This window comes from Pseudopipra pipra, chromosome 1 (genome assembly GCF_036250125.1).
Source record: "Pseudopipra pipra isolate bDixPip1 chromosome 1, bDixPip1.hap1, whole genome shotgun sequence".
Taxonomy (NCBI): Eukaryota; Metazoa; Chordata; class Aves; order Passeriformes; family Pipridae; genus Pseudopipra; species Pseudopipra pipra.
The window spans coordinates 44,041,950-44,102,897 of NC_087549.1; the positions used below are offsets into that span (position 1 = coordinate 44,041,950).

General features: G+C 39.0%; 2 protein-coding genes across 5 annotated transcripts in view; both read left to right on the plus strand.

Annotated features, from left to right (window-relative positions):
• KLHL14 (kelch like family member 14) overlaps positions 1-1,682 on the plus strand; it is a 64,060-nt gene extending 62,378 nt beyond the window's left edge. For both annotated transcript variants that reach the window (XM_064654186.1, XM_064654178.1), the window contains one exon: positions 1-1,682. This exon is cut by the window's left edge and continues 1,052 nt beyond it. The gene's annotated coding sequence lies outside the window, so the exon portion shown is untranslated.
• A 28,307-nt stretch (positions 1,683-29,989) lies between these two features.
• Positions 29,990-60,266, plus strand: LOC135414029 (ras-related protein Rab-10-like). Of its 3 annotated transcripts, none has more exons than XM_064654282.1 (6): positions 29,990-30,217; positions 36,224-36,284; positions 37,354-37,492; positions 45,494-45,583; positions 50,615-50,716; positions 51,078-59,861. In XM_064654282.1, the coding sequence occupies exons 1-6, from the start codon at positions 30,046-30,048 to the stop codon at positions 51,117-51,119; spliced, it is 606 nt and encodes a 201-aa protein (XP_064510352.1). In that variant the 5' UTR covers positions 29,990-30,045; the 3' UTR covers positions 51,120-59,861. The 3 variants fall into 3 exon arrangements, with proteins under 3 accessions (XP_064510352.1, XP_064510360.1, XP_064510344.1); XM_064654274.1 differs by lacking the exon at positions 51,078-59,861 and adding an exon at positions 59,890-60,266 and having other exon boundaries at positions 29,993-30,217; XM_064654290.1 differs by lacking the exons at positions 45,494-45,583; positions 51,078-59,861 and adding an exon at positions 59,890-60,266 and having other exon boundaries at positions 29,992-30,217.
• Positions 60,267-60,948: the final 682 nt, after the last annotated feature.

A 60,948-nucleotide genomic window follows, 5' to 3' on the forward strand; every position in this document is an offset into this window, starting at 1 on the left:
AGTTGCTTCCAAAGACAAGAAGACTGCATTTAATTATGAATTTATTACTTTGGACTCTGAAATGCTTATGCACATTTTTGGAGAGATGCTGTTAAGTAGTTAAAGTAGTCCTGTGTGGTTGATCTTAAGATGTACTCTGAGAGATTTTTACTATTGATCCAAAGTAATATGAGGCTAGACTTTCCACTGCCTTATAGCCTGTGTAATTATTTACACATTGCAAAGCGAGTCAGAATGCTACCACATGGGACCAGTAGCATTTAGGACTTGCTTCATGAATTCATAGTTGCTTGCACAAATCAGACTGTCTACGTGTTAAGCTTATGCCTTTCTGTCCTGGCTTTGCAAAAGCAGTGACAACATCTGAGCCTGATTCTTCACCACCTGTGATTATGTTCACAGACATAATCATCTGCACTTCAGTAACTTATATGCATAATTCTTCTATTGTGGTTTACTGGTGCTGCATCTGCCTTCAGGACCATCCTCTTCACTGGTATAAACTGACATTGCTCCATTGAAGCCAATGGATGTACTTTTTATGTCAGCTGAATATCTGGCCTTTAATTTGCCTAGTTGTAGCTGGCTGCACCAGATAAAAGGCAAAGGACACTCAGATCCTGCATTTTCAACCCTGCACATATCTTTCATGACAGGACTTAATGCTAGTGCATTAAGCAAGGAGCAGGCAACTACTGGAGGTTGGTTTCTGCTGCAGAGGCAATAGATGAGAGAAAGAATTCATTATTTGCTTTGCAAAATATAAAAACGGTGAATGTACACAGAAATTACACTATATATTGATGCTTGAGAGCAATATAAATAACAGAGAGCAAATACCACGGGACTGTTTCTCTCTGGCATCAGCCCAGTTTTATTGCAGTGCAACTCCCTTGCTTGCAGCAGAATTATGCAAGTTGTAAAATTGGACTAATGCAGTAAAGACTGATACCACACAAATGCAATAATCCAATTGATGAGGTTGCCGCATGCCTGGAAAAAATGTTTAAATGAAATCATTATCTGAAGATGCTAATATTTGAATGTGCCATTGGGGAGTTTTCCAGTGAGCATCACTAAGGAACTCATAAAGGTGGAGTGTATATCCTGAAATCTCAATCCATTTCTACTATATAGTGCAATCTTAGTTGGTTTTGTATTTATTTATATTGTTCAGATCCAAGGGATCCCTTGTAAAATATATTTGGTGCAATCATGACTTTTTTTTTCTTTTCTGTTGAAAGTATATAAATATAAATATATATAAAAAGGAAACTGTTAAGACACTAAATGAGGAAACCTTGAATGACATTTAAAAGGTCTGCCAGTAAACACTGACTGTCACCTGTCTCTATTAAAATGTACCATTTTTAAAGGATATTTCTTGTCCTTTTAAGTGGTTCTTTTTTTTACCAAGATAATTTAAAGATTTATGAGGACTGTATGTAAATCTTTCTATCTTTCAGGAAGGCATGACCAAGGAAAAAGTGCTAACTGAATAAGTCACACAAAGAATGTAAATTTTGTACAGTACTAGACTGTGTAAATGAAGCTTGCTTGTAGGGGGGAAACTTTAAATAAAACTTTATGTACTAATTCAACTGTCTGCCATATTCTGACTTATAAAGTGTATGTATAAATATTATCTACATTAAATTCTTTGGAACTTTTTTTATCATGCAGATGTGTAAACTTCTTTTATTTTGTGGTGTTACATCACAGCCTCATTGTTTTCCAAGTGTCATTACCCAGTGCTTGTAAATGCAGTCTGTAGTGAGTCAGTCTTCCCCTGAGCACAGTGCATGTCCTGTGCTTCCAGCAGGGAAAGCTCCACTTGTGTGCCTGCTCTGACCACAGAAGCAATTGCACGCCTCTGAAATGCCTCTGCCTTGCCCTGCTCCCCAGTTCCTCTGTCCCATGGTTTCACAGAATAGTCAGAGTTGGAAGGGACCCACAAGGATAATCGAGCCATCCCCATACAGGGATCAAACCCACAACACTGGTGTTTATTCAGACCGTGCTCTAACCAACTTAGCTTATCTCAAGTGGAAAGGGCACTGCTTTGTAAAACCCAGTCTTGCTTTGGGGAATTTAATGCTAGTGGTGGCAACTTCATCCCTCTTCAAAATGACCCTCCTGTGGCAATTAACCCTTCTAACTATAGGTATTTCCTATAGTTGGGGAAATGGGGAAATGCTGGCATGGCTGTGCGGTAGAGGAGTTGGGACAAGAGGTATTTCCAGGCTGAAAAGACAAGATAAAGGCAGGGGTTTTTACCAGGAAGCAGAAGCATCATCAATACCAGCTACTATACTACTACATGCATTATTTATTCATACCTACCAACCTTTGTCATGGAACAGAATCGCCCTGTGCAAACCAGGTGGGTGCACTGAGCAAACTGATAGGTGGTCCCTGACCCCCATGCTTACAGCAAGTGTGAGCTGCACTAGGGGGTGGCTGACGGCACAATGAAAGAGTCTGTTCTAACAAGAGGGAATCAGCCCTGTTCAGATCTTTTGTGAAGAAGGGAAAAGTGAGCCAATAGCAACTACGATAAGAAAGCACAGTGAATAGGATTGTTTCATTAATTAGTTTATTTCAGCAGAGGAAGAAAGGGAGATTTATACTTTTTTTTTTTTTAAGTAATGTGGGAGAAGAAGGTAGAGGAGAAGCTGGAAGCAGTGCACAGAGATATGATTTAGAAAGGAAAGAAATTAAGTGAGAAAGAAGAGGTACAAATGAAAAAACAAGAGGCTGTGAGAGGAGAATGTAGGAAGTTCTTGTGGATCATGGGCACAGAGAAAGTTAGGGCTGGAGTAATGAGGAAAGCAAGGATGGTTTCTGAGAAGCACATATCAGAGCAAGGCTGGAAAGAAATTACAGGAGAGGTGATATAAGAGTGGAAGAGAAACATGAGAAAATGCAATAAAAGAGGATGTGAGATAAACATTAAACTAAATAAGCACTTGGTGATGATACTGCTCCTATTCAGCAAATCATTTTCAGTGGTCTAGCTGTCAAGCAGAAGGATAAATCTGCAGAATACTTAGGTGATGCAGTGTTCAAGCTTTCAATGCACAGACTTCAGCACAGCAAAAACAATGAAGGAGATGCACAGAGGCACCTCTGCAGTGCCTGGGCTGTGGCGAGCACCCAACTACACCAACACCTGTGACCAGGAAGGAGAATTGACACTGGTGGTGAAAAGCACAAGAAGAGCAGATGGGTAACAACTCCTGGTCCCTACTGGGCTGGAGAGAAGCACCCTTTCCATTTCTGATCCTCTGGTGAGTGTCATCTTTGGGAGCTGGACACATGGACTGTTCCATGGTTCTCCTTCTCTGTTGTCCTTCCTGCCAAACCTTAATCTTCTCCATTTTGTCCTCAGCATGACAAACTTGCCTAGGTACCTCTGATGAACAGGACCTGGAAAACAACAGACTGGTGAATTAAGCTATTTCCCTGGTCCTGAGCCTGTGGTCCTGAGAACTGTGAGAAGACTGGGTTGCTGCTAACTTGCAACCTGTACACATGCCCTTAAGAATGACAAAGATGGCATTTTGGAAATACACTTTTCATTAATTATAGCACTGTCTTAGAAGATACATGCCACCTTCCAAAACTGGCATTGCTTTCCTTCATGTGTTTGCCCCCCTTCCTGCTTTTAGTACAATGATTTACTCCGCTAGCTGCATCTGTGAGCCAATTTCTGAGGAAAAATCCATGCCAAACCTCATTATATATACCGGTTTCTATTGTATTATAATCACTCATCAATAAAGTACTCTAGTTCCCTTGCTTTAAGGAAGAGTCTATATTTCAATTTTAATGGAGCTTTCTGGGTACAGACAAAGGAGACAGAAATCCCAAACAGAGCCAGAAGGCCAAGACAGTAATTGCCAACATACACACTCCTGGGTAGTTATAAGATACACGTTCTAATTTCTGTTGTTGGCGCAGCAGGGGAAAAGAGTCAGTGTTTCAGCCTCTCGGGTCCAGCCCAAGGAAGCAGTGACAGCAGCACTGGAGGTCAGAGTAGTTAGCAGGAAGGGAAAGCGCATTAATGAATTCTGGAGGGCTTGTAATGCCATAAAAGATTCAGTTAATCTGCAGCATAGATGTTGATCAGCGAAACTGAACCTAACTCTCTGGACCTTGTCAGATGTATTCTGTGCATGTCAGTGTTCCACACCAATTACAGATTTTAGAAGATGCTCTCATGCAAAACTATGTGCCCTAATATATAAGCCAGCTCAGATGTAACTAAAATTAAAATCTGACTGTGGCAAATCTCTGTGATCCTGATATATGAAAATCCAAATAAATGATTTGTTCCCAGAAATGAAAAATAACTTCAGCAGGAAATTTCAAAATTACTTATGCAGGATTAATCCAGTTCAATGAATGCATCTTGCGTTGATTAATAAAGCAATCCTGAATTGCAAACTAAAACGAGAGGAGACTTCTGGTGCTGATATATTCGTGTATTTCTGAAACTAGAGAGAAATGCACGCTTGCAAGAGATGTGGTCAACCAGTGTAAACAGAGATTGAATACAAAGAGTGATTTTCTAATTGTCTGTCTTCTCTCTGCAGCAGAAAACTACCTTTCTGTCATTGATCCTTTCTTGAAGAACAGAGGTACTATGTTACCTTCCACATATTGAATGAGAACAGGGCATCTAACATGATTGTACAATGACTCCACTTAGCATCTAAATTACATCTGCAGTCTTATATAGCAAAGAAAAGCAAAATTTGAGCTACTTTCTGCTGATTTTCTTGCCACACAGAGTAGAAATTTTGGTCAAATAGCATTAGCTTTTGTGATCTGCTGCCCTTGAGTTTAATTGGGCTTAGAGGTGAATAGATACAAGGAACCTATTTAGAAAGTGAAAACCAGGGAAGGAGATTTAAACAAATGTAGCATTTTCACAAATTTTTTTCAGCATCTACACAGACAAAAAAATGAATTGAATTTATTTAAAGCGGTCTCATCATTTAATCTAAAAAACCATTCTTCAGTTTGGAAAATTGCCTTCAATCATTGCAGTGTTTTAAAAAGGAATAGTTATGAATGGTTGAGTTATTTTACAAAATATCATTAAAATCCTTATGGTTTTATGTTTAAGAAATGGTTCCTCATGTTACCCTTAAACGTCTTCCAGATAACCACACTGGCAGGATCCTATTTGCAAAGCTTGCTTAATATCTCATTATGTTCTGTGGTATTAAGTTCCTCATTCTTTGCAAATTCATTTTCATTTTTGTTTGCATTTGTGCAAAATAATTCATTTTTCAAAGAACTTTGGCTGACCAAGACTATTTTGTATGAGTGGAGGCTGAACTTAAAATGTACTTCACTGTGGATAATGAATACCAAGACTGATGATCCATTGCACAAACAGTAACAGAAAAATTCTTGCTTCCTGTATATTTAGGGGTTTTAAGAAAGGTGTATAAATACACATGTATACATTTGCACCCAAAAAATGTCAAGTTCACAGGCCATAGCAAGGACAGCTGTGCCACTGTTTTTGCTAAAACCATAAACTCAGTAACAGCACTGAAACTTGGATGTTTTTCTTTAAAAACTACCTCTTTAACTGCAAAGATGCCATTAGTCACAGCAGGGAGCATAACCAGAAGGATGGTGTCTGTAACTATAGTTAGAGAGCACATTAAACTGTAGGTCAAAATCACGACTGACTGATTACCTTCAGGGTGAAAGTAAATCTTCAGACTTGCCAGAGTGATAGGGCACAGGACTGACTGGCGCTTGCCAAGGTCATCCCCCGCCTCCCCCACACCACGGCGGGGTCAGCGATGTCCAGCCCGCTCGCTCCCAGCAGACATTTGCTGACTTGCCTAACCTTCATAGCAATGTGTGACGGGATGCAGTCATCGTCATCATTAGCAAATGCTTCCTAATTTCTAGCTTAAATGTCTCATTAGTTCAAAGAGGTGATTCCAGGAAGAACCTAAAATAGGAAACAAATATTTTCCAAAAATGAAAATCCACAATTAAATAATCTAAAATTTTTACAAATGACAGAACCTTCAAAGCTGCTTTTCCTTCTCCTGCTTTCAGTGGTTAAGGAGAACTGTTTATTCCCACTCTTTGCAACACCTTTGTTTTTGCAAACCCAGACTACCAGTCTTCACTTTTCTCTAAGCCTGTAACTCAGTCTCTCCTCCCCGACTACAGAATTTACATCTATTAGCAGCCTGATTTTTCCTTTTTAGCTGATCTGCAGGTGGCCCACATCTTCAGCTGCACACTGACCAGTGCAGAGAAGACCAGGAGGTTTCTGTCTAACTTACAGTAGTGCAGCCCAGAGTTGCAATAGACCAAAGCTTTGCAATGAGGTCTTTCTATCCCTAGGAAGCCTCCTTGTAACTTGCCCAGAAGAGAACAGATCAGACTGATATTTTGGCAATATTCAAGACAAAACATCCACTTCTTAACAGCACTTCCACTGAAGATAAGGATGAAAGCCGCTATCTGGCTGTGCAAGATTCAGGTACGGAGTGCAATAAACTTTAGTGAATGGAGTTTACATAGAGGACTGCATAAAGATTAATTAACCTGCTGTAGGAAAGTGTGGCACTTTTATCAGTGGCTGTCCACTCAGAAAAAAAAATTACTGTTGTCTTTTAAGCTCTTTTGCTTCTTCTAGTGGAATAAAATGAAAGACACTGGTGAAGAATTATGTCTGGCACATCATCACCTCTTGTGAATTATTCTCCAAGCATTCACTTTTGCCATGATATATTCCACTGGTTTCAAGAGCTACTGAGCGCTGCCAGTACCTGAAATGAAAAGATGTATTTCTCCAACAGCAGTCTGTTTTGACTAGCACGAGGGTGTCATGCTCTGGATCCCCTCCTCTTGTTTTTAGGTGGTCACGTAAGGCAATTATTTTCATAGCTGTATCTATTCATGCTTCTGAAAAACACTGGCTCTCCTGTTTGTCATATGAAAAATGTCATTGGACATCAACTTCACTTGATTCCAACTTGGATACTTAATGCATTCCTGGCCCTGTAGTTCAAAGTTTAATCAGAAAACCTTTTGTTGCAATCATTAGTGAAACTGGATACTGAATCTTTGCATTCAGGGTTGCAAAGATTCACTGTCCATTCCTCTTACATTGGGGAAAAACTCAAAGGGTCATAGCCTTGGCCTGCACACTGAATTGTGTAGTAGACTCCATGTCTAGTCCAACCAAAAAAGTTGATGAATGAAGCCTTGGACTAGCCTACACCTCAGTCACTATAAACCTCACATTTCTATGCTAGCCCATGGGGAAGGCCACGGGTTGTGTAGCTTCACTCCCTCCTCTCCCCTCCACTCCCTGGAAATATGTGACAGCTCATGCAAGTGCCCCCTTCCCAGTGTCACCCCTGGCACAAAGTATTGCCCAGGCTGTGCCCAGCCCTTGCCTTCCCCAGGGCCAATTGTTGCTCCAGGATGGCAGTAGGGCTGGCATCGTCCATGTGTCAGGGATGGCCACTGTGCCCTGACCCCATTCCTGTTTCGGATGAAGCAATTAAACTACATTGCTTTACTGTATAAACATTTTAGGACCCAGCTGCAGAACAGAATCAATACCCTCCTACTTCACCAGAGGACACTTATTGATAGCTATGGAGAGAACTCACGAAATCATTTTTAAGACGTGGAACAACACTTAATAGATGAGAAAAAAGAGTTGTCATTCTGTACTCATTGGTTCCAATTAGAGGATGAACTGTCCTCAATTTTCCAAAGCATGTTTAATTTTGAATGGGTTTCTCATGGGCAGTGGGCTACCATAGGCAAACCTCATTTTGACAAGTACTAATTATGGACAATGCAGTGGCAGACTGTAATCTCTGTCATGAGAGCTATCAACAGGGATGCAGCGAAGGCTTTAACAGTGGGTGGCAGTACTCTGGGTCAAATTAATCACCACCATAATGACAATGAAATCAGTAGAGCTTTGGGATGTTAAGTTTGATAAAAGAAGCCATTCTATTCTCTGTCTGGCTATTTACATTAAAGCCTGGCCTCAGCTTGAGCTAATCCTTTGTCACAGTGTTCAGGGCTGGCTTTTTTTGGCACGGTGAAGAGAGAACAAAGAGCAACCCCCCTTGCAGAAGCAATGTTTTCATGTCCAGATCTGAGTTGCTGCAAATGGATTACCTAAGTGTGAAGCAGACAGCCCTAGATTTGCACAGGCTGCTGTTTTGAGGCACGTGAAAGGACTCAAAAATGTAAGTGGTATTTTTGGGGCATGTAACCTTGGAAGTGCTGATGTGTGTGAAGTCAGGTCCATTTGGCTTCGGCTTTTTGTCAAAGAGCTTTAGGAAGGTCTGTTTTGCCTCCTTTACCTCCCTTTTCCATGGCCACAGGGGTTGAGGTCTGAACAAGTACCCCCTTAGAGCACGCTGTAGGCAACTGCCAGACAGAGATATGCAGTGAGTGCAAAAACAGCTAAAAAAAAAGTTTCTAGGAATAACCAGGTGAGACGATTCTGCATGTAATGATGCTACACTAAACTGTGTTAAATTTTAGCCCAAGTCAGTCTTGCCCTACAGCTATGGGCTTGCTTACCATGAGTTTTCATACTGCTTTATTCTGCTTTAGATACATGTTTCATGCTCTGCTGCTAATGGCTGTTTCTGTAATACTGAGCCTTGGAACATTCCTTAGCAATGTTCAATGTACCAATGCATACCAATGCACAAGCCCCCTCTGGACGCCCATAAAGGACATGTGTAGGGGCTGGATGGGAGCTGCTACCCTCCCTAACAGCTCTTCCAGCTGCACATCCAGGGCAGTGGGACCTGAGGTGTCATTCAGTACATTCCAACAGGTTCATGTGGATACAGGCACAGCAATAGGCTGTGCAGCTTATGTTCTAGTGTGGCACAAACATGGAACCCCTCCTCATTTGGCCACACAGGCCTCCCCCATCCTCTGTCCTACCCCACTCAGGGTTATTGCCCCATGTCCTCTTCATCTTCTGACAACTTATCAAATACTGCTTTCATGAGGATGATGTTAGCCAAGCTTTTTGTCTTCACTCATCAGAGTGAAGAATTTTCATTCCTGTATCCACAGTTCCATATCAGTGGAAGAATCAAATGTAAAACCATGTCTTTCCATTCACCTATTTAGTACCAGACTAGTTACAAAAATTTATAACTACCCTAAAATCCAAATAAACTGCCAACTATCCATTTTGGATCCATTTTGTAACTATGCAGAATAATCTTTTATTAGAGTGGTTAAAGGAGATTTAGAGGGAGGAAAGAGCATGGTGACTTCCAAGGGAAGAGTGAGTGATTCAGTGCAAAAAGGGTAAATTTCATCTGCACATTCTTAACTGCGAGGACATTCTGCACATCTCAGGAGTGCACTAAGTGGTGCAGTAAACCAGTAAATTAGAAGAATGTAAATTCTTTAGTAGGAATTGCACGCAAGGGAAAAATGCTTCCTCATGCTCATATTTGTTTTCATGAAAATAATGTACACTCTTTCTAAAATCATACTGGTACAGAGCTGAGTAAGACATCAAACCCAGTAATAGATATTCCACTGGACTAAGAAATGGTGATGATACAATTATCTTCCATGTTTCTGATGATCACTGTGATAAAGCCAAGAGCTGGCATATTTAGAGCCTGGCACCGAGTAGGGAGCCTTGTAGCTCCCTTCGCCTCTCACTCTGTCTGTCTTATTTATCTCTCATTAAACTAAATTGTATTCTTATTGGCTGACTGACCCCGATACTGTTATTAATTGATTTATATAGTGCCTTTTGCAAGCCTCAAGGCGCTTCAGAGAATTGCAAATATATACAGGGATCACTTCACCAATCACCTCAGTGCAGCCACCTTTGGGCTGGAAACTGGTGGCCATTGCAGTGGCACTGGGAAGGCTTTGGGTTAGAAAGGAGGGCAGGGTCATGGACCCAGCGCTTCTAGCAGTCCCACTGCCAAGCACCTGCCTTGATATCAGACTGGAAGTGTCAAAAATCTTTCAGAGAAAAGGCTATTTCTGCCAAATGATGAGTCAACAGAACATATTCAAAAGCAAGTGTGAGGCAGAATAAGGTCATGATAAATTCAGTGCCCAAGGGTCGTGTGTGTTCTCCTGAGGTCCTGATGACCACAGAACCCCCCAGGCATCATTCCCTCAGAAGTTCTGTTCAGCACTAGCCCTCCTTGCAGTACTGACTGACCTCCCCACTGGCTCACATGTGCACATGCAGTGTGTATCTGCAAGCCTCATGGTGCCCAAAGGACTGCTGGAGGTGCTGGCAAAAGTAAATGCCATCTACAGGCTTGGTCATTGAATAGCTACTTGGAGCCCAGGCTGGTGCTTCCTCCTCTCACCATGTCAGGCACTTGGGCAGCTGATAGGGATTTCAGAGTGGAGACTGGGGCTTCTGGGCTGTCTGAACCCTGTTTAGCTCAAGACCCAGAGCATCCCAGACAGTGTGTGATGGCTGCTAGCACCACTGCTACACTTCCTCGATGCCTACAGTGCTATGAGTAATGAAGAAAAAAATGTTGAAATAGGCTAACACACACACAGGGGGTGGCCACCAAGAAAGGAAGGGATTGAACACACCAAAAAAACGATGCAGATCTTCTCCATAGAAGGGCACCCAGCCCTCTTTTCCTTACCCGCAGTGGTGACTCTCAGCACCACAGCAGGACCACACCTGTGGTCCCTGTCAGCATTGATGCCGACTTCTCAAATGTGGGAAAACTGCTTGAGCATTCACAATAAACATTTTTAATACTTTCCCATCAATCATAGATGAGAGGGCTTTGTGTTTTTTTTCAGAATATTATAGTTTTGTCTTAATTTGAAACATCTGAATGCCTCTAATTAAAGAAAAAAAAAGAAAAAGAAAGAAATCTTTCTGAAGGTACAAACATAGCAGAGAATATCAGAAATCTCTTTATTATGTTAGGTCATTAAAGCTACTTAGCTTTGCATTGTATAGATCTGAAGGTTTTGAACCCTTCCCCATTAAAATGAACCCTGAATATGAAAATGTGCACCCCTCTCCAAAGCAGAATTAATTTCACTGACTCCATTAACAACCAGGTCTGCTCTCGTCTTATCTTTCAAGAATTCTATACCTGATTGCATTTATGTTCTCATTTAGCATCTCAAAATGGGCACTTTCTCTCAAGAAGGGTTAGTGCATGACTCACCCGCTTAGTTAATCTGACTAATTAGCATACAGTCACCCATTAACAGCATTAGAACAACAACTGTAGCTCTCATTTCCACTCTGTCTGGAAAACAGACCTCTTCTAGTTTGCAAGGACATTGGTTGCTCCCTGTCTTCTGACAAGCATGGGGTTATTTATCACACCAGCACAGGATTTGCAGATAGCTCTGGAAGGGGTGATATAATTCTTAATATCCTGCAAAAACGTTCAGCCCATAATCTTTCCTCACAACTTATTGGAAATTACTCTAAAATTAAGTCCTTAAGTCTGCCAGAAATCTTGCTGACATCCAAGCTGCTCCCATACACCTCTTCCAACTTCATTGAAAGAAATTAATGGTGGAAATTAAATGAGTTTTTCTTAATAAGTCACAATAAGTGTATCAATATTAAAATCTTTCATAATTCAACCATGCACGGTAGTCTTGGACTTATTTTCCACAGCTATTCTAGGTGTATCAAGCCATGCTCAGACAGAAGTAAGATTTGTGGGTCCTTAGAAGAGTACTTTCCCAGGAAGCATACCTTGCAAACCAGGAACATTTTTATTCATGGAGGTGATGCTGGGAACAGCAGGTTAAAAGACTGAACTAAGGAGGCAAAGTCAGCAACTGCTAGAGCTCCTTAAGACAACTGCAGAGTGCCCAAGGTACTCAAGGAGATTTACACACCCAATTTCAGCATGCCCCAAATAGGCTGGAAAGCTGTAGGACCCAGATAGGTGTGAATTTCTGTTATTTATTTCAAAGGGCTGTTCACAGGAAGCCTAATTATGGTCACTTAAATGCCAGGACAGTTAATCATTTCACTGCTGCTCACCATACCAGAAATACCTATCATCTAACAGACCTCCTCCGTGTCACCAGCACGCGGGTGAAACCCACCGGTGCCATACACATTCACACCACGCTCCAAAGCAATAAACCTGCAGCCTGCAGCTCTGCCTGCACTGCCTCAAGATGGGCCTCAAAGCACGACGGGAAGTATTTAATCTCCCTTGCTGTTAGCACAGAGCTGGTGTTTGGATGGGTTATTGAAGTGACATTGGCTTCCTTGGGTGCCTCAGAGCCAGTGCTGACACCTGCAGGGCCTGGGGGCGTTGTAAGTAGGGCTCCTTGCCTCTTCCTCAGCCAGCAGTGAGAAGTTGTTGAAAAAGCGAGCATTCAACATAATATTACAAGCTTTAGAAATCTGAAACGTTTAGTGGACCTGCAGGTTTTACCTGCTGGGACAGTAACTATTTGACATGAGGAAATCCAGTCACTAGGGAGGCTTATGTTAGACAATGCCAGAGCTCATGCTGAGTGAAGTTTCTATCTGCTTTGAACAAAAGCTGAGCCACAGATCCCCTGACCAAAGACCCCTCACAGAGCACTGGTCCACACAGGATGTGATGTTGCTTGTACCCCCCTCCTGCTGCGCAGTCATGCTGTGCCACTCATAATGACTGTCCCTGCTACAGCTGAGATGGAAAGGCAAAAGCTCCTAGCACAGATGGAACTACACCAGTATCCCAGGAATCTGAGTCTTGGTTTCAAAATATCCCTGATGGTACCAACAACAGTTTTGTCCAACTCACATTAGTAGTTAAACTAGTTTCAGGACCAGTGGAGGGCAATATTGCTTTGGCTTCCTTGAACGAAGGGATCGAGGCACCGGCTGGGGCACAGAGCTGCTGAGTGCAAGGCAAAACCTTTACTCTGGGCACAGGATGATGCTTTTAGTTCCACAGAAAACAGCCCCCAGAGAGTATGGCCACCGGAGCACCAGCACCGCCTTGTGAAATGCCTCACTTGCTGAACACCAACTTGATGTAGAAATTGATGATTTTGTACTGGCACCGTGTCCCCAGATCAGTGCTCAGGGAAAGACAGGTGGAAGCAGCTCTAGGGTGAAACAGATTCATTGTACATACTAGTCCTCTTATGATTTCTGTTATTTTCCTCATTATGAGCTTGATTCAGCATCTAAAAATTTCCCAGTTCTGCACTTACCACAAGCTTTTGTCCATGTGAAAATATGAAGGACGTCAAAAAAGGGGTACTTTAGTCACATTTTGTGGAAATACAGTCTAGTTAATGGAGGAAATGAAGTACTTCTTCACTCGAGCAAAGTATTCAGAAGCCACCATGCCTGCAGAAGTAGCAGGTGATTTAAAATATCTGCCCTTCTTTTAAGTAGTTCCTTAGACTCTTTTCATAATGTTAAATCCCTTATTTTAACATTAAAAAGGAATGTTCATACTTTGTTTTGCCTCTCAACACTTTGGAATCAATCTTGCAGTGATATGGTTTATTCTGCTATAATTTCTGTCTCCTGTTTGAGACTTTGATTTATTAAATGTTTCCCTGGAAAGAAATGCTTTGAACTTGTACTCAGTGAAAAGCTGTGGCATTTCTGCTTTTTCATCGTTGGTGTCTGTGGCAAGTCATGGCTGCCTGTTGGTACCCATGGAGCAGGTGGCTGCTGGGGTGGTGAGTGGGCTTTCTGGGAAAGATGGAACAAGAGTAACAGGACCTAAGGTTGGTTGGATAGACATGGCAAGGACATTGTCCAAACTAGGGACAAAGCTGGGGCACCTGAGTAGAAATTAAAGCCTGATGGGGTTTGCAGGATAGATGTGGGCTTTATGGGGGCAAATGGTGAAGTTTTTCCTTTCATTGCCTCGCTCACCTCCTGCTGCCACATCCCTGCCTTGTCCCGCTTCTGCTGTGTCTGGGAGGGCCACAGTCCCCATGAAAGGTCCCACAGTAGGTGCCAGCAGAGTCGCAGCACACACCACCAGCAAGCACAGAGTCATGCTGCCCAGGCTGCCGTTGGGCAAATCTGTCAGGAGACATTATACCTTTGATTAGACCTATTATTTGATTGTAAAACACAGAAAAACTTCATAGCTTTTTTTATCCGCGGAGAAGTTTGTGCCAGAAGGCTTGCATATTTTTTTCCAGCTCTATCAGTTGCTCCAAGAACAAAAGGTATAATTTCTTCCTACAGTCTGTGTCTGTCATATCTGTAGATATGTATCACAGCTACAACATGATTCGGAATTTAGCATGTGCCATTCAGTGTGAGCTGCAGATCTGTGCCTGCTGAAATGCTGTCCAAGAGCCAGAAGCGTGCACCTCAGACCATTTTTGAATTGCAACCTGTATTTATTCAACCTTACTTTTACAGAGATCAGAATTTATTTACACAGCACAAAAAATGATAGAAAATTGGAATTGAAACCTGTTATTGGGATTCATTTCTGCATGAGAGAAGCATCTATATTTTTATATATAACTACTAATGATAGGATAACAGCAAAGATAAGTGACTCAGTGGAGGCTAAATACTTTCTCAAAAGCCAGGGATTGACAGAAAATATCTGCATTTCACCTTTAACATGTGACTGCAAAGAACAAATTGGCAATGCAAAAATCATTCTTCTTATTGATATTATACATTCATCTTTCTGAGAGAGTTTTGATGTTAGTAATATTATCAAAAGCTTTAGTGAAGACCTGAAATATTTAATCACCAAATAGGTCCTTCAAAAACCTGAAATCAATTTGGATTTTAAACTTTTTGTCTTGTGATTCCACTAGGGACCCAGTGGAACCATGAAGGTTCAGCTGCTTTTTTCTTCCTTGTTTTGATATTTCTGCCCCAGGGAGTTCCATATTATTGCATTATATGTACAACACTTCTGGCTTCAGAAGACAGGAGGGAACCCAGCTACAAAGCCTCTACTGTTAATGACAAGAGGTGCTCAATGCTCAGTGATCTTAGACTTCAAGAAAGAAATTGACTGTATTTAGGAAGACTTGCAACTCTGATCAAAATGGGGGAATCCAAAGAGACTATACAGTTATATGAGTGCTGGCACATCACACAGCATAAGAATGTGATGGTTTTATTCTACTTATACCAGTTAGTGCCTCTTATAAATTCATGCTTGTCCATCTGCTTCAATTCACATATTTGCCAGCAGCCTTGCTGAAGTCAGGTTAAGCATGCAGGCAGGGTTAGTCTAACTCATCTGTGAAAAGCTGACAAAGAAGACATTCTTCTCTTCTATTACATTTAGTGTTACATTACCAAAAATATCGAATTAGAACTTTATTTAGTAAGAATTATTAATTGTCACATGGGTCTTTAGCTCATTATCTCAGTGCATCCAATTATCTTCAATTCACCATCCAGTTGGCTTATAACACATGATCACACAGAAGGACCCTATATATCCTCAAATTTTCTTCTGACATGTCTGTATTCCTCTGACAAAGGTGACTTTAGTAAAAGAATAGCTAAAATTTTGTCTGTTGAGAAAGTTACAGAGAGAAAGTTCATTGTGAATGGCATCGCACTCTTCTGTAGAGCCGGACCAAGCTTCTCAAAGGGGTGAGCAACATGGAAGAGTATTTCTACTCCTGCCTCAGGAAGAAGAAAGAAAAGGGTAATATTGGATTGGAGAAAAGGTATTCATACATCCTCTTCTTCCAGGGACAGAGATGATGCTCTTGGGATGGGTTCTTCACTCCAGCACAAGCTCTGTCTATCAACCTCACCCTCCTCAGCCTGGATTCCTGGACCCTGGAGTAAGCAGCACAGAGACCAGGGCTCAGTGATCTGATAGTCTAGCCCGATGCCTTTATTGCCTATGCAAAGGGTCAGTTCCCACTCTACTTGGCCGAGGACAGGAAATTACAACGTTGATGTTCTGATATTGGTATCCTATTGTCACATTCGGTGGCTGAAGACTGTTTTGAGTTGCTTTTATTTCACTGATATTTAATCCAACAATTCACTAGCCAATGTGTCTCCCATCCTGTCTTCTCTCACCTCTTTGGTCCTTCCATTACACCAGGTACTACCTATGCCTCATGAAGCACAATGTTGGAGAGATAAGCAAGGTAGAAAGCCCAGGAGGTGTGTGGGAAATGATAGATGAGGCTGCTGTGAAAACAGGGAAAGCAGAGTTGTAAGGAGCATCTGTGGTGGTACATTCCACCCTCACTCTATCCCCATCTTGCCCACACACCCCCCCAATACTCAATTTCTGCTACAGCACGAAACAGAATTTATGAAGTTACAATTGATTTGGAAAAATGAAAAATCATCTCCAGAACTCACTCCTCATATAATTCATATAATTCATTGGTTTGGCCAGTTCAAAAACCAGACAGGAGATGGTGACTAACTAGGAATTACCAGTGCTTAAATGCCAACACAGCCCCACTAACAGTTGCAGTACCCAATGCTGAAAACTTAATAGCCACACTACAATCAGCCATGCACCCATGGATGGCAGTGCTAGATAGAACAGATATGTTCTTTATGGTCCCCTTACAGGAAGAGAATGAAGAGAAATTTGCTTTTATTTGGGAAGGTGTACAATATACCTTTTGCAGACTCTGATGGGGATGCATTCATCCATGATTGCTCATGCTGTGCTTGTTGACCTTGCTGAACTGTTGCAGACAGTCTCACTTCCTCAAGATGTGAAATAATATCAATATACAGATGATATTCTAATTGCAGGAGATTCACCTGAAAAGGTAGGGGAAGCAGCAGCAACAGTGTGACAAGCACTGCATTAAGCAGAAGTTGAGATCCCACCTAAGAAATATGTCACGGACCAAGTAAAGAAGCAGGGATTTTGGGTACTTGGTGGATAGCAGACAGTGCAGTCATTTCTCCAGACACCTTAAGAAAAATAGAACACTTGCAGATGTCCCAGCCTAGAAGAGAATTACAACAGCTAATGGGAATTTTAGGATATTGGAGAAAACATGTGCCTGGATTTTCTACTATTGCTTGCACATTATATTCACTTTTATGAATGGGAAAACTGGAGGTGGGATTAGGAACATGAAGAGGCAGTTAAAATTTTAATACAGGAATTAAAAACATATCAATCACTGGGACCAGTACATCCCCATGACCCTATCACAACTGAATGGGTTTTTGTTTTTACAGCAACCTATTTCAAACTGTTTCACTGATGCCTCAGCAAAAATGATAAAGGGTGAATGGCAATATAAGGCTGCTGCACTAAACATTAACATTGGCAAACAAACAATAGAAGAAGGTGAAAGTAGTACACAAGTAGGAAAATTAAGGGCAGTTGTTTTGGCAGAACAGAATGGAGGAAAAATGATATATGTGGACTTCTATGATGGTGGGTCAGCATCACACAATGGTTCAGTCAATAAGAATCACTGAACTGGGAAGTAGGCAGGTCTCCAGTTTGGAGAACTGAAGATCGGCAATTATTAGATATAGCCAAGAAAATGCCATTCAAAATGGGATGGGCAAAAGCTCATGCCCATTTTGGATAATAAACCAGTCAAATCAAAACTGACTAAAATTAGAGAGATAAAAATAGGGAACTCTTTAAATCCTGAGTGGAATCAACTGGGAGAATAGCCACACCAGAAAGTAGGTCACAGTGCTAGCCCCTAGACAGGAAAATTTGTGGAGTTACTCCTACAGAATGTCCTCAATGTAGATTAAAATTACAATCAGATCACCCTGCTAAACCACTATCCTACACATCAATCAAGGAAAAACTTTGTGGTCTACATGGCAAATTGAATATCAGGCCATTCAAACGCTCTGTGGGATACAAATCTATCCTCACAGGAGTAGCAGTAGTCTTCCAGCTTACATATGATGACTGAGTGCTGAAAGGCTGATGGACAAAAGTACAGGGGCTATTACCTTGGTTCTCAAGTCTATCTTCTCCTAGTACGACTCAAACTGATACTGGCTCACACTCCTCATGTAAAGAGGTGCAAGCAAGAAGAAATTCGTGTGTATTACACCCCCCAAATGACCCCAAGTCAAATGGTATAGTAAAAAGAGCTAATGGGTTATTGAGAAGGAGCCTTAAGACACACAATTTTCAGTGGGATACTTGACTTTCCAAAGCACTTCATCAATCGAATAATCGGTAATTTGTAAGTTCAGCATTCTTTGCAAAACCTGATCCTGATGCTTTGCCTTCCAATGAAAGAAAATATTGGATAGCATTACAGTCAAGACAACCTGTTATAATAAATTTACCACTAACTGGAGCTGTGCCTATGACTCTGACTAAACCTTGAGGCTCGAATGCATGGGAAGCTACTGATAGGAGTGGTGAAAAACACAGATTCAGTGCACAGTGGACTTAACCTGTACCATAAGAGGGATAACCCATTACGCCCTCCCCATCAAAACCTTTTATTTCTTTTCTTTTACAGCAGAAAATCAATCTATACTGATAACAATGACAACAACAGTATACCCCCAACAGAGTCTTGTTTTTCCTCTTGATTAAGATAAATATAATCCTTCCAGATCAAACACGAAATCCTTGGGACCATGCGCTACTAAATTATACTGGAAGTTCTGGGATCCCACCAAAAGATAAGGCAAACTTAAACCCTGCTATTTTGGTTATACGTGAAAAGGAGGCATATCTAAGGGATGAATGGAGATGGGAGACATTATATGGAAAAATAATTAGAATAACTCACACTTAACAAATATTATCTCTTCCAGTAACACCAGAGGAAGAGATGGAAAAAAAATTAAAATAGGGTACTGGGCAATCAATGGATCTACCCTCAAATATATATTGATTTTTTCAAACCAAGAAATAATAAGAAATCTTGCTACAAGATATCAGAACTAGATTGCTGGTTCAACATCACTTTTACACAACCGATACTCACATTTTGCTTGTGGGTAAACATGGCGTAGGAGTGTTGTTTGATTTTATGATTACTAAGCACAAAATATGGAATTTGTGTACAATATGGTGGCTGTGGGTTGATGCATATGTACTTCTAAATGCACCTACACCTAATCTAAATGTATCGGCAGCAGCACTGGACAATAACATCACTTTTTGTAGGCCAGAATGGATTATTACAGATGAAAATGATAACCAGAAAATTCTATCTTTAAAGGAAACTAAAGGAGACATCATTTTAATACAATGTTGAATACAATACTTCGGTATACACCATAAAGCCAATCATTGCCAGGATTAAATCACCATGGAACTATACTCTATCTGTCCAAACAAAAAGTATAGGCCCAACAAAATGGGTACAAATGGCAAACAGTTGATGTTGATGCACATGTTGTTAGGAAACAATAGAGATTTCTTTGTGAAAGTAACACCATTAAGGCTCAAGGTATTTATTTGACACTGAACAAAATGTTTGTTATTTTGAAATACAACCTGATGAAATCCTGGAACTGTACTTGTAAATGATGGAAATGGATGTGTTTGTTTGAGAAATCTTTATGATTCTGTACTTACAGATAACACCACTGGAGAGACAAGAAATCAATCAAATATCTGTGTCTGTCATTTCACCAAAATTGTGGGATGCAACTTTAACTACTCAGCTCTTGTCACAATCCACCAGTTGTTACAAGCTTGATCACCCACCCCAATTGGCATGAATCTACATTGCTGAAGAGACTCATGAAACTTTCACGATGATGAAAACACGATGATGACATAAGTCAACTACTAGAACATACATGTCTGAAAACGTGGACACAGAACTCTAACCACTGTTCATCACGATACAGAAGAGAAACACCATGTCCTAGGAAGAGTTAAGAAAGATGGTGGGATACCTTATTCAGGTGGTCACCAAAGGGAACTCTAAATTGAATGCTGCATCCCATTGCAATTTTACTTATTTCAGTTGTATTATGATTGTTATTGAACATTATTCTGTATGTTAGAGTGTGGAGAATAGTTAGGTGGCACTGTTGCAAAGACCTCCTTACATATATAATACTACTCAATCATGCATAATAAAACCTTAATAATTTTGTAACAACCAAAAGTTTCCCTCAGATTACAACTGGAATATGGCATTAATCTCTTTATAGGCACCAAGGCAAGAGGTGACCACACTGGCACTCTGTGGAACAAGAAGAGTTAACTTTAGCCATGGGGGTGTATTGTAGTGGTGCATTTCTCACACCCCCATGGCCTCCTTGGACCTGCTCTGTGACTTCAGCTATTCTCATTAAGCCTTGACTCTACCAGTTGGGCGGTGAAGGATCCTTTGACTATATGAGTTGGGCAGTGAAGCATTCCTTGACTGTTCCAGGAACTCCTGCACAGCAGAGGTGGGAGTAGCACTGTTCATACCAGGGACATTCATTTCCTGACCAAAGTGGAGAACAAGGGATAATAATTTATTCCTTGTCAGCCTTGGAACACTACTTACCTGAACTGCAGCCCAAAATGGAATGATACCATTGTTACTGGATGTATTAAAAACTTCAGTAGTTACTGACTTGGGTAATGGCCAGGACTGAAACTGACTAATGGCTAAAGCCAGTCAGCTCGTGACCTGATAAACAGTGGATCTAAGTGAGGCCCTTTGAACTCTGATGGACTGCAGAGGGCTGTGTCAGCACCTCTGTCTGAGTAGAATGCCTCTCAGAGCTCATAAACTCCCAAGTTTGTGGTACTCAAAGAACCATCACCAAAAGCTGATGGGGCCTGGGGCTGATACCCTCCACAGCATGAGGCCTAACCCTCATTCCCTGAGAAATGCAAAGGCATTCAATGTGAGTACTTCACTGAACTTGAGGGGAATTTTTAACAGGTACCTTTATATATATACATATGTATACATGCATCCCTGAGTCTGTATATGTGCATATGCAATGCCCTCTAGCATAGAACATAGAATGTTGCCATCTTGGATCTAGAATTAGGTGGTTGATGTAAACATAGTAAATCCTACTGAATCACTTTATAAATATTAGTCAGTGATTAAGTGCTGCTAAACTGCTAAACCCTTTAGACATAAATGGTTCGTCAAATATGGGACTAAGATTGGACTCGGCTGGATCTAGGATCCATCAGTTTAGGTAGCAAGGTGGTCCTCCATGGACCTTGTAACTCAGCAGAAGGGTCTCCCTTATCCTTTTGCATCCCTGGTCTCAGTGTAAATCATTCTAAATTGATTCTAATCTGATTTTCCTTTGTATGCTTTTTTTATGTAGTAAGCAATAGAGTGAACCTTGCCATTGAACTCTGTTAAGTCACACTTTAACAACTTTATAGTAAAACTTGCTTTTGCTAACACCTTTGGTGATGATTCTTTTAGTGGCCTAAACCACTCACTCGCAAGAGTAGCATATGGGAAAAAAGGGAGCTGTGCGTGTGACTGGACAGATAACACCAGTTCCCTCAGCCATACTCCTTTAAACAGTCCTAGCAGTGACTTCAAAATTTTTGGTGTACCAGAGAAGGTTAACAATAATAATATTGAGCAGAATAGTGTTCCCCAAGAAATGACCGATTTCATACCGTTGTATTGTTCTGTGGCAATATTAAAAGTTACCAGGCAAACTATGAACAGAAACATTTTAGAAATGCAAAATTAATTATTTGCTTTCTGTTGGGGGAGGTTGTCATACAGGTGTACAACCTTTTTGCCACACTGCATGAGTCTGTTTCACTAAACAAGGCACATGGGCCTTTCTCAACATATTTTTACTGTCTCTCCAAATGACATTCAACTGCTTGATCAATATTTCAAATGATGTGCCCAATCACTCCTTCACCTTTGTGTGTGTGTGTGTGGGACCTGGATGGAAGTTTGATTTGATTCAACTGTAAATCAAAGAAAATTTTCTTGATTTAAAACACAGCTTTTACTTAAGGGAGGCATATCTTTAAGAGTATTAGGCTTAGAACTGAGCATTGATTATTTCATACCTTTGTGGCACAACTGCACCCTCTGTTACTTCTCTCTTCAATGGGTATTAAACATTCATGTTCATATAGCTTTTCTCCATTCCACACCTCCCTCAAGGTGTTTTTTCATGTTTTAGAGGGGAAGGGGAAGATATCATCCATGTTGCTTAGGCAGCTGTAGAGACCAAAAGACAATTCATTTATTCTTGCTTGTTCTACAGTTACTGTTCTAATAGCTCAACAGAGGATGTGAGCTACTTAATTACATTTCACTTTCACCAGGTGTTTTATTTCAAAGAACAGCACAAGAATGCTAATCCTCAAAGTAACGCTTGTGTTTCAATGATGTCACCAAAAAATAAAACATGGGCTAAACCACCAAATTTTCTCAAGTTTCTTCCACTCTGAAGGTGCATTTCAGGCACTCTTGCTCCAGATTCCCCAGAAGCAGTGGCAATCACAAACTAATGTTGTGTATAAAATGCTTCACATCAATGGTCAACCTGCCAACATGGATGGTGAGAGATCGGTTGTGCCTCCCTTTTGGGCATCCAGACTTCTTGTGCAAGCTCTCCTTGCTCATATTAAACATTTTAACCTATATCTAAATTATCTTGGAGAAACAATCAAAACGTAAATGTTTTACACAGCTTCATGTGGGCAAAAATATTTTCTTTCCCCAGGGCAAGAGGGAAGTCATCTAACAACCCAAGCTGCAGCACCAACCAACCTACAGCTGCATAAGTGGCAGCAAGCAGAAGAGTGGACCACAGTGACCCTCTGAGCCCTTACAGGAGCACCACAGGGCTCAGAAGTCTGTGACCAGATCTGGGCCCCAAGGCCTTAGATCCTGAAAGGAATTCCAAACACAACGAAACCCACCACACTTGAGTTGCTCACCTTAGACAATACATCACTATCCAAAATACAAAAAGCTCTCAACATATTTAAAATACTGTTAAGAACTTCTAACCTTAAGTTACATCACAAATTTTAAAAAAATTCCAAGACAATAGTTAATTATTTTGAAGTTATCATTAAAAATTTTACAATTTTGAAATACTGTGATTTAGTGAACAGTTTTATCTGCTTTCAAAGATAGCCTTAAATAAAAACTGCATAAGAACTGAAAAATCACTAATGTTACCTTGACAAATAGTTATGACTTAAAGTTGTTTCAGTCAGAATAAATAGAAAGAAATAGATTGTGTTTGTTAATACTAATAAAACATTGTATCAGAAACCCTAGTTGTCCAAATGGTACAGGCAGTGATAACAGGAAAAAGAGAACTTCCAACAGTCAGACTACAAGGGAAACAAGGAAGGAAGGGAGACAATTGCAAAATAAAAAGTTAAGAAAGAGATGAGGAATGAAATATGTCCTACAAAAACCCTGTGTTTCAAAGGCTAAGGTTCTCTCTTTTAGAATCACTTCTTCAAACCAGTGAGGAACAACTGAGGCATGTAAGAGGGGAGGGTGCAGCAGAGTTAGTTTCTGCCTTTCTAGCAAATTATAATTTCATTTTTACAGAACTGTCAGGTTCCTCAACTTTTGTGTTGACAAAATATACTTCCGTTCAGCTGAATCATGCAGTACAATCCCAATATGTCTTCTTTCCAGGGCTGCTTTCCACAGCCAGTGCTTTTATGGGACTTAGATGACATTTTGGTGATTCATAGTACTTAAACTACTTGAGAGCACTTTTTCAATTGGAAAATTCACTTGAAGTAAATGCATCATCAGCATGATTGTTCATGCATGAAAGAACTACAAGCAAAACAATGAGCACCATTTTTTAAAACCTACATTTAAGCCAAGAAAAACAGTTATCATGAACTATTAAAAGACCTTATTTTTTAGTTTCCATGAATCTCTCATGGAAAACATGGGTTATCCTTGTCTCTGCATTTCTTATTCCAAGAATCCGAAATTGCAAATGAAAAAAAATATAATGTGCACATTGGTTTAGAGTCATTAACATGATACATTGCAACATAAATTATATTATCTACAACAGATTAAGCTATTACTGATTTAGCCTTATTCTTCTAACAATCTTTTCCAGGAAAAAGTCTATAGGATCTAGGCATCAAATAATCTTACTATTCTCTACTTTGCTTTCAGAATGCTAAATATAAATAAAATGCTATTTAAATCTTTTAAGGATTAATGGAAGATGCTGTACTATCTGCCAAGCACTGTGGATTTGAAGAATATGTCAGGTACTTAAATGAAAAAGCAGGCCTGAATTTTTGGCATTTATCTGAAGGAAAGCATGCTATCTGTGGGTTATGTATGTGCATGTGCCTATATGGCATTTTAACAGATTATTTGATACTGGCACTTCCAAAATATTTCTATTCCTAATAGCATCAATGCAATCTTTCACTCTTACCCCATTCTGGCAGTGTTTATTTATTTATTCACTTGAATAGATTTATATGATACATAAAAAAGGTCTATCTGCAACTCTGCATGTTTTTCATGTATAGGAAAATATAGTCAGACTGGTAAAAACAAGTCTAAAAACAGCAACCACCACTGAATCAGAAAATGGTCACAGAAAAATAAATTAAAAACTACTGCCTCTTCCAGACATTCATTCAGATAAACTGCCCTAATCAAAACCACGAGGGCAATTTGAGAAGGTGACTTCAAATCTTAAGAGCATTCAAGAAAGGGGCCCACCAAGCCCCCAGCTCTGCGTGCACCCAGCCCAGTCCCAGCTTTGTGCCCATGGCCAGCGGAAACTGAAGATGGGTCCATCGGATCTGAAGGTCAGAGAAAAAAGACGATTTCACAGGGGAGTAGCACAGTCCAGATGTGAGAGCTCCTCACCAGGAAGAGTCTGTTCTTGATGAAAAACAAGAGGATGCATGCTCATGTTGCCCTTTCAGTAGGGTTTGGGGGTAGCTGGGTGCTTTTGGGCATGGATGGAGACTCCTAGCCTGGAAAGTTGACCTGTCCAGGGAGCTGCCAGCTGCCTTGCAGTTTGCTAATCAAGATTCAGAGGATTAAACATTACCAGCAGCAAATACCAATGTCTCCTCCAAAAACCCTGCTCCACCAAAGGCAGCAGAGCTGTGGCCTCAACTCCATCTGTGACAGGCTGACAGCCACCTTGTAGCTGAAGTGGCAAGTTCAGATGTAGAAGAGGAGCATGTGGCATGGGAGTTAGCTGTGGCACAACACATGGAGACAGGAGCAAGCTGGTGAGTGACAGCCAGGGGAGGTGAGCTAATGCCTACAGGGCATCTTTACCCCTCCGTCAGCTTTGCTTGGTGAACTTGAATTGAAATATGGATATTTCTACTAAAGGTGATGCAGATGTACCCTATATGTTCTCAGGCTCATCTATAAGCAGTCTGCTTGCATGGCTTTCTATTTGTTTCCATTACTGGGCAAAAAAGTAATTGGAAGAGTACATAGAAGCTTACCTTCAAAGCTGACTGTCACAGCTGCTTGGCCTTTAGTTTGTGACCTCGCTAGGCCACCTACTCCATTTTGATCTTCTAAAACTCCTGTAGGAATCATTCCCATAAATTGTACCGACAAGCTCCTGGCAGGATGAATTCATTCCTTCATCTGCACATTTCCTCTAATTTTCTACTCTCCATCCCCCTGATTTGGAGATCAATCATCTCCCTCCATTCACACTGCTCCTGACATTACAGATGCTAAGAAAAATCAGAATAAGCACATGTACTTAGTATCTTCCTCCTAGTCTTTATATCTTGATGATAACATATCTATTCACCCTCTCTTCCTATTCCAGAGTTCTTTTTGTGATTTAGGATGCTTCCCAAGTTTTTCCAAATAATATAGATTCCTGTGGCTCAAATGAGAAACAAACAGGAAGATAGGCAGGGGTGCTGTTTACCAAGATATTTTCTGTATTGGTTTTGCATGGCCAGGTTTTGGTAGACAGGGGGCTATATGGGTAGCTTCTGCGAGAAGCTGCTAAAAGCTTCCCCCATGTCCAACAGAATTAATGCCACCTGGCTCCAAAATGGACCTGCAGCTGGCCAAGGCAGAGCCCATCAGTGACAGTGGTAGTGCACCTGGGGTAAGAATTAATCATGGAATCATAGAATGGTTTGGGTTAGAAGGGACACTTTTCAATGGAGTTTTCATCAGTGACCCCACATTTGAGTCATTCTGACCCAGAGAAATGTCCTGTTCTCCAATGAAATCTTAAAAATTACATTCCAGTTTAACAGAGAGTCCTGTCTCTTAAATAACTAAAATACTTTTTAGTTGGCCCAGAAATTTCATTTAAGGATTAGTGAACCCTGTTTTGCCTATCATGAGTAATTTACCTCAATTTTGTCCACTCAGAAGTGGTTTTATCTTAACAGAATTGAAAGCAAAGAATTTCACTTTGGTCACTTAAGAGAATCTATTCAGTGAGTAATCTTGGCTCAAGCAGTGACACAGTACTGAGGATTTTAAATCCAAACTAAGCCCTGCCCTTTCTTCTTATTATCATTTTCAGCTTATACCTTCAGCTCAGGAAAAATTTCATGAATATGCTACTAATATTTGTAATTGCATTAGTATTCTAATATTCCATAATTTCAAATGGAAATACATCGAACCATTTTGCAATATTTTGTAAGCTTTATTTCATTACGTAGGAAGCTTCACTTATTAAGAAGGTTGTGGCATCTGTATCGGTGCCATTATGTTTGGGAAACATGTTTCTTCATCTTTGGTTTCTATTTATGTTCTTCTCCTTAACTTTTTCTTTTCTTTTTAAATAATGGTTGCTTGAAAAACTGTGCAAAGCAGGCTTAGTGACAAGATTATGCTGAATGTTTTGCATGAAATATTTTGCTGAAGAATCTCTGATTTCTTCCTGCATTCAGAGCAATTTGCAGGAGTTTCTGTAGCTGTGATGAGGAGTGGCTCACTTTTGTGGGGGTTTGGCTATATGAAAAATCAGCTGCTGTATCAACCCTTCAGAAAGGATTGGGGTAATATGCCACACTAATGCAAAGTAGCAGATGGGAACCTTTTGAGAATTTAAAAATATGACATTACCTTCTCTGCCCAAACTACTTCTGTGCTCAGAGTAACTGAGCAGTTATTTCTCAACTGAACATTTCAGATAAGAAGCAAAAATGTAAGAATCACATCTATGAGAGAAACCATAACAATTTACAAATATTGAATAAAAATACATGTTATGTTTTAATAACTTAACATTTTATAAAATTAAATTATAATAAATCTAGTCATTTTTCCATGTGAAAATTAAAAAGTCTCCCACTAAAATGCTTTCTAAAATGATGTCATTATTAATAATAATAATATTTTTGAAAAGATAGAGTCAAAGAAATGGTAGTGAGCAATCAAAAAAGCTGAATGAGAAGCAAATACATCCTTTTCCAAAGATATTTTAATAAATATCATGGAAACTTTGTTTTGTGCTTTGCACTGATTGTGTTGTAGCCGCAGTCATTCTTTTCGAGTCATTAGTTTCATTAAACTAACTCTACTTAGGATCAGCTCTCTAAGTACAGTAACATCATATAGTTTACAAAGATCTGGAACCTTTTTCTAAAGCATGAAACACATATTTTAAAAAAAAAATTAGTTCATTGAATGGTAGCTTTTCAAGGAGCTAACTTTTAAATGGTTTTAGTCAGTGGTAAGAGATGGAAAGACTGTCCCCTTGTGGATAGGAATATGAGGAAAAGTGATACTGTAACTCGCTGATAGCAGCAGCAGTAACCTCAGGCATTTGGAGTCTTCATTAAGAAATTGGCTAGAATCCTGCCTTGCACATTGTTCATAAATCAACATTCAAAAGTACAAAATGCTATGAAAAGCCTTTTAATTTAAATTGGTTGGCCTGACAAACAGCAGAGGGTAAAGACTGAGCTAATGTACCATCCTTGTTAACACTATCATTCCAGGCTAATACCTAAATCTAACTACTGCAGGCAGCTGCAGTGTGGCCTGCATTTAAGAAAGCTTTTTTGAGAAGAACAGCTTCAGAGCAGACAATGGGAGAAAGCTCCACAATAAAGACAAACCCTTACGGTATATCTATAAACCAGTGTGCTACCCACACACATGCATCTGTCAAAACCTGTGCTACAGCGTCCATCTACAGGGCAAAGCACCATTGTCCTCACTTCTGAGTTGCACTGACAGAGGGACTGGAGGAGGATTGGTGCATGGCCAGTTGAAAACCCTCTCCCCTGCCTGCAGATGTTAGATTATCTGTCAGCGCTACAGATTCCCCACACACATTGTCATATCTGACCCACGAGAACTACCAGAACATGCCAGCACCCCATCATCTCTCAGGTCTGGGTTAATCAAGGGCAGCTTCAAATTTCTGCACAGGGAAGCAGAACTTCATGGGGCTTCCGAGAACTTAATTGGGCTGCTGAGATAGTGGGGGATGTTTCTTATAGGAAGTGTTCTGTTTTATGAAGTCCAGTCCTTCCCTAATGCAGGCAGTTACAGCCACCCTAACATATTATCTTGTTTTGCCTTTATTAAGAATTCTCTTCCAATTACTTTAATTGCAAAAATTTTTTGAAATATCATTAGAAACCTCACAAATTTTAGCTTGGCCATATTGACAATCAGTGTATATCTATTCACTATATTATCCTTTTGTTTAAGCAGCTTTTTTTTAACACCCTATAATCCTTGGCAGAGAGTAATCATATTTCCTCTTAGCCTTTGCTTTGTCCAAATAAGCAAGGCACATGACTGCAACTTTATTGTACAGGCCAGGCTCCCCAAATGCCTTCATAATGTGTTGTGTCACCTGAAAGCATACTGTGGGCTCAACTTCTTCCACCAGCAGTCACTCAAGAGTGTACTCAGTCTCATCAGTACAAAATCTTACTCTGTTCCTAATGGAAACACTTTGACTGATGTCTCCTTTGCTAATATTGGTTCTTTACACAGTCACATCTCAGAGGTCACTCCTTAAAAGCCTAGCTAACTCAGTAGCTGATTTTATCTGTCATTTCCTACTGATTGTAGCAGAAATTCTCATTCTTCCAGCAATGATTGGTTGCTGACACCCTTTGAAGACTTTCTACCAAAAAAGTCCTGAAGGTTTGTGGCTAACCAGTCCGATACTGGAAAGCTGAGGTGCAGGTTGGTGTACAGGGTGAAGGGAAGATAGGCCTGAAATAATATTTGGCCTTTGATAGGAGAACATTTGTGGAGTCACCATCCCTGGAAGTGTTCAAGAGGCATCTGCATCTGGCACTGGGTGATATGGTTTAGGGGTTACAGTGGTAGTGCTGGATTGACAGATTTGGTCTTAAAGGTCTCTTCCAACCTTGATGATTATATGATTATATGATCATGAATTCTGCTAGGTGGAGCTCACTGAGTTACAAATTGTCCTCCACAAAAAGCGAGTATGTCACATCTACTACTCTGTGACACACGAACAGACCGAGGAGTTACTCAAAAGGTTGAAGATGACAATATAAAAACCCATGGTGAGTAATTGCAGGCCTAGATAGAAACAAATATTTGCAAACTTATATTAGCACTTGTCATTCAGATATATCCCATTCCTAAATTCATAGCACTGGGTGAGTTCCATGTGCACACTGACAAGTGGCCAAGGGCATTATAATTTGGACAATGTGGGATTCTGGTAAAAACATCCAGACATACATGCAGCAAGTCTACACTGTGGGTACAGATTTTTTATTTTTTGGTTTTTTGGATGTTACAGGTCACTTTGACTGTCAGATGAGAACAAACTAAAAGTGAAAAAGAGGAAATTCTTAAAACCTGTTTCCTCTATCTCTGTCTTTAACGCTAGGAATCAATGAGAAACCAAACTGCTTATTTCTGTACTTCATGGGGGAAGCGTCATGGGGGTTGTGAAAGTTCCCTCTTTCCTTCCCGGTGACGAAACTTCATGGGGAAAAAAAAAAAAAAAAAAAAAAAAAGCTCGTTTTTGCACAATTTCATAACCCTAGTTCGGGGCAGCGGCCGAGGCGCACCCTGAGGAGCGTCCCTGCCCTCTCCCGCCCCGTCCCGCCCCGTCCTGTCCCCCCCGGCACGGCCCGGCCCGGCCGGCACTCGGCGCCCGCCATGGCGGGGCCGAGGAAGGGGCCGGGCGGTGCGGAGGAGCCGCCGCAGCTGCTTGTGAAAATCGTGATGGCCGGAGAGTCCTGCGTGGGGAAGACCTCCATCGTGCGGCGGTACACGGAGCCCGATTCGCCGCCCGCCGGCACTCCCGCCACCTCCTACTTGGCCACGATCGGTGAGTGACCGCTCCGTGTGCCTCCGCCCGCCACGCTCCCTCGCCGTGCCCTCTCCTCCCCGGGTGCCCGCGGCTCACACACGGCCGGACCGGCGCTGTCAGCGCGGCGCTGCCGGTCTGGGAGATGTCAGATCTCCCTCTGCTGAGCTCTGCGCGTGTCCAGCCGCGTCCAGCAACTTAAACCTTTGCCAGCGTGTCAGGACATGTGTCACCCAGAGCCGCTGCAGAGTGCTGGCCTGTTACACTGGCCTTGCTGTTCATCCGGGCTTTGGGAACCTACTCCCATTTTAAATTTACGAAGACAACTTGTTCTTACTGTTTCTATTCCCCACGGAGGCCCTGCTGCTGTACAGTGGTGTGGGTGCATAGAAAGCCGTACAGAATCACAGAATCAATTAGGTTGGAAAAGACACTCTGAGATCATCAAACCCAACCTGTGACTGAACACCACCATGTCAACTAGTCCATGGCATTAAGTGCCATGTCCAGTCTTCCCTTAAACACTTCCAGGGATGATGACTCCACCACCTCCCTGAGCAGTCCATTGCAATGTCTAATCACCCTTTCTGTCCAATCTAAACCTTCCCTGGCTTAAGGCTATATCCCCTTGTCCTATCACTTGTTGCCTGGGAGAAGAGGCTGACCCTGACCTGGCTACAATCCTCCTTTCAGATACCAACCTCAAAGAAATGTCAGATGCCAGTAAAATGCCCAGTTCCTCAATCTTTCAGGCTAGAAAGGGATTTAACTTTTCACTAATAATTTTAATGGTATAAAGTCAAAATATGTACTACTGTAGGTAGCTGCATGCATGATGATTAAAGAAGAGTCACTGATATGATGGAACTAATTAGGCCTTGCCAGACCATGTCCATTCTGTGCTGTACCACCACGCTGCCTCCCCCAGCACCACTGCAGATGGGTGATGATGGGGAGCTTCCCACTGCCTTGGTGTCCCAGCCCCACAAGCTGACTGTCCACATGCTGAAACCTGTGTCATCAGCAGGCAAACGTGTTATGTGTGTGCAGTGATTTGATTTGCTGTGGAGATTTTCCCAATTTTTGCCTGGGAAATTTTCATTTATAAAAGTTTGTGTGTATGAGTTTTTGGGGTTTTTTTTCATTTTCTTTGCTCTTGAAGAGAAGACTAAAGTATGCCAGGAAATTGTGTATTCCTGCATTTGGAATATGCGTGGATCTTTTAAACATTTTTCAGTCTGGGAGGAGTTGGCTTGTCTGAATTAAATAAGAGATAGTAGCTGTGGCAGTAGTTGGACCAGGAAATACTTAATGTACGTGAGATGACTTGACCTGCCCGCATGAGAACAGCTGAACTCAAACCACTTTTTATTTTCTTGCCCATTCTTGCAAAACAGTCTCTGAAACCATCATGAACAAGGAGGGAAGAACAGAACTAACAATGGTTGGGAAATAGATCCTAATAACAGGCAACTTGTTGCCAGGCTTAGCAAGGAACTCCAAAGAAAGGCCATGAAAATAAACATCAGCTTTGTTGATGTGTTTTATACTGGGACAGAGATTCCTGACCATGAGGTTATTATTTTGAGATACAATTTCTTTTACTCCTAATTCAGTTCTCCCTGCAGACTCAAAACCTTTTCTAAAGTGATGATATTAAGAATATGGCTTCCAAGTTTAACTTAAACTATTTGAAGGAATGGTGAAGATAATATGAGGTTTTGTGACAATTATGGACTGAGATTACCTTTGTTAGTTTTATTACTGACACCTACTATTGAGAGATTTAAAAACTGTTTATGAAAGTGAATCATCCAGATGTGGTTTTTGTTACCTGAATATGTGAAGTTATTTCTGAAATACTCTATTCCATTTAATTCCATTTTAACAGGTGTATTAGAGCTTAGACTTTTAAAGCAATTGGGATTGTGAGTGATGTCTTCCAAAAGAATAATATCGGAAGTGAAAGTTTCTTTTTTCATGTAGACAGCTACAATGGAGAGGAAGCCCTATAGGTTGTGGCTCCTAATGTTGTAAAGGAAGAAGACACAATACAATGTTTTCTCAGTTCCTGAGGTCTTCTCCCTCATTGTTGATGCTGTCAAAACAAGTAACTGTTTTTATCTGGCTGCCTGTTTCATACAAGCTCAGCCAAATGATCCCTTTCTGTTGTGCAGCCTATTAAATGCTCATCTGCTGTTAACTGATTTTTCACCTTACCTGTCCAGGTGAAACGTGATTTGAGTAGAGGGGAGATTATCCCAGCTGTGCAGTGTTGCAGCCTTCTGAGTTCCCTGACAAATTCATGTGCCCCCAGCTTCCTTAGTGGCAAAGGGTCATATGCACAGAAGTTAAAAGGTTGTTGAAAGTCTCATTTCTGTGTCATGATTAATTAATTAATTTCTATGTAATCATTAATTTGTGTTACTAGGAAAAATTCTAGTATTATTGCAGGGAAAAAAACAACCAAACGTTTTATAATAGGACTCAGTAGTAGCGATCTTTTCTAAAATTATGTATTTCATGAAAAAAGGCAAAAAATGCATTCACAGTAAATTTTCATTGAAAACTTTTAATGCATCACTTAAACACTCAAGGCTGGGTGCCCTTCCTCCTCTTCAATTACATAGTTCGGATAAATTATAAGCACTTATAGTTTTCTAATTAAACTTGTATGCATCATAAGGCGGATGCATTGTATTATGAATAGACTATAAAGAATAAATGTTTTTGTTTAAACAATGGCATTGCATATAAAGCCATAGAGAAACTTTATGAACAAAAAAACCCCTTCTCTACCAGTGAACAGAATTGTGATCTCATGGACTGTGAGGTTATTTTTCTGTATTAATGGTTGCTGTGGTCCTGCAGCCCACATGTTTTCTTTGAGAAACATTTCTGCAGAGCTCTGAGTCCTCTCAGATCTGTCATAGTCGAAAGTGGTACAACTTCAGCATTAGGATTAAAAAGTCTGTGTAGATGCCCTGATACTTACTTTAGAAGAAAATAAAGTAGAGCTAATCAGCAAAAATGAACCATAGTGAAGGTATGTGTTAACACCATCGGTAGCAATCCACATCTTAATTACCTCTTTTTTTTTTTTTTAACAAAACTGGATTTTTTGTCACTGTTACTTTTCTGTCCAACCATCTTATCCTATGAGTTGCTTTTCTTAGCAAACCAGCAGTTATCATTACTTGAGACCACTCAGATACCACACCACTTCAGATATTTCTTGACATGTACAGGAAAACAGCCTGATACAAGTAGTACACCAACAACTAGTAGGGGTTAAGTATGGGTAGAAGTAACACAGTGGAAATTCAACCCACAACATCTCACAGGGTGCTTGCCCAGTTTGGGCACAGGAGCTGATAGCAACTGTTTCCCTATTTCTGGAGTTGAAGACAATGTAAGTGGGCGTTCACCATCCTCTGCCCATGTTCTTGCTGTTGCATCCTGCTAAGCTGCTCAAACTTGCATTTTCTCTGGATAGACATATTTTTTGATCATTTTCTGTCAGGAACTCACCAGCCCTGTTGGAGTGAAAAGTGTGTTGTCGTTTCTAGGCCAACTGCAAAAGACCTCTTTGAAGAGGACTTTTGCAGATGGCCAAAGCCTATTTTATAGATACTGAGGGAAGAGAGGGGCATTTCACAGCTGAATTACCCTGAATTACTGACTATTTTTGTGCGTTTTAGACCTAATTGTCTATAAGGTGCATCAGTCCTAATATGTGAATATTTGATCTTTGGAATACAAAGAAAAGAAATTAATTTCATGGCTATAAAACTTGGAAATAACAACTAGAATTTGAATTTCCACCCAGCATACCCCCTCTTGGTTTCATTTGACAGCCCAAAAGAACCAAGTACAAGCTGTTGCATTCCAATAACATTTATCTGCGGAGCTGTAATCAATGCTCGCTTTGTTATGTTGATCATGTTGTACAACACTTAGGCCTAAAAGCATCTGAAATCTGTGAGCTGTCTTTGGCATTGTGGTTCTCATTTTTCTTTTCTGTCTTTGCAATTTGCTAAGTTTGCTGGAAATTTCATATAAAGACATGAACAATTCATGCATGCAGAACATATTGACTTCTGTTTTTCACTAACATTCATTGACCTTTTAGGTCAATAAATTTTGAAGTTGACTTAAGAAGTCAATACCCCTAATTTTAATTTAGATTAAGTTTTAGTCTGATTCAGCATTCTGCTTCCATTTTTATAAATAAATAAAAAAAAAAAAGCTTTTAGCAATTATTATTAAAATGTATGTCAGCTAAGAACTTTCTCATATAGGTCTGGGAATCCCTGTCTGGTTTACAATTTTTTGCTCTATTCCCAATCCACCATTTGAAAGCGATGTTTCAACCTCCCAGTGTGTACCCTGTCCCTCTCAACATCAATTGTAGAAAATGATACAGATAATTAAACAAAACCGTGTGAATTTCAGGAGCAAATGTTTTCCATCATGTTGGAATTTTACCTTACATGAGCAAATTTGACTTAAATTACATTTCCATCTGACATTATTAATCCCATCAAGGAAGCTTTGTGTAATACTAATTACAGATACCAATTATACTATTTCATCTTTCCTTTCCATTGAAGCTTCAATGAAAATTCATCAAGTGAAGGACATGATTATCATAATAATTTTTTAAATCTACCTCAACTCTCGTATCACATACACACAAAAAATGTTAATGGCATTGGAATCATGCATGTGAGAGTGTACTTGTCAAAATTTTGTGCACAATACATCTGTCAGTACAAAAGAGGGGAACATTTCCTCTGTTGCATTTTTTAGTTTGCTGACATGGATACTTTGCTTTGATAAATTAATTTGGCAGTCAGGTTCTTACAGAAATCAGTACAGTGGTATTAACTTAAAATTTTTGTGATTTTTCAAACTGTCTAGGTCTTTCAGATGACATTACTACAGGTGAAAAGGCACTCTGATGTAATTTTAAGTAGCTGTAGTTTGATCTTATGGAATTTTGACTATACAGTATGGTCAGCTGTTGCAATGCCACCTTAACTTCACTTAATGTAATTGACAAAAAAACCTTTGTTGTTTTTCAGTGGGGAAAAAAGCTATCAGAGAAATTATCAAATGTTATTTCAAACTTCAGCAATAAAGTAATAGGAAAACAATGGTTAACTCTGAGAACAGTGCCACTCTAAGATAGCAGCTGATAGCTAGCTGATTGCAGTATTGAAACTAGAACTTTAGCAGCCCATAAATGCAGGTATAGTCTACTACATTTGGAGTACTAATTTGATAATATAATGAAGGAAAACACCATAAATTATAAGGAAAATAACTTTGAGGAAAGATCTGTAGTCTATGTAGAGACAACATTCTGCACTGATTTCAGATATTAATGCTTGCTTTTAGAATTCTGGATCTGTGACACACTGTGATTTAGGCTGTAGAGACAATCCTCTTCATATTGAATTTAATCCCATGTAAGTTTTGTGTTTGCGTGTAATTAGTACAGCCAGCTCCTATTCCTGTTCATGTAACTCTGGATACTTTTTTTAGGGATTTAGAAATAAGGACAGAAAAATGGTGTGGCACGTGTAATGGCTTTGTAAGCATGTCTGCCTTCCCATTCATAGCTGCCATGCTGTGGAAAATCACCAAGGTATTTGCACAACATATTATTGTGCATGGGCCGTGAAACTGCTGTCATGTCACTTGCCTATCCATGGAAATACCTACTTGTAGTTTTAGAGTATCTGCACCTTTGCTTTGGCCTGCCCCTTCATTGCTTGGTATTGGCATTGCTTTGTATTGTATTTGTGCAATGTATTGGCACCTAGCTGCTTCGGTCATTGAATAATTTCCTTCTACAACTTCCATTTTGAATGTATATGGTTGGCTAGTTATTCTTTGTTTGGTATTGTTACTTTTCACTTTCTGTTCAAAATTGCACCATAATTAGAGCTAAGAAACACTATTCAGAGGGAATCCATGTTAGTATGAGAAATGTTACAGATTTTCCTTTTTTTCTTTTAGGCATTGATTTTAAAGTAAAGCTAGTAATGTTTAATGACACAAGAGTGAAACTTCAAATATGGTAAGTTTTAATTTGTATCACAAATGAAAGCCAACTAAATTGCATTATGACCTGAAAAATCTCATCTGCTTTTGATCATGTGTCTTCCTGACATGCTAGGTCATTTTAAAATTTGAGTTTAGCCTAGAGGAGCATATTTTTTGCAGCAACTAATGTAAATTTAAAATAGGGTTATCCCTGGGTTGCTTTAACAGTAAAACTTGCAGCATACAAACAGTGCAGATCTATGATCCATATTAAGTATATTTAATTGTATAGGAACATCGAGGGAAGTGACAAAGCAAAAACATTTTACAGTTCATTACCCATCAAATGCATGGTCAAAAGCATCACCAAGAGAAAGGCACTAAGAGGAGTCTGTGAACATACACTATTTTTTGGTTTGGAGGTTTTACTGAAGAGTATATAGGGCTACTGACAGCTGTCTCTCCAGGCATCCAGTACTGAATGCTATTTATACTTACTGGTATTTAACTTCTCCAGGAATAAATCTGTACATGAATTACCTGACCATTATTAGATCCACAGTTATTCTGCCTCAAGCTTTAATACAAAAGTGTCGGAGGCTTGTTTACAGCTTTCTGAAGGCATAATTATGTGTAGGAGTCACTGCATCCCTGTATTTTGTAGACTTTTTCCTGAAACCTGTCTTCCATCTAAACCAGCTTACTGTTTGTGTCAGAGTTTACATAGGGCTTGTCAGAATATGGGGATGTCACCTGACTCCTGCAATGCTTGTACTACAGATTTTTTTTATCATCTGGGTTGTACTGATCATAATTATTATGTATATAAAGAAGCAACGGTGGACTTGACATTACACTCAGACTTCAGCCACTGGTTTGGCTTCCTTAGTAGGGCTGTATTATTCAGAATAAATTTCCAGTGTATTTCTTTTAATGCTGTGTCTCTCATCTGTGTCTTTTCTTGTTCCTTTCACATTAGAGTATATAATTCAAAATTTGGACAATACTCCTTAAAATAAAGTGATTTTTCTTGGGGGTTCTGCAATTTGATCATCTTTTGTTTGTTTGTGTGTGTGTGTGTGATTTATTGCAATTTCTTTCAGGGATACTGCTGGCCAGGAGCGATTCCATACACTTAGTACTAGCTATTTCCGTGGTGCACAAGGCTTTGTTCTTGTATATGACATCACAAATCTGAAGAGTTTTCAGAGTATAACAATGTGGATGCAAGACATATATGAGGTAAATGTATCTGTCAGTGGTTGATCTCCTAATGAAAGTAATTAATGTGTTGTTTTTAATGACTGCATGAGATCTATTCTTGTTTCTGTCTTTATAACCAGAATTTCTTGCATTTAACTAAGCACGCAGTATGATAGTAGAATTACTGTCATCTGAAACTGGAACAGAATGTATATTATCCAGGACAAGCCCATGGTGATGCAGGAATGTTTTCTGAAGTACTTGTAAAACATAGCTTCCAATTCAGGTTTGTGCATGCTGAGTTATGATGCTTTTGTCACTGGTGTGGCTACACATAAGTCAATCTCCATGAGCTCATCCTAGGATTTTAATTGGTTTCTGTATGAAATTCCATATCACAGCCAATTATTTCCCTTTTCTATTTTCATTACTTTAGTGTAATTACCTCATCCCAAGATCAAAGGAATTAAACATCCTCTTTGTCCTTGCTGGATATTCCTTGAGAGGATGGTTTCGAGAGGGAGGAATTGGAGTGGGAAGCTGTTTGCTTAGCTCAGCTGCTTGTAGTGCTGCAGCCAGAAACACGTGCTTTCATGTAAAATAGGAAGTGATTCAACAGCACATGGCTGCCAGACAGGGAGTGTGTTCCCACCTCCCTGCTCCTAAACATTGGCTCCCACTGTGCTGCTTTTGGAGCTTGTCAAGAGTCCTCTGTGGTTCACTCTGACTTTCTAATGCAATAGAAAACTAACAGAGCAAAAAAAGTTGGATGGTTTTTCTGCTCCATCAGTGAGTTTAAGAGGCTCATAGAATGGTCTGACACTTATTGGAGTTGGTGCAAGGTAAATAGGTAGGAGCAGGAAGGCAAAGAGAGAAGAATGTATGGGAACAATGTGAAGGGAGGAACCAGGGAGGGAGGAGTGGGCAAGCCCTTAGACATAAGATCATTCAGCTGCCTGTAACCCTGTATTCCAAGTCTTTATTGCTAGGTCTCTCTTGTTGTGTTCTCTGTTAGATGAGGCAGGTCAGTTTTAGAATAGTTCAATTGTAAGGGACCTTTAGTGACCATCCAGCTGCCTGACCACTTCAGGGCTGACCAAAAGTTAAAGCACGTTATTAAGGGCATTGTCCAAATGCCTCTTTACTTGGCTTGGGGAGTCGACCATCTCCCTAGGAAGCCTGTTCCAATGTTTGACCACCCTCTCGGTAAAGAAATGCTTCCTAATGTCCAGTCTGAATCTCCCAGGCACAACTTTGAGCCATTCCTACGTGTCCTGTCTCTTGATGCCAGGGAGGAGAGATCAGCACCATTCCCTTTACTTCCCCTCCTCAGGGGGCTGTAGAGAGCAATGAGATTGCCCCTAAGCAGTAGCATGGCAGTCTGTAGTTAGCACAGTTGTGTAAGTTATTATGCTTGTGTAAGAATCCAAGCAAGGTAGTGCTCTTTGTTGATTAAAATCAAGTAAACATTCAAGCAGTTTTTTTAATGCTCTTATGATTTGGTGGGAATATGACATGATGGAGAGTTAATCTTCGGAAAGTGGGCTTGAAGTAAAACCATCAAACGCATCATTTTGTCTCTTCACAGGTTCAGTATACAGCTGAATTAATGGACTACACGTGGTCATATATCCAATAATACATACATAGGGTATCTTATACTCTTGGTAAAACATTACATTTACATTATCTCATTATTAACAACATTACCATGGTGACCTAGTACATCATTATCCTTGACCTTAGAGCCATCTTAAAAGTCCTAGTGGCAACAGAGCCTAATGCAGTAATGTGTTACTGAAGGAGATTCGATGACACAATATTCTTGCCGGTTTGTCTGCACACACTTCAAATTAAGACATCTGTTTTATTATTTTGCTAAGAAAAGCACATGCCCTTATGTATTATGGGCAAATAAAAGCCACACCTATATATGCCACTGGTTGTACAGTTTCATGGTTAACAAAGATTTAACTCAGCACACAGTAGAATAGTATGTTTGCCGTAATCTGAAGCTGAAAATATAGATTATCCATATATATCCATTAATATCTATCTCTCTATGCATGTGTCTATATATCTGAGCGTACAAATTTCTCTATAAAATACTGGTCTTTATTCACACTGGCTCCGAAGGGGTCATTTTGTCCTGTCATCTTCAATTAGATCAACAGGGTGATTGATTCAGTGGGCTACAATTCACAACCATAAACAGCAAGAAAGTTTCAGGACTGTATGGCCAGGGTGGAGGGAAGTATGAGACTAGCACCTGTAGCCACTGTGCAGGCTTAGATCTGCTTAAGTCAGTCAGGAAATGACACCTGCAGAAGCCTGCTTTCTGCTTGTGACACTTCAAAGCTTCCGTGTAAATGTAGTCAAGCTATTTAGACTGTTTAATCTTAACCCCCGAAGGTCCTTTGTTAGTTTAAAATTTAAAAAATCGAAAAATACTCAATCTAAACCAATTTTTAGGAATGTAAATTGCATGATTGATTGTACCAATCTCAAAACTAGCAATTAGTGTTGTAATAGAGCTAGATAATAATAAAAAATTTAATTTAGTCCTAGTGGGATATCAATTTCTGAAGCGTCTTGGTAGAAATATATGGAGCCATTCATTGCAAAAGAAGTGTTTTTAAGCAATAACTGTTCAAAACCAGGGCATTTCATGAAAATTAATTACTTCCTGGAGGTCGGTGACATTCCCTGCATTTGCTTTGGTCTGTGAATGCAAACCAGTATTTAATGCCCCACAAATGCCCAGAATCAAAGTGGTTATTGCTACAGCACCCTTTGAAATATGCAAGCATAGAAAAAATAAATAAGTTTTAAAAAGGAAAACAGATAGAATACAGACTTCATGAAATACCAGACTAACAGGTAGTGTAAAGCTTGCACCTGAACCAATCAAACAGGAACTTTTGAGACAATTCAGTTATTACATTATACTCTCATGTTTTAATTCTTTACACATAAAAATTTTAAACAAAGTTTTTTAAAAATCTGTTCAATGTACTAAGCCATTTTTACAACAGTTGAAAATAACAATCTAAGCAATTTAGCATTCTTAAGAAGTCCATTGATTTTATAAAAACTGGCCAGTCAGTGCAATTACAATCAGATTGCCAGTAATGTTCTTATTATATTTCAGTTATTTGAAATGTGGAATGCAGCAAATTTCCTATTAAAAATGAATTACTGTTCAAGGAAGTTCAAGACAGAAATATGCTGCCATATCTGTATTGCTGTAAAATTTATATTCAGAACTAGAGGAAACTAAGTAACATGACTGTACTTAAAAATCTTAGTAGAAAAATATACTCACCCGCAGATTAATATCTTAGGGCATTATTGGCAAATACAGTACAGATATATTGGATTTGTAATGCACTCATTAGGACCATGATAATTGCAGGAAAATTACTTTGAATCTGAAACCATTCTTTGTTCGTAGGATTGCAGGTTATGTGCAATTTATTAAAGTGTTCCTCTTGTCTTCTGACATGGCTTTTAGCTGTTGTATGTACCTGTTCTGAAAGGCTGATTCTGTTTAGCCTTTAAAAATTAAGTACAAGCAGCTGTGTACCAAATCCATTTGCAGAAAGCAGTTCTTTCTAGGAATTTTTGAACAAGATTCCAACTAACATTGGTAAAAACTTCCTCACAATAGAGTGGTCAAATGCTCAAACAGGTGCCCAAGAGAGGAACTCTTAAAGGACACACTTAAAATGCCCTTCAGCAGGGCCTTGAGCAACCTGACCTGACTTTGAAGTTGGCCCATCTTCAAGCAGGGGATTAGACCAAATGACTTCCAGAAGTCCCTGCCAACCTAAATCACTAATGGAATACATTAGCTTTCTGTTTTTCCCACCTGAAGAAGTGACCCCTTGACCAGTATATAAAACTGCATGGGTGTGTTGTGTTGCTGACATTTTCGCATAGTGCCCTCTTTTGGTTCAGTTTATCTGGTGCATCTGGGAGACTGGACTGTCTTTCGGTGTTTCTGCATCACACTTAAATAAAAGCAGCCCAGCAAATTGCTGTACAAATGTAAATTAGGTTGACTTCAAGTTCTTCTGAGTTTTTCTTTCTCTGGAGGGAAAGCTTGATGTCAAAAGATTTAATTGTTCCGGTTTGTAGATGGGTTTGTTGTTATGGCTCTGATTAGAACTTAAAATTCTTGTTCTTGTCATTTTACTGAATTAGTTTATCTGTAATCCCAGGTTGGTTTGGGGATAAATTGGTTTATATTTACTGCAGTCTAAGTTTGCTTGTAGGCAAACAAATTTTATTATTTGTTTATTTCCACTGAAGTCCTGGAAACCAGGCATTTGTAACTGAGGTCATAAGATGACACTTAGAAAAATATATAGAAAGAGACATGTATGGGAATCATAATATGAACACTGTCTATGTGATACTGTCAAAGAGACTGTGAGGGCAATCTGTAACTGATAAATAGCTCTTCAGTATTACAAAGGGTAAGTTTCTACTGTCATTGTCTAGTGAGTAAGAAGAGGAAACTTCCCAGCTTTAAGACCTTCTCCAGCCCTGCCTTCATCTTGCAGTTTGACTGTGTGCATCTTCATCAGATGTGAAAAATTATATTAATACTACATTTCTTCCTCATACACAAACTAATTGAGTACTCCCATAGTGTATTTATCACGTATGGGTTCTCGGTTTGACTGTTTGGACTTACAAACTTCTGTTCCCTTTTCAAACTGTCATCAGTGAGTATCAAAATCATGCAGCCCTTCACAATTACACCCTGAAAGTGTGGTGTAGGGACAAGGTGGTGTTTCTGGAGGATGTATCGCTGGATAGATTGGTTCATACAACAAGGAGTCTGGATGAGCTTGTAAACATCACGGTCAGTTTGCTGCAGGGGAGGTTGAGGCTGGCCATTCATGGTCGGGTCTGTGCTCACCATTTAAGAAGTGAAAGTATAGTTTCTTCTAATAACCTGTAAGTACAGATGTGGTGTAGTTCTCTTACAGTAAGGGTGTCTGCTGCTTTTCATACTCACATAAATTCAGAGCACTTCTGGAAAACAAGAACTGCAGAAAAAAAAGACCTAATATTTGAAAAGAAAAAAAAAACCACCAAACAAATTACATACAAAGGGGATGAGCAAGATATTTTCCCTTTTGCATTTTTGATTTCTGTTAATAGCCATGTAGTCAGGCAGTGATTTGTGTATGTGCTTGGTTGAGTGCCCAGGCTGGGTGAACATTAAGCAGGAGGGTGAAGGGCATGGGTGGGTGTCCCCTGTCAGTAGGTCGCTAAAGAGGCCGTGGTGCTGTGGTGCAAATGTCCAGTGTTCCGAACCTAGTACGTGGCAGAGCTGGGTTTGAGGCTCTGCCGCTGCTCCCTCCCGTGGCCACTGCTCGGAGCAGCCTGACTCCTGCTGCCGCCAGATCTAGCTGCCTGGGAACCCAGCGAAAGAAAAGCCCTTTTGCCAAAACCTGGTGACTCCAAGCTTTGCCAAACACTTCAGAAAACTTGGTTAGTCTCAATAAATCTCTTGACTCCAATTTTTTGAGAGAAATATAGTGCTCGTGTTTTCCTTTTCAAGATAAAATAGTATAGGTTTCCTACCTATAGTTCAGGTTATTTTATTTTAAGCTTCAATAAAATGTAAACTTTGAAATATTAAAACCTGAGGGAAAACTGAGAGAGTGAAAATCTGGCATTTTTGACATACCAAAGCAAAACTTTTTTTTAATCTTTACCAAAAAAAAATTTTTTTTGCCTTGATGAAATGGATGAAATTTTTAATAATACTTCTCCGTGATATGGGGGAAAAAAATATTTCCTCGGTCTATGAGCTTACTCAGTGCTGACTTGCATAGCATTTTAACAACAGTAAAATAACCATCGTCTTTCAGATTTTGCATTTGAAAAGCTTATTCTCTAGCTATAAATAACAGAGTATGAAAATACAATGTAAGCTTTTGGAAGCACTGAAGAGCCATATTTTTGGCCAGTTCAAATCAGTGTACCCTTGCAGTTTTTATGCCAGCTGAGCACATGGTCAAACTTCTACCTCGTCATATTAACTTAATTTTTTAAGTCTTCATCTACATAATCAGTTTTCAGAATCTAAAATGGACATCAGTTTAGTGTATAATCTTCATTTTTCTAAATACAAGAAACTGCAAGGCATCATCTTTAAAAAAGGAGTAATTTGAGTGCTTTGATGGAGGATCCAGACAAAGTGAAAATACATTAATACATTATATTGATATAGATTTAACAGTTATTTGCAGAAATAAATACTGATTGATAATACTGATAAATACTTACTGAAAGGCCTGGTACCTCTAACTTCTTTTAAATTTTCTTATTGTTTGAAGGTCTTTAGAAAAAACATTCCTACTGCAAAAATTTGTGCTGTTTATACAGAAATAAAGTTGCAGAATGAATTCAGTGGTTTTGTTTGTGCAGTATGCAAGTATTTGCCATTGACCTTTAGAGTAAAGTTAAATGTCTCTTATAATACGTTCATCAACATCAACAACTTCTTCCAAATGAAAAGTTGATTATGTGATGAGATTAAGTTGTCTATTTACCCTATTTTGGGACTGATATATGTGATTTTATGTAGGAGAACCATTGACCTTAATGAGTGAATCTCCAGTGCATTCTGAAATAGACAACATTTTGATCTGTTAGTCCAGGTTAGATTGATTTGCAACTTTAGGCCTGTACTTCCTAGTCTTATGTTAAGTTTACTTCATTTTAATACTACATTATCTTGAACATCAAGTCTGGGTATGAAATAAGTTTAGCTTAGGAGAATGGGTTAAAAAAATGGCATAGTGTTCCTTAATAATAAATTGTGCCTACTGCTGTACTCTTCAAATGAGGCAACTTAGTTGTAAAAGTACAAATAGACTAAAAATAATGATTCTCTCATCCTTTTCTGAATAGAGGTTTTTCTCTGCATTTCTCTGAAGGGAAGGGCATGCATGCGTATGTGTGTGAGCTCTCAGCAAGAGGATTCTGACTGATTCTGCACTATGGCAAAGTTATAGAAATTAAGATGGTGACAGAGATCAGAGAGAGATGTGCAGCCTGAGACCAGGCTTTTTGAGTCATCGAAGAAGCTATGTGAGCATGTACCTCCAGAGTAAAAGCCATGGCAATCAGACCACGTTTGCTTCAATTGTCTCTAGAGTGAGACCCTCAGCTTCCTCCATTTAAGGACCAAAAGTGGTTTTAAATATGACTTTCACAACAAATGTCAGTTTTCAAATTCCACATTCTGTTGCAGAACTGTTCCCTTTCCTTGTCATTATTCCAGTCATGCATAGTTACAATAGCTTATCTTAAAATAACACTGATGTAAAGAACCCAGTGCTTTTCACAGTCATCATGCCTGTGAGTGGATTAGAGGAATGAAGGATGGAGACAAGGTCAAAAAGGTAGATTTTTCTTCCTTTTGGGATCAATGAGGTTTTTAAATTTTACTTCATTAAAAATCTATTGCCTTCTTCCTAGTATCTTGGAATAATCAGACTTTTATGTTGAGTTTGAACACTTTGAATATAATTTTACTGTCTGTGTGCAAAAGTGAAGTACAGAGAGGTGCTCTTTCAGGTGCAGCAAATTCCTTCCTTTTTACTTGTGAGTGCTGGATGTAGACCAGAGTCATATGCTAATCCATGGATCTATTACTTTAGGGAGGGAAGTGTCTGTGAATTCAGGGCATTTCCACTCACTTTAAAGCCTCAAGATGGAGAGCACTCATCAGAAGATGGTGCCCATGCACCATATACTTTATATCTTATGAAAGGGGTTGGAAATTATACATGGCACTTCTAAGTGGCTTTTTTCTGCTCTTTGCATTCTTGCTGTTTCATTCCTAATCCCAGTAACTGATGGAAAATATTTCCACATATGAAGGTCAGGACAGAATTTACCCTTTACTTTCAAGGAAGTGAAGTGCTGAGAGTTTGTGTGAGCTGAAGGTGAAGGACTTTTGTTGTTTGCTTTTTTCTTACTTGACATTTATTAATGCTGGTTCTCTTTTAGAAAGCAGGTGATGAAGTGGACGTAATACTGTTGGGCAACAAGTGTGATAAGGAGTCAGAACGTGTAGTTCCAAAACAGAAAGGAGAAAAGGTATCATTGATACTTTCTTTGGGCTCTCCTGAGTATCTTAGTATGTCACTGTGAGCTGTTAAACTGGAAATGGTGAAAAGCTCCTGAATCCCAAAAATTCTACTAGGGATTGCTCCAGAAGAACACTTAAAGAGTCCTGGAGTGTTGGGGGCTTTTTTAACATACGAGTAGAAACACATTAAGTAATTCCTAGATGGTCTCTTTAGAATACACTTTTAAAAGTTTGAATGCACTTTAAAAGTTTTAGGTGCTACAATAGAAATGTTTAATATAAAGTCTGCATTTTCAGAATACTGTTGTAATATGGAATACTAAAATGTAATACATTCTGCATAATTTTTCTGGTACCACCCATCAGTAATCTTTTTGCTAAAATCTGACTACAAGGAACTATTCTGACAGCCTATGCAAAGTGATCTGCATTCTCTATGAATAGCCCTAAATAAGACTGGACAGGTACTGAACATCCAGGTCCCCTAGACCTAACTGTGTGTGTGTGGTACAGCTGAGACTACAGTATAGTTTATACCTGCTGACCACGGTTAGGGGAAGAACTGTTATTAAGTGGGGAGTGCTGTTTTAAAGGCAGTGACAATTTATTGTCACTGAGAACCAGTGAGGAAATTCAGAAGCCATGCTATGACAGAAGAAATTTTGATAATAACTAAATATCGCAGGAGAGCATGGCCTATATACCAGTTAATTTTGTTACTGCATACTGTATGCATCTGTTTTCTGGAACTTGGAATTAGCCCTCCTTTTTATGCTTTCAGGCATGGTGAGTCAGGCAGGATGTTCAAAGAAAAACACACTGATGATATCTTGCCAATTATATAAGCCCAGATTAGGGAACTTTAAAAAAATAACATCACCTTTTTGACAGCATTACAATCTTGCAAGTTCATTGTATGGAAGGTGCTTTCAATGTTAATGTACCATAACTGTTTACAAGGAATAAGGTTGATGAAAAACACATATGTACTCTCATACGAAGAATGTACTGTCAGAAATCTAAAGAATCACTGGATGCATGTGCACAAGAGGGCAGTAGTAGGGTTTTGCATATGGTATTAAGTGTGACATTTTCTGACTCCTGTGTTCTTAACCATGCAATCAAAATTTCTCTTAATAATGTATTTTTTTCAGAAACAAATCATTACCTCCTCCCCAGTGAGTCTACTTGCTGGATTTCCCCTGTGTTTTTAGGCAAGGCAACTCTTCAGTTATACTATTTCTTCTTTTAATATGATTTACAAGTGCTAAAGCATCTGACTGAACATGCTGGAGAAATAGTCCATTAGCAGAGAGAGAGCTAGTAATTTTCTTCTCACTCCAAAGAAGAAAATATCCTTATTAGGAGGGGAAAACAGTTTGATACTAAGATTGGCACATAATAATTCATACTTAGGTATTTCATATTACCGTGAGAGTATGAGCTGTAAGTATTGTTCTGCTCAGTCTCTTGCAGAGAAGACCCTAGGTTCCCTGGGAATCTTGTCATCTATGTTGTATGTCACTTCCTAGACTAATTTAATGCTGCGAATTTTTTAGTTACTCTCTTTTGTAATTATGTAATTTCAATCACTCAGAAATTGATGTATTTAATTTTAACATTATCAAGTATAATTTTCTTGTATTAATTGCTTCTTATTCACTTTGACAAAAGTTTTAACTCAAGGTTCTTGGGCTCCTCTGTTCACCCTCCCCAAATATAATTTTCTTTTTCACTGAAAAATAAAAATGTTGAAGGTTGGTAGAATGAGGCAGTTTTTTTCCTATCAAATCTTTCTAACAGAAAAAGCCAAGTAAAATTTTCTACCCTTTTTTTTTTGCTTTTGCTGCCTTCATAGCTGAAGCTGATTTATAACTTTGAAGCTGATTTTACATGTACAATACAAATTTTAAAAAAATATTCTGCACAGCTCTAGGAATATTTCAGCCACATCTTTCTGATTCAACACTAAGAAATCATAGCAGCCCTTTGCTGGGAAGTAGTATATTTTGAGTTAAAGGAACAATTGGAATTAAATTTCATCTTGGAAGCGGTATTAGCATTATTTTGTTACTGAAACACTGGCCCTCCAAACTGTTCTCAAGGATATTATAAAATAAAATTGCCCAATAGTATAATTCTGATAGGTTTGTAAATGTATTTAGATATTTCATTTATGGATCTACTCAAGATACTCCTAAAGGAGAAAAAAAGTAGTTCTTTGAATGTGCCTTTCCAGTTTCTTTATGAGAGGGAGTAGCCAGATCTGTGTTCATTTTTCCAACTGCTTTAACACTGGACTGGTAGGGTTTTTTCCATCTAGTTACATTTTTAGAAGACTTGCTTGCCACAGAACTTACCGCTATGCAGGGTGAATTGAAATGATGCATACATTAATCTTCTTTGACCAATATTGTGCAAATATAGAGAAAAAATGCAGGTGCACTGATAGATGTAGTAGACAATGTAGTAATATGATACAGAGAAGACTGAAGTTTTTTCCTTTGATTTGATTTGATTTTTCTTTTGCATTGGTCTTCAGAGATAGAGCTTGCAGGTCTGTTTGTGGTCTGTTTGTCTTAGGCCTGTCAGTCAACTCTGAAAAAACGTGGTAGTTGGAAGAGATCCCTTTTGACTAGAAAGATGCTGGCATGACACGAATCTTTTAAAAAGGACAAGGAAGGGGCTTCAGGGAGCTATAGTCAGTCAGCCTTGCTTCAGTCATGTTGTTCAACATCTTTATTAGTGATCTTGCTGATGATAAATGGAGATTTGCATGTAGCATGAGATTAAGGGGTGTGACTGGCAGATCAAATGGGAGAACAGCACTTCTGTAGGACCTTGATAAACTTCGGAAGCGGGCCAACAGAAACATCATTAAATTCATGAAGTGCAAAGATTTGCACCTGTGATGGAGTAATCCCAGGCATGATTTACTGCTGCAAAGGACTCAAGTTTCTCTGAACACCAGCTTGAATATAAGTCAGCAGTGCTCCCTTATGGCTTAAAAGCATGCTGGGTGACATTAGAAGGACACTGGATAGTAGATCTGGGGGGATTATTACCCCCCTTAATTTGTGCTGCCAAGGCTACATGGAATATTGTGCCCAGCTTTGGCTCTCCCATCTCAAGAAGGGTGTTGAGAAACTGCAGATGGTCCAGCATACAGGTACAAAGGTGTTTGGGGCCCAGTAGCAGTAATCCATGGGGAGAACTGGGGGAGGTGGGTAAAGAGGAGGCTAAGGAGCAGGTACTGGTCTACAGCAATTGAAGTGTAGCTAGAGAAATGACAGAAAAGACTCTTCTCAGCAGAGACAGACAATAAACCAAGGAGCAGCAGACACAAGACCTGGCTTGGGAGGTTCAGGCTGGAGATGAGGAGAACCAGTTGCACTAAAAGGGTGATGTAGCTATGGAAGAGGGTCCCATGAAGGTTATAGAATGTCCATCATTGGTGGATTTCAAGACTTGGGTAGGCAAAGCCATGGCTAACCCCATTTCAAGTGGGGTTACCTTTCAAAATGATTTCTGTGATTCCATGACTAAAATGTAGGGGGTTTGTGTTCATCAGAGTTTGTACACAGGTAACCCTCTAGAAATCTGGTACGTGATACAAGGTAAAGGGAGTATTTAATTAGTTTCTGTGTACTTTAGAAACTGCTAAGCAGTTTACTTTAGTAGCCCAGTATTTTTTACTGCTCGTATTTTTCTTTATGAACCATCATGCATCATTGTTTTGTATTGACACTCATGAATAGCTAAATGATCTTAATTTTCTGTAACAAGTTGCTGCAGTACTGAAAATAGTTCACAGCAGTAAGCTAGAGTTTCAGAATCCCTTATGAAGCAGTCTGTCTAAAGAAACAGTCTAGATCTCATCTTTATTTTCAGAATTACATTTTCTTGTAGCACTTTGGAAAGGAAACCAATTACCTCACTTTTTTTTCCTACCTTTAATATAATCTTTGTTATATTTTGACTAAAACTTATGAAGTCTGATTCTTTTATCTGTATCTTCGTGCCTGATTTTGCAATCTTTGTAAAGCACTGATTTGTTATTTCTGGAGCTCATTAAAAGCAAACAGAACTGCCAACATTAGACTTTTTATCCTAATGGAGACCCTTCCAAATAAATCATTAACTGTTCAGTAATAACAGGATTTTCTATACATTATAAGCAGTAGGGTATTTTCTTTGCCTGATATCATCTTCTCCAGATGTGTACCAAGAAGGGATCCATTACAATGGGAATAAATAGACTCTTCCACTATTTTTGGCATATTTATTCCCACTTTGGCCCCCTCCCTTGGGAGGCAATGATGCAACTGTGTTTTCTTTTTGCCCATGTATTTAACTGTATAAATTGGGAAAAGTTTAGGACTCTAAAAAACTATTATTTTTGTTTTGTTGGGCTTCTTTCTTCATGCCAACATAGCTCTAAGCTATCAATAAGGGAAATACACTGGAAATGAGAGAACACAAGTAAATTAAATAGAACCAACTAATATAAAGTCTATGCTGTCCTTATAAGTATTTTCTCTTTGCCTATTACCATAATATATTTTTTGCACATGTATCTTTTTTTTTGCTTACCTCTTATTTCTGTGCTTCTCTTTGTCTGGCATAAAGGAACATCTCTTTCATATTTCATCATGTCTCTTTTCCTACAGTTTTTGTCACATTTTTATCTATACCTTTCTGCAGGCACTCCATTAGTTTTCTCTAAACAATTGCCTAGGAGACAGTTTGTTTTCCAAATGTATCAAAACATTGAGAACAGACCCACTGAAGTTTATTGTTGTTATTTAGCAGTAGAGATAGGTTAAAAAAAGCTGTTTTGAAAATGGAAAAAAATTTAAGAAGAATGAAACATTCTGAGGATGAATATAGAGTATTTTACTGAGCTGACATGTATTTAATCATTGTTTATATAGCATGTTAGAAGTAGTCAGAACACTTCCATTTCTCTTGATACTAGTATTAGGAAGTGGTTTTTTTCCTGAAGACTGTTCATCCCATTGCCTACCTTTGTTTTTCAGATTGCTTGGGAATATGGAATACCGTTTTTTGAAACCAGTGCTAAAGATAATGTGAACATTGAGCATGCATTCTCACTCTTGACTAAGGAAATACTGGAAAAGGTAGGCTTCTTTTCTAAGTAGAAAGAATGGGAGATTTTTCTTGACAGATTGGGTAAACAAGGTTGTAAATACAGAACAGGTTTGGCAAAGCACAGCTAGTGCTTTTTTTTCTGTGTTATGGAGTTAATATTTCGAAGGGATCCTGTAATTGCAGGTATACAGTGGAGGAATGTGGGGGAAAAGAATTGTGGGAGAAGAGAAAAACAATAGAGGGGAGCAGGTAAAATACAGTTCAGAGAGAAAATGAAAATTCAGGGAAACTGCTTTTGTGTCTTTCTTTCCCATGCTTTTCTGTAAGGGAGTGGTTAACAGCTCTAGAGTAGTTCCACTTCTGTGCCAGCATGATTCCCTTTTCCTCTAGGTTTCTGCAGAATGTGCACACAGTGAAGATGCTGTATTCTGATGTAATCAGTGGACCTTTTATGTTCAGCAGTCAAATGTTTTATACAAGGTTCATAGCTGTTTGTTTGGCTGATTTACACTAGTGCTTTTGAAGTTATGGTGACCTAAAGATTTGAGTTAATTAGTAGTGGAATCAATATTGTAGCTGTCAGAGTCAGCATCTCTAACTAACTCAAGTGCATTGGCTTAAAAGTCCTTATTCCTTGGAGTTGAAATACTTTTGTAGGACTGAATTATTGTTCATTAGCTCTGAAAATGTTTTGCATTGTAATTTATTTTTAGACAGTAGAATATTATTTTAGACATTAATAGATGTTCTTCATGCAATGCATTATCATTGCCATTCATCACCAATATTAGTTATACAAAACTAACCTTCCATTCTGAATACTGTTGAAGTCATAATAAAGATAAATGAGCAAAATTACTGACAAAGTCACAAGTTGCAGTGTTTTGATTAAGTAGCCATAGGGGATGGTCAGAATAATAGCCCTGGGTTGGACTGCTTCTAAGTCAAGGTCCTGTTGTATTATATAACACAAGCTGTAGTTGGTTATTTTGGGGGAGAAAAAAGAAGAAAAAAAAATCTTTTGATTACTTTAGCATGAAAGTGAAGCACAGCAACTTGATGGTCAAATATTGTTTAGGACAGGATGATAATGGCAGGTCCTTGAATAGTTGGACAAAAAGTCTCAAATAAGATAACTCTGATTTTGTTGTAAATTAAAAAGACATTGACTGTTGTAAATGGAGAATATATTGATACGTTAGTATGAAGCTTGAAAATACAAAACAATAGCTATGATCATAATTACTGCAAAGACAAATATGTGCAAAGTGAGCATTTCTGCACAGTGCATTTGGATAAGATCTAGGAATTCTCTCAGTGTGCAGAAATGGTGCTTGGTTATTTCTCACATAAAGATTGCCTGCACTTACTGTAGTGTAAGTGGAACTTCAGTATTCCTACTCATCTTCATGAAAATTCATGCGGTTTTTAGTGTGGACATAGCAAACAAATTCAGTCCACGTTGAAAATGTTATACTGCTGCATGGTTTTAATTAGAACTGCTTTGAACAGTTGTGTGCTCTGATTGCATATATGTGTGTTTGGGAATGAGAATTTGTCAAGTTTGTCTGTAGTAACAGTTCACCTTAGCTAGAAATGTTTGGAATCCTGACGGGGCATCACACACCATTACTTTGATGTATAATTTGCCATTTTTAGTGAAATGGATTTGTTGATATAAACAAGGACTCCTTTAGCCCGATTGGTTTTTCCATGGCCTAATAAGAGAGTTCACAGTAAAAAAAAAAAAAAATCTACCATAGAGTTTCATCATGGTTTTCAGGTTCGACAAAATAATTTGCCTGTTCACAAAACTGTGAAATCTGAATGTAGTACTTGAATTTTAACTTCCTCTAACTGATGAAATTTTGGAGAAGGGAAAATGCAGTGGGAAGTGTGACTAGTAGCTGTGAAAAATGACATGATAGGTGCCAGTCTGAGATCATTTTAATCATATATCCATTCTGTAGTGGTGAAATATGTACTTGCTGATTGTAAAAAGGAGATACAGCTTTGCATAGTGTTTTGGCCCAAGACACCTATATCTGATGGTATCAGGCTTCCCATGGTTCTGCAGTAGGACCACCTCTCCCAGACTGATGAGATGCTTCAGTGGAAGCATGTCATTGCTTTACCAGTCCCACAGAGGAAACTCATTTTAAGGAACTTCCTAGAAAAGTCTATTATGGCCATGCTTTTGGGAAGTATGTGAAGGTCATTCAGAGGTAAGATAAATGGGCAGGGCAGGCTGACAGGCAGCAGACCATTTTCAGATACATTGCAGTAGATTGTATTAATCTGAGGAAATCTAGGATTTTTTTATATACACTCTTGCCTACCATTTACTACGGGCATTTCTTTATTAACCAAATGTACAGAAAACACCTCTGTAGATGGTGAAGATCAATGTCCAGAGTTACAGAGCTCATACAGAAGTACTAAGTGTCTTGATTCTTTTGAAATTTAGAACAAGCTGTTGTTCAGTGGAGGGCTGGGGGGAAAAAAAACATATTAAAATGTGTCAGACATTTAAACAAAACAAAAGGCAAGTTTGTATCGTCACTATTTTGTGCTGCATTTTCCTATCTCTTCATTTGTAGTTTTTCTTGTAGTGAGTTTAAGGGAGAGAAAAGACTTCTGTATCCCAGCAATTCAGATAACTAAAGTACTGCTTGACGTTTCAGATACCATCTCAGCCATTCTATGCTTAGGCTCAGTCCTGCAGCTCTAATTTACATGGGTAGTCTCACTGAAACCATCAGATGTTATTTGAGAGTTTACATTGGTAACAGCTAAGGAGTCATGCCATATTTCTGAGAACTCACAATTTTCAAACTGATCAGTTAATAATAACTGAATGCAGTACTTTAATTTTAACTTCCTCTGACTGATGAATTTTTGGAGAAGGGCAATAATAGCTGATTTGATTGTATTTGAAAGGCTGCAGTGGAAATAGATGTTAATGACAAATTATTCCAGAATATTGCTTAGACATGTTGACAAATAACAATAGTATTTTATTTATTCACAATTCTTATAAGTCTCAGATATGCCTAAACCTGTTCAGTAATAGATGACAGCTGTTCTTTGACAATGCTTCTGGTTGCCAGTGAACTACTTGTACTTGCGAGTCAGTCCTCAAGAAACAACCAAAACCAAAAAAATACCTCCCAGAATGCAGTTAGCATTTGCATTTTTGTGTTGTTTGGTGTGATGGCTGACAAGCAGTACTTTTCTCAACTACCTTTAAAAAGAAATACTACAAACCTTTGTATTTATGTCTTTGTGTGGGTGGTTGTTGGTATTTTTCTAAAATAGGAGCAAGGAGGGAACTGTATTAAAAAAAAAAAAAAGGAAAAAAAGTACGAAGTTTTCACCTTTTTCTGAAGACTGCCATAAGACTTAACCAAAACTTAAGTTCTGCCTATCTCCCAAACTGACTACTAAGATTATTTTAATCGTATTAAATAAACATACATCTGCTGAGTAGAGAACAGTGAAAATGCATTTAAGACCTTGCCCTGTGCTGTTGAGAGCAACGTTTAATGTTTAACAGCTGGATGTCATTTGAGATGAACATTCTGAAATAGCAGGCCTCAATTCTGCCCTTCCTTTGTTTCTTTACCTTTCTTTCCTATGGCAACAGATTTTTGAAATTACACTGTGTGTCCCATGCCTTTGCTCCTAAAGTACCTTTGTAACTTGTTAGCTGATTTTAAACAAATTTGACAGGTCAAATTAAAAGATAATTAAGCTCCTGAGGAGTTCTTGAAAATAAGGTGAGAGGGAGAGTACTCTGCAAAAGGAAAGTCTCCAGCATGAGGTCATACAGTGTTGGACAGAGACCACTCTATAGAGAGACTGAAAAATGCTTCAACCAGCCATTCCAGCTGGAACTTGCATCATAGATATCAAATTTAATTCACATCAAGACCCAAATCCATAGGAAATCGGATTTCATTATTGCTGAGGTTCATGGAATTGTTAGTTTGTCTAAAAGATCCCTGTGTCTCCAGCAGTGCATACTCAGTGTTTCTTTATTATCCTCAGTCATGCATGGAGCCCCAGGCTTTGTTTGCCCTTTATTTATCTTGTACTGACCACAGAATATTAATTCCTTCGAGAGGGTTTTCATAATGCTTGTAATGCTGTACTTTAGATCTATTTTAGATTTTTATCTCCATAACCGTCTTAGTAACATTAGGTAGTATATTCAGCTTTGCACACTTGGGAACCAAGGTACAGAGATTAAAGCAAAGAGGATAAATGGTGCCAACTCAGTGTTGGTGCAATGTAAGGCATAATTTAAGTACACTATCTTATTTAATTAAAAAAAAAAAAAGTCTGTTCTGGACATTGAATGAGCTAGATATTCTTCTGGAAGCAGTAGCATATAATTAGGTTATGTAAATCAAAACTTAATCACAATGTCTGAGTGTACAGGATGAGATTCATCTTGATGTGCAACCTTAGCCAGCTAAAATTTGCATGACTGGTCTGGTTGTCTGGAATCATCTCTATAAAATGGAAAGAGATGAGTCTTTTTAGGATAAAATTTTGTTCTGGAGGTGCCTTTCTTTTTCCCTTGATTATAGGGAGTTCCATATCCCAGCCTATATGGTTCATGTGATTCAAATTAAATAAATTGAACTCCAGGAGACCAAAAGAATGTTACCGACTTGACTCGCTTCTGGCAGTTCCTGCTTCTGCAGGATCTTGGTTTTGAAGACGTACTGCTCTCTTAAATAGGGTTGTTGATGTGCAACTATACTAAACCTTACCCAGATGATTTGTAGGGTTGAGGAACCTTACAGGAGGACCACGGCTGTCTTCTCAAGTTTGTGAAATAACTAATTGCAGTATAACATTGTTTCAGTCTACCTGGTATTAACAGAAGAGGGAGATAGAGCCCCACACTTTGCCAGTGGGTTAGATGTTTTAGACATGATGGAATAGCAGGTTTTGGGAGCAAGGCCTTCATCAACATTTCTTGAGGAACGTATTCAGCAGCAGTTAGATCCTGCTCCTGTCCCTATTCCCACAGAGATTGCCTTCCCTGTTAATATATCCTTAGCTCTTGCTTAATACTGCTTGTGCCATGTCCTGCCCATTGCTGTTGTGAGAAGACTGTCTTGCATTTTGAACAAGTAATTTGAATTACAGAATATAGGGAATGCATGGAAAGCATCAGGACTGTTCATAACTGAGCTTCCTCTACTGGCAGTTCAGGAACAAAAGTGACATGGACTTGGTTGCATCAAGTTCTCTGCCATGGTTTATCAGTCTTTGTCAACTATCATTGTTAAATATAAACAAAATGATTGCAGTGATTAAGGAGGATCATTCTGTCATTAGAATAAAAATCCTCAAAATTTAAAGAATGTATAAATAATAGGAACCTTAGTTACAGTTCCTTCTGCTTGTTTCTCCAAAGCTGCTAGTTTTTCAGCAAGCACTCCAAGCCTGACTTCGACTGGGGACTTGATAGAGTAAAATCCTGTCATTCTTCTAAACCCACAGTGAGCCTCACCTCTGAAATAACTAAACCAGTATCAAAATACCAAGAACTGGTGCTTGAGTAGGTGAATCATCTGACTTTGTATGGCACAGTTGATCTGAGCAGTTTTTGCAGCAGGGAATGGTCAGCTGATCTTAATGAAGATTTACAGATTTACTCCATTAGAAGCCTTTCAAAGAGTTCATCCTTTTTTTTTTGTTACATTTCCCTTTGTATACCACCTTAGCTTTCTTTCTCTGATTTAAAAAAAAAAAGTGGAATCTTAGCCATCTCATCACAATTCCTGTGTCTAGGTATCTGTTGTATGCCAATGATACAAACTCTGCTTAGAGCTGGGGAGGAGAGACAGCCGGGAGGGGAGACAGCAGGAAGCATAAAACTGGCTTGAACAGATGCCTCTTTGTTAGGTGAGACATGTCTGGTGTGCTATTTAACAGGAAAAACTAGTATTTGATAGCAGGAAGTTTCAACATCTCACTAAAATCACTGCAGGGTGGAGCAGCATCTCTGTCTGTGGAGGTATTTTCAAAACCCCACTTTGCTCAAGATGCCGAAGTGGAAACTCAAGCTTCTTGGTACCATTTTGGTTCTTCTCATCTTTTCACATCTCTTTTGCTGTTTGTCGGCTGACTTGTCAGGCAGTGAGTTACAACAGGCTGAGCTGAAATGTGAGCTGGAAGTGTTAGTGTTCATGGAGCCTTGGAGGAGGAATGCTGCCTGCCTTGTTCCCAGAGGTGGGAGAGATTTTCATAACTCCCTGCTGTAATTTCAGGAGAGGGGGTGCCCCACCTCTTCCGAGGCTTGGCTGAAGTTGAGCACTACCTGGGATTGCCCAAATCTGATCGTTGCTTCAGCGCTTTATGCAGGACTCCTCGTATCTCTTTAGATTATGAATGTGGACTGTTAAAATCTGTACAGCACATTTGCTTAAATGAATCTCAGGCCCTCATTTGCTTCACAAAGATCCTGTATGGAATAATCTTACCAGTCTTACCAAACTGAAGTGATTAAGAATCCTCAAATTTACATTTTAAAATTTCAAAATGGATTTCAAAATGGCTCTTCTTTATTTGTAGAGTGGTGGTTCTTGTCTTTCTGTGCTGGCTAGTCTGTTGATAAACTATCAGATAATGATCTTACAGATTATAAGAACCATTGCATTATCATTATGCTTCACCATTCTTAATTACTTACAGAACTGAGGATCTGTGCTAAGGATACATGAACAGCTTACTTGCCACCCAGAAGTACTATTAAATAGTAAAATATTTGCAAATAAGCATATTCAGTGTTTAAGGAACATGAAAGTTTCTCCCCTTTCACTGAAAGCATGAAGTTTGATCCTGAAGTATAGCCTGTAACATCTTGAATTACCTGTTTCCTCTAAAGTAAGTGAAATCTGAATTCTGAAACTGTTCAAACAGGGATTTTTCTAGAACTCTTTTAAACTACTTAAACTGATTTTGTTTTCTCAGGAAAAAGCATGAGTGAGACAAAACGTTTTTAGTTTATGTCCACAATAATCAATGCTTAATGTTATTTCTTGTTCTCAAATAAGTGAATTTAAACTTCTTACTGTACCATTTTCTTCCAAAGTTTTCCCTTCAGAATCTTATCTGTAAACCAGCATGGTATCTTGTTCCTTGAGATGGCAAGGTTATGTTTGTGTACTTTGGATTCTGCCTTGCTCCCTCTTTCAAAAAGGTCTTCATACTTTATATTTACTGTCTATGCTTGCAGACTATCAAATACTGTCTCTGCCTAATGTTAATACAAATGTTAATAGCTAATGCCTTTACTTGAGTACCTTACGCAACTGTGCAAAAAGTTAAAATTTATCAGAAGTTATAAATCAGTGTGTTGGTATTTGTGTGAATTCTCAAGGGTAATAAAAATGTTATGTCTCTTGGTCCTTATCACTCAAAAAATAAAAATAATTTAAAAAACCCAAACAAAAAAACCAAGTAAAAGTGCACATGCTGTGTTTCTTCATTATTTGACTAATGACAAGAAATTCCTAAAATCAATAAGTCACAGTCTTCTAGTACCCTACAGTCAGAACAATATTTGCTAATAATTTTACTGACGGCAGCTTCGGCATCCATCCTGAGGTTTAGACTCTACAATACATTTTCTGCCCTCAGCTCCTGCCTCTGTCCATCACTTCTGATCCCTTCCCAGGTTCATCTTTTCTCCCAGCACCTTGCACTGTGGAAGCCTCCCTGGTTCTCTGCAGCCCCAGGGAGGATCAAGCTCAGCCGCTCTCTTTGTGGGGACGGCCCTGGCGCAGGGCAGCCAGCACCCTGGAAGAGCTGAAACTATGGCTGCAGAAGGAAAAAGGAAACAAATTTCATGCGTCCACTCCAGAATTTTAGGCAGCGATAAATATGTCCAGCCAAAAAGGCATCAGGCTTATTTGTAGCATAGGGGAACTTTTTATTTTGCCCTCATTCTGATTCACCTGAGTAATTTTAGATGAACTCTTCTGGATGTAGTCAATGTTCAACTACCCTGTGACATTGTATGTGTTAGTTTTCAATTCTGAATCGTGATTAGCATTGTTCATGATGACTTTTTTCCCTTTTCCTTTCTTTTTTCTTGTGCTTTGAATTTCATGAATTCCATCTTAGATAGCTGTTGTCTCTGGAAGCTTTTCTTTAATGTCAGAAATTGTTGTTTATGGCTGTTGGGTTTGGGTTGAGATGAATGTGGTGAATCCAGTGGTTGCACTTACTTCTCTGTGTATCATTACATACTTGGTAAACCTTCCAAGACACAGGCAGGAGAATGGCAAGTAGAGAAGTTAGGACTTTTTGTTTCCTTGGCATGTGACAATATTCTCTGTGTCTTTGTGCCCTTGTTCAGGGTTCAGTGTTACAGTTTCAGAGTACAGGATTGCGACATGTATTTGTACTGTATTGCACAACTGGGTTTGATTGTTTCTCTGGTCAACACTAATTATCTAGTCGAGTTTATTGCTGAAAGGAAGAGTCCTGGTTTTGATGATCTTTATTTTTGTTATAATCTGCTTTTGCAATCAGTACATAAATGTTTTACAAGGGTGGAGTGCTATTTTGATAGTTTATCATGATAAAAACTGAACTGTTTCCATTTGGAGGTATTGGCAGTTATTAAATAAAGGCCAGAAAACAGAGAATTTTAGTGAATTTCACAAAACAAGTTAAAGTCCTTTCTAACAGTTAATAGCCTGTGCCTTATTTGAGTGGGTTCTGATACTCTGTATTTTCCTGTTCCTTTCAACTGGGCTTTTGCACCCCATGCTCAGTACTTCAAGGATTAATGCACTTAACTGAAACTACTGAAAATTGGTGTAGTCAACAGGAGAATGTGCTCTTATAAACAGTTCATGTGAGAAAAGATTTTCAGGATAGGATGGTTTGTAGTGTCTCCTCAAAAGACACTTTCTATCATCTATCACCTTCAGAGTTAGGAGAGATGTTTGAGGCAGCTAAAGAATGTAAAGATGCCAAACTGGGACTTGCATGGGCTTCAGTTTCCATTTAATTTGTTAGAAAACTGCAATCTTATAATTAAATATAATATTCAAAGACAAATATATCTAGTGACTTTACCAAATATTTTACATTAAAATACGTGAAAAAGCAAGCTTTTCAACTGTTGTGTTCTAGTTATCTTAATTGTTTGCTTATGTTTGTTTTACAGAAATCCTGTGTATTATATGACTTAGATGTTGTGACTCTAAATGAAAGTAAGAAGAGAACCTGCTGTGCATTCTGAAATATTGTTTCATGTTCCATTTTCTCTTCAGAAAATATTAAGTGTTGCAAAGGCACACACAAGATTTTAAAAGTGAGCCTGTAATCCCAAAACACAGTGTTCAGGCATCCTTTGTATTACACAGACTTTGTTGCCAAATGGTTTTATATGTTTATATTATATTTTCATATTTTTAATGTGAAAATAAAACAGTTATCTGATATTGGAATGCATCAAAGGATGACTGTGTTTGCATACAAATGTTTGCAGAAATGTAATGTAAATGTACAAATTTTCTCTTATTAAAAAAAAAATTACCTTGACTTTTTTTTTCTGTGTTATTTATACCAGATTTGTAATGTAATGAACATTGACATCACCATCACACAGGCAACCTTCTGATATATGAAATCATATAACATCTCTTTAAGCACCTGATATTTACTGCCATCTCCTAAGATAATTCTGTGGAAAGTTTTGGCTTTTGTTTCTTTTACATCTGTTTCAGAAACATATGTGTTACTTCAATAACCTTGAATAGGGAGGCTGCAAAGGTGAGGGCTGAGAAAAAAGAATAAACCATATACAGGACTGGTGTCATAGATTGGGTTGAAAGGGAGCTTAAAGATCATCTAGTTCCAACTCCTCTGCCATGAGCAGGGATGCCTTCAACTAGGGTATGTTGCTGAACCTTCCTAAGAAGGCAGAAAACAGAGAACAACATAATCCTGTAATACACATCCTGTAATAATCATCTTTCTCATATGAAGTGGTATAATTCTTTGAAATAATTCGTGCAGGTATTAGCAGCATACCTGTATTTTCAAATGTTCATTTTGTCACAGATGATTGCTATATAAGGGTTTGTTTGATATTGTGACATATTCATGTTATTTTCTTAAACTATAAATAGATTATACTCATACATTGTATGAGTATAATGATTCTGCTCATTTAATCTGCATTATACTGGTATGTAATAGCTTTAATTTCAGTGGAGGATAT

Bases quoted from the DNA above. Each gene is read 5' to 3' on its own strand.
- LOC135414029 (XM_064654274.1), top strand. From the start codon at position 30,046: ATGGCGGGGCCGAGGAAGGGGCCGGGCGGTGCGGAGGAGCCGCCGCAG. The intron at 30,218-36,223 runs GTGAGTGACCGC...TTTTTCTTTTAG, and splicing joins CTCCTACTTGGCCACGATCG to GCATTGATTTTAAAGTAAAG. The intron at 36,285-37,353 runs GTAAGTTTTAAT...AATTTCTTTCAG, and splicing joins AGAGTGAAACTTCAAATATG to GGATACTGCTGGCCAGGAGC.